The sequence below is a fragment of the Pyricularia grisea genome (genome assembly GCF_004355905.1).
Source record: "Pyricularia grisea strain NI907 chromosome V map unlocalized Pyricularia_grisea_NI907_Scaffold_10, whole genome shotgun sequence".
NCBI classification, from domain to species: domain Eukaryota; kingdom Fungi; phylum Ascomycota; class Sordariomycetes; order Magnaporthales; family Pyriculariaceae; genus Pyricularia; species Pyricularia grisea.
The window spans coordinates 720699-785487 of NW_022156722.1; the positions used below are offsets into that span (position 1 = coordinate 720699).

Sequence of the window (64789 nt, forward strand, 5' to 3'; positions counted from 1 at the left end):
GCGTGAGCAGGGTTCCTCGGGAGTTGATACGGTAGTCCTTAGAGATGGGCTTTTTGCTACCAGGCTCGTCGCCACCGGGCCTTATACTGCTGGGTTTAATGCTACCTGACCTTTTCCTAGCTGGCGTTTTGGTACCTGCTTTTTTGCTGTCACGATCGTTGCTGTCAAGCTTTTTCCGGCTGGACTTTTTGCTCTCGGGCTCCTTGCTGTCGGGCTCCTTGCTGCCGGGCTTTTTGCTACCAGGCTTTGGGCCAATGGGCTTATTGTTGTCACGGTCGCTGCTTTCAGGGTTGCTGCTGCTCTCGCTTGCCCCTGGCTCGGAAGGAGCAGAGGAGCCGACGAATGCAAATCTAGCTGGCTGTCGTGACCTGGTCGCCACATCCAACAACCGCCGGTGACCGTGGCAGATTAACACTGGCCGCAACCGGGGCAGCATCCGAAATGCATTCATTGTACTGAAATTAACATGGCATCTCCCTTGTAGTTTTGTTTTTGGCGTTTTAAAATAATAATAACAATAAAAAAACAAAGAAAACGTTTAGATGTAGGTTGGTAATTGGTTTTGAGTTATGTAAGCTTGCTCCAAAAGCTTGAGAGCGACGTGGGAAAAAAAATCGACTGAGCTCATTTCCTATGATGGCAATTCAAGCCCGCACGGGACACCTCCAACCTATCGAATCACACGCAATTCAGGAGAGCACCTACCGAGCAATTCATAGCAATGGGCTTAAATGCTTCCACATGACCGGGCATTTCGCAAACGGTAATATAACAATAGAAACACATGAAAAATCTTTCACATGGGCGTGCAGATAAATTCTTAATTCGATAGATCGAAATAAAGCTCACATTCACCTGTTATTTACACAGCAGAGTCCACCAACCAACCCCCCTAATAAACAATGGACGCAACCTGAGAACTGTCAGTATGTTGGGTCCAAGACGACAAACCCACCCAGAAACGCCCGAAAATAAACATAAAAATAATAAAACAAATGGCAAAGGCACCACAAGGATGACGAGACGTGAATAGAGCAAATTACTGATACATCACTTTTTGCACCGAAAAAGAAGACTAACACGCCCCAACACGTCACCTCGTTTAAGAAAAGTCGCCCAGCCCGGCGAAACTCCAACTCCTTAATCTCGTAAGAAGAGGAGATCAACATCCGGTCCCGGATCATCCTAGATACTGGAGCCGACGTCTCCGCTACCTTCCCGCGACTCGCTGACGCCGTGGAACGCGTCGCCAAATGCCGAGTCCTCCATCTCCATATTGAGATCGAACTCTGATGTGCCAGGCAGGTCGCCAAGATTGCTGAAGTCGCCGGGGGTCAGAGGTTTGTTCGGTGTCGCCGCTGCCGGGACGGGCGCCGCGGCTGCTGCCGTGGTCGCAGGAGGCTGTTGAGCTCCAGCAGCAGGGTTGCCCGTGGTTGAGGTACCGCCGGGGGCTCCTCCTGACGCCGGTACTGGAGTGCCAGCGCCTCCATTGGGCGAAGGGCCCATTGCTCCTGAACTGCCGGCGGCATCTGACGTGTTCTTGGGTACCACAACCCAGTCCCCGCTTCCTGTCCCCTGGTCGGGAGCTGTCGGAGGAGTCGGCTCCTTGCTTGCTGGAGTTTCCGTGTTGCCCATGTCGACATCCTGCGACGTGCTGGGGGCTGCTTGAGGCTGCGGTGGGGGTGGATGCGGCGAGGGAACTCCGGCGTTCGCAGGTGTTCCCGCATTGGATTGAGCGGCAGATAGCTGAGGCTGTGGCGTTGGGAAGTTGTTAACCGGAGTCGACGTGGTTGAAAATCCCGATGGGTTCATCTGGTCTAGTAGCCCTGCGGCCGTGTTACCCATGTCGACGTCAGAGTCGCCGACCATGACGCCACTGTGCTGAGATCCAGGATGCGATGGATTCCGCGACATCGATGACGATGCAGGAGGTCCAACCGAGGCAGCGGGGTGGTTCAGCATAGGGTCTAGTAGTGGTTGCTGCTGCTGCTGCGCCTCAATCAAAACAGGATCAGGCTCGATTCTGGGAGGAGGCGCGACAGGCTCCTGGTAACCACCATCTTGAACCCTGCGGACTTCCTGCAAAGCTACAGCCTTGCGTCCAATACGAGCCTCGACCTCGGCCACGACCTGGTCAAGGTCTTTGCTGTCGACTCCGCGGCCCAGCGATATGGTCCCGTCTTCCGCAATCCCGTCGGCTCTGCCTTCGAGTCGCCAAAAGTCACCGCTTGAACCAGAGTCTGAGTTCTTGGAAACGCCACGCAGATCGCGCTCGGCACGCATGAGGAGTTTTCCCGACTCGAATTCAGCCATCATTTTGGCGTGTTGTGCCTCGAGTGCCTTGATCTCGGTCTGCGTAGCCTCAATCTGCTCCGCCACCCTCTTTCGGAACTGGTCGGCGAGTTCACCATCCAGCTTTCCGACGTAGGGCTTCTTGGGCGCCATCTTGTGGGCGCCCTCGCCTTGAGACTCAAAGATCCCGTCTGTGAGGCCCGCCAGCTCGCCCTTGAGACCCAGTCCCAGGTCCGGCATCACAATCTGTCCCATCCGGTACGGCGAGCAGAGGATCTCCTCCATCAACTCATAGTTCTGCCTGTACCTCGCCATGCTCACATCGCGTGGAGTTAGGCTGTCGAAGATGTCGCCACGCGAGGTATCCTCCTCATCTTCGTACTCGATTGCCGAGTGTGCCCCCGCCGCTGGATGATGCGGCTGCTGCGGGTGGTGTTGAGCATGATGTTGCTGTTGCTGTTGCGCTTGCTGCTGGGCCCTGGCGCCTCGCTTAGTTGGTGGGTGAGCGGGCGGGTATGCCATCGTCTGGGGCATCGGCTGCCTCGGACCTGGGGCCTGCGGGAAGCCACGGAACGGTATCTGCGGGTAGTTACCACGGTCCCTCAACATAAAGTCCTTGCGAGCAATCGGGCCCGCGCGTTGCATCTGGGCGCGGAAGTTCATGATGTAGCTGGTCCGGTTGTCTACAGGGACGGAGCTGGCGGGCATGCGGTCATGAGGTTCGCTGGGTCCCCAGGCGACGACGAAGAGGCTCGGGTCGACAGGTGGGTGGTTCGCGTGGGGCACCTTGGACGACGGCACAAGACGGTAACGGCGCCTCGAGTGCAATGTGTAAGGCTCCATGGGCTTGAAGCCAGCCTTGTAGTGGTAGTGCTCGAGAGTCTGGAGACATGCGCGCATGTCATATTAGCTCATGTGGCTTAGGAAGGACATATGGAAAGAGGGGGGGATGTTAAGCTCATCAGCAAGCATACCAGACCGTTGCCCAGATCGTGCTGATACATTATCTCGGGGCCGTTCCAGATATATCCATCACTGGCCATGTCCGTCCCGAGGCGCGCAAGAGGCTGCCACATCAAGTGAATGGTACCATCCTGTGGTGTATCGAGGTATTGCCAGCAAAAGGGAGCATCGTCGCGCGCAATCTTGGGCGCTTGCATAAGCAAGTCAATCGCCCTTTGCGGTTCGAGCTTGTGCAGCACAGGATACCGTGTCACACTGATGAGGTGCAGGTGGGGAAGCTATCGGGTTCACACAATTGTCAATACAAGATGCCATCCATGACTTTGAAAGGTGGACGATTGTTGCGCTTCGTACCAACTGGTCGGCTACGCCCTGGCTAGGGCCTTGCTCATTCATCTTGACAGACTTTTAAAAACGCAGCCGCCGAATGCGATTCCAGCTCAATCGAGGGGTCGCCTCGACTTCGAAGCTATTTAGGGGCTAAAATGCAGACACTGATCGGTAGAATAGAGCTGACTGAGTAGCTGTCGCGATGGGTTCGCTGAAGCGGCTTTGCGATGGATGGTTTGAATTGACTGAGGTTTCGCGGGCCTCGAATTTCGTGTACGCGCCTGAGAAAAGTGGGTACAGAGCAATTGAAAGTGGGTCCATTGAGTCTCTATCGTATTCCTCGTCCTCGTCACCGGCATCATCTCTCAAAATGTCTTGTCTATTTACTCCCTTGAATCCGTCAACAATTCTTTTTGTTTTCAAAACTCTGGTTTGCCCATCGTAGCCTTAATTTGATGCTTTTCCGACTCTTGCTTACAGCACTAATATAACACATAAAGGTGAACCTTAAATGTTTTAGCGTTGAACTTTCATCATACATCTCATACATTTCATTCAAAATATCACCCACCCACTCTACCTATTCAAGCATCGCCAAAGCTCCAAAATCGGTAACTGCGAAAAAGGACATTCATCATTGAACTGGGTGCCGTGCCTCTAAGAGTATTTTGTGGCGTCTACCTATATCCCATCCCAGAATATTTTCCTACATTTTTTTTTTCTGGTTTGTTTGTTTTCTCTTGTTCGTCCTCCGTTCCTCCCAATCCTCAATTTATGCCTGGTACGTGCTGGCCGACACGTTGCCACCACGGCCGGTCCAGTTGACGTGGATGTCCTGGCCCTCGGGGTACTTGGCGTTGGCAAACTCGGGCTTGATGCGGAAGGTGTGGGCACCAAAGTAGTCACGCTGGGCCTGCAGAAGGTTGGCGGGCAGGTCCTTGGTGCGGTAACCGTCGAACCATGACAGAGCAGTCGAGAAGGCGGGGGTCGGGATACCGAGGAAGGCGGCACGGCCAACAACCTCACGCCACCCAGGCTGGGCGTTGTTGATGGCCTTGTTGAAGAAGTCGTCGAAGAGGAGGTTCTCCAAGTCGGGGTTCTTGCGGTAAGCAGAGGTAATATCCTTCAGGAATACGGAACGGATAATGCAGCCACCACGCCACATGAGGGCGATCGAAGGCTTGTTCAGCTTCCAGCCGTACTCCTTGGCGGCCTATAACGATTCAAACAACCCGTGTCAGTAACAACAACAGAAAACCTGGGCGGAATCTGGAATATTCAGTAAAAAAATCCTGGGTTAAAAACGTACTTCCTGCATCAGCATGAAACCCTGAGCATAGGAGATGATCTTGGAGGCGTAAAGAGCCTGCTCAAGATCCTTGATGAACTGCTCCTTGTTGCCCTCGAAAGAGCTGGTGCGGCCAATGTACTCAAGCTTCTGGGAAGCACGGACACGCTGCTCCTTGATGCCCGACAGGCAGCGACCGAAGACGGCCTCACCGATAAGGGTGACGGGCATGCCCAGGTCCAGAGCGTTGATGGTGGTCCACTTGCCGGTACCCTTCTGGCCGGCCTTGTCGAGGATCTTCTCAACAAGGGGAAGTCCGTCCTCGTCGTTGAAGTACATGATGTCCCTGGTGATCTCGATCAGGAAAGAGTCAAGGACACCCTTGTTCCACTGGGTGAAAACATCACCAATCTCCTTGTTGGACATGCCGAGACCACGCTTCATGATGTCGTACGCCTAAATACAATCAAGCATTGTCAGTAATTTGGGTTTTGCAGGACCAGTATATACTGCCAACCGCCCATTTGCAGGCAGATGGCAACCGTTACAACGGCAACAGTGATGAACTAACCTCGCAGATGAGCTGCATGTCACCATACTCGATACCGTTGTGAACCATCTTGACGTAGTGGCCAGCACCCTCGTCACCAACCCACTCACAGCATGCCTCGCCGTCGCTCTTGGCGGATATGCTCTGGAAGATGTCCTTAATGTGGGGCCAGGCAGCCTCGGAGCCACCGGGCATGATGGAGGGACCGTACCGGGCACCCTCCTCACCACCGGAAACACCGGAGCCGACGAAGTAGAGACCCTTGGTCTCAAGGTACTTCATCCTCCTGTTGGAGTCGGGGAAGAAGGAGTTACCACCATCGATGATGATGTCACCCTTGCTCAGCAGGGGCAGGAGGGTCTCAATCCAGTCGTCGACGGCCTTGCCGGCCTGGACCAGGAGCATGATCCGGCGCGGCGACTTGAGCTTGGAGACGAACTCCTCTGTAGAGTGGGCACCGACGATCGACTTGCCCTTGGCCTCGTTGGCCAGGAAGTTGTCGACCTTGGAGACGGTACGGTTGAAGGCGCAGATGGTGAAGCCATGGTCGGCCATGTTCAGAATAAGGTTCTGGCCCCTGTTGCACAAACAACAATCGTTAGTCGGTCTGTATGAGCGGGGTCCAGCCTACTTTGCTAAGCAATGCAGGTAGGTAACCGAGCTAGATCCGGTCCGTGACATCCGGGAGGAGTACCGCAGTCGGATCTTGAGCGATTTGAGGGGGTAGGTAATAGGTTTAGGGAAGACAACTTACATGACGGCCAGGCCGATGAGGCCGAGATCAGCGCTTCCGGACTTGTCAGCATTGTTTGACGTTGAAGATGATGAAGAAGACCCTGCATTCATGGATGGAAAAGCCCTGCCGAGGCCGGCGAGGCGAGCGCTGCGGGCACTCAGTCAGGGTGCGGGAAACAAAAGGGAACAGTCGTCACGAAAAGAGGTCGCCAGCAACGTTGAGTGCTGCCGAAGTTTGAGATCACATCCTCATACAGGGAGGCAACGGCAGCAGTGACAGTTGTTGCATCGCCGCGGGCATTGACGGCTTCGTCGGCTTCGCGGCGTCGGCATCGTGACAGAGTCGTCGAGTTGCATGGGCAAGCACCTCATCGGCTGAGGGGCGATGATGGATGGTGGGGTAAGAGGTAGCGGACTTACACTGCGCCAGACATGTTGATTACTTTGGGTAGCTATGTCTCGAGGTTGATCTTGAAATGTTGAGGATCTTTGGTCGAGGAGGAATGTCTAGCACTCCAAAAAAGATTAAGAGAAGGATATCTACTAAGGGTGGATGGAGGGGTGACGCGGGATTAAGTAGGAAGGTTAGGTAAGGTAGGTAGGTAGGTTACAAGATTAAAAAAGTCGGGCAGAGTGTTGGGATGGAAACCCAAGGCGGATGAGGATTAGGAGTGTTTGACAATGCACCTCCCGCGTCTGGGTGTCGTAGCTCACCTACTCCTCCCACCTCGAATTGGATGCTCCATGGCGGGGCAGCCGTTCCGTCTGTCCCTCTGCCCTGTATGCCTGCTTACTCAAGACTCTTCCACATGGCTGCCAATGAAAGCATAGCACAACACAACGTCAAGCTGCAAATGGTCCACGCTAACTTGCTTTGCGCTACCGCTAGGCTGCCGAAACTATTCTTGCCATTCTTTTTTGTTCTTTCTTGTCCTCGAAAAATGAGGGCCCCCAGCAAAGTGGGTAAGAGAAGGTTGGATAATGGATTTACGATGGATTTTTTGGGGAAAGGAAAACAGTCATGTAAGGTACACGGTGACGTCAAAGGAGGAGCAAACGTAAATGAAACGAATGAATGATCAAGCAATGCTATTAAAATCGATGCACTGCTCTACTGTGCTCAATCTGGGCTCATGAACTGAACAGAGCCTAATTGTAGGTAAGATAGATAGGTACATACATTGCTTTGCCTTTCCACTACTGTAGATAGCTACCTACCTACCTACCTACCTACTTGTAAACCCTGTCCGGATCTCTGGCAAAGGCCGGGGTCAAGCTCCGACTGGAACTCCGGCGATGTCGGCCGTGTTGCAGGATAAACCTTTAAAACATGCAACGATATCTTTGCATAGCTCAGCCTTTCTTGACCTGCATGTTTGGAATGTTTCTCACAAAACAAAACGAGACGAACACCTTTCAGTCTGGATCTTCACTAAGCTACGTGCATTTTGTTTGTTATCAGACGTGGGACGATTATCCAAAGCCTACCTTCTGTCCAATCCTCAGGTCATGCTCTCAAAAAAAAAGATTAAAAAATTACGAAGCTCTACGTGGCGTGAATGCTTCAGTTTCGGACTGGATTTGGAGTGAGATCGCCACCCATGGGCCACACACCATTACTGTACTTCCCTGTCTACTGGATCCCGTCTTTGCCTCTTGAGTGACGAAAAAAAAAAAAAAGACGCTCGCTCCCCACGACCCAACCCGCGTAATGGAAAACGTGCAGCGTGGTTTGGCCCACAAATCTTGTTGGCTCCATTGCCGGCTTGAGGACCGACTAATGCAGTGAGCAAGTGAGCAAAAGCAGAAAAGCCAAGATTGAGCAAAAACGTAGAGAGAGACAGAAAGCAAGCAGAATCTCGGTCAAAGCGGGGTTATGATTCTGTAGCGGGACAAAGTGACAAAAAAAAAAAAACAATTTCCCGCCACTTGTCGTTGACCCTTTTTTTTTTTCTTCAACGAATTATGACGGATATTTCCGCATTAGTGAATAATTTTTTATTTTTATTTTTGTACAGGACAACTCACTCACATTATTTTTCAACAACCTCCAGTCGCAACCGAACCATTGGACACGTTTCGGCCAAACTTCCGGCTCCTTTACCGGGAAGAAAGCCTCGAGAGACCAGAGAGAAAATAACTGCCCCTCCTTGAAACCACCCCTACCTCTCAGCTCCTCCCAACCAACGAAGTACGAAGGCTTGAGAGAGTACTGAATTGTACTACGTATAGCTTGGTAACACCGCCCGGTCCTTCCGAAAGTGGAGAGGAGGAGCAGGAGGGGGAGGGGGTAAAGCTGTACTCCGTAGGGTAATTAATGCAAGTGCTTGCTAAGCTCAGGCTGCGCGCCGCTGTTTGCGCAGTTTAAACCGTAGCAATCTACTATGGTATCATAGTAGTCCACTGCGGACAGAAACATGCACGGCTTTGAGAGTGGGTGCCACCCCCACCGACCCTTGCTGGCGAAATCACGAGTGACGTTTGTTTTTCCTTCGTTTCGTTCCCCCGACATCACAACCTCTACCACCAAAAAGTTAGCAGGGTGTCATTCGCGGGGGGCCGGACTTTTTTGGGAAGTGGCTCGCCAAGTAATAATACGTAGTCAATAGTGAAAGGCCTTCGGTTGAGTCAGTGGGTTATTTTGACGAAAAGATAAGCGGGGGAGACCCGTATTCCCTCTCCAAAGAAAAGCCTTCTTGTCACCTCTTTCAGTCCGATGACGGGATAAAGTGCTTCTTCGCCCTGCCTGGTCGTATCATGGGAAAAGAAAAAGAAAGTCCCGCATAGTCAGTCAGCTCAAGGCGGTTGAATAGATTATCAAGTCGGACTTCCATCTCTTTTTATCCCGCGTATTCATTGCCCTCCGGTTAGGAAGGTCAAAGTTGCTGCCCAATGTCATCCAGCTCATAGCCTACCTAACTTGTCTACCTTGCTTACCGGTAGATTAAATCCGCCGGGGCCCATTGCAAGTTGATGGGGTTCTGTTCTCATCGTTGACGTCGCCATGACAGCAAGCTTGGACAGCTATGGACTATCGCGGCGTCTCCAGGGAAACCTGACCCGGAAGGTCCGGAAGAGCCGGGGCCGGGATGCTAACTATTAATTGTGACGACAACAAGCTCGAACTCTGAATAAAGTACCAAAGGTGCACAATACCTAGAGAGGTATTAATTTGCAATGCACGGGTAAAGATTCAACAACATGAACGCGCAGGTTCTGCCTCTTTGCATTAATTCATAGCTTAGTTAAATTCGGGGTTGTACAAGTCGATCGATGTTGGTCTCCCCAAGGAAGAAGGTATTCATCTCGAGGTTATCAAGTCTGAAATTTGTCAAAATGGCTACATAGCCATAGTAACCTTTTTCGACAAGATGCACCGAAATTATAACTGAATAGAGCCATTTCCCTGCAAGACTCGCAAAAGAGCTACCATTTCGTGTCAGAGACAACAACTTCAGTTGTTTTAAGGCACGATAGGGCTTGTTGTGGTCGTTGGGCAGGCTGGACGGGTAAAAGTAGGCCAAGGACGGCAGTCAGGAAAACAACTACCGCGTGTACGTCAGTTTGGTTACATTCTTATTACTCCTTTCTTTTTTTGGTGATCGCATCTCTCAAGAGATATATACATATACTTACCCGCCATAGGGGATACCGCAGTTGTTGACTGCCTCCCAGCATACTGTCCGATTGAAGCAATTCGTTCCAGTGACACCGGTGACTAAACCCGTGCCGCTGATGACAGGAGGCGAGGTAATTGTAGAAAAGGTTGTAGGTTTAACCTCAATCGAAGGACAGGGTGGCTTAGAGAATGTTGGCCAAGGTGTGCAGTCAGGAAAGCATCTGGTGTTTACAAGTACATCAGTCAAAAGCCTCGAGAGTCGAAAAGGGCCTTCTGGGACTTGTTCAGCCATGGAAACCACGGCATTTTGACTTACCCTCCATACATCTCACCGCACTCGTTGGTTCCATCCCAACATACAGTTCGCGAGCTGCAGTTTTCAACAATAGGGTCTAGCAGAGTCGCGTTTGCAAGCGCAGTGGTAAAGGAAGGCGGCTGAGTGACTATTGTCATCTGGGCCAGGCTGTTGAGGGAACACGAGGGCGTGGTGATTGCCCAAGGTTTGCAGTCGAGAACGCAACTACCGGGTGTAATATGTTAGTTGGGGGAATGGCTGCACAGGGATCCGAGCTCCTTTTCTCAACAAGGTGAAGAAACGAGCTTTCTTACCCTCCATATTTTTGTCCACATGCGTCGATTCCGTTGACACAGACTGTCCTGGTGCTGCAGATATCGACCGACGGGCTGACGATGACAACAGTTGGGGATGGAGTTGTGACAGGGGTCAAAACAGGAGTCAAGATGGGAGTTACAACAGGAGTGACAACGGGCGTGACAGCAGGTGTGACAAGAGAGCCAGCGTCAACCGAAGTGATTATAGGAACGGCTGGAGTCTCAACAACTGGGATGCAGGAGGGCGCTGTGGGCTCCAGCGAGGGAGTGCAAGTGTCGTAGCATCTTGGAAGAGGTCAGCTACGAACCTGACAAACACCCGGTTTGATAACAGGAGAGAAGAGCTTACCCAGAGTAGGTGACTCCACATTCGTTGACGCCAGCGACACACATGATGCCGGGCTCACATATGGCAGGCGTGGCAATAGGTTCGGCGGTGGGGTTCACAGCCGGAACCAATGTCGAAGAAGGCACACACACCGGCTCGGTCGGGCTCATCCAGGGCTTGCAGGTGTCCCAGCATCTTTGTCCATGTAGACAAGGTGTGTCAGCTTCAAGGCCCAGGAGGGGCGGCTTTTATCTAGCACATGGGAGATGAAAGTTGGAGGAAACCCACCCTTCCCATTTGCCACATTTGTTGACTCCCTCAACACAAAGAGTCCGTGGCTCACACTCGGGCGGCGGGAGCGGACCAAGGGAAGCCTGCGGCGGTAGGGGTGAGAATGCCAAAGAGGGTTGAATGGCCGAGGCAGAAGGCATATTAGAAGGGTTAGCAGTCTGCGGCTCAGGAGCCGGGAAAGCAGAAACGGCCATTGCCAGCGCGGTAAGGACACCGACACGGGCGAGGGTGAAGAGTGTTCGCATCTTCATGGCGTGTGATGATGTCTCAGGTATTCGAGGGAGGTTAGAAGTGGTTTTGAACGAGGGTCGGTCCGGTATGATTGCGGATATGTTCTTGAGTAGAAGAAACGAAGGACAACCAAGTTCAACTTGAGGATGTGGTGAGAATCAACAAAGAGAAGAGGGCAGACAAGGCCAAGTTGAGATAGAGTTGAGAATGGGACTGAACAAGAGCAATTGGAGAGGTGAAGACCTGGTTCACTGTCGAGACCAAAGGCAGAGCACAGTGCACGCTTATTTCTATCGTTCCTTCCCCTTCGGTCAAAGCCCTTTGTATTAACGCCTAGGTACATAGGTAGGTAAGGTAGGTAAGGTAGGTAGGTATTTTCTTGCTGCTACGGAGTCCAGATATTGCAAGGTTACCCGGACTTGCCATTAGAGCTACCTTAGGCACCTAGCTAGCACCAAGGTCTTGCCCGAGTCATCAAGAGCAACACAACTCTTGAGGCGAGGGACAATATCAACTACGACAACAAGAGTTTTGTGGTGCAAATATCAGGTTTGGAGCAGCACCGGATCGCGTTCGAGCCAGTGATGCTTTGAATCCAACCGGGTCCTGAGCTGTGTCCCAGTAGCACCAGATACAATACCTTTCAGTTCTCGTTTAAATATTGCCACTCACTCAGCAGTTTGACTGTGATAAATATCATTGCAAAAGTACATAAAGCAAGTAAGGTAGGTTAATAGGTACCTGGCTGTCACTTATATACCTACCTACCTACCTACCTAGATACATTAATGACCTTGCCTTGTCTGTCGTTTTGTATATCCCTCACTGTCAAGTTGCTTAACAACCACTTGATATATTTTCCAAATGTTGGTCAGGATCATTTCTCACAGTTTAATATTTTGCTATCCTTTGCTTAAAAACCAGCCTCGACTTCCATAGTATCTCCAAACACTTTTGTTAGTTTCCCAAAATGGCAAAGTCACACCCAAAATCCGGCCACACATCTAACGGGTAATACCAAGGGCCGGCCGAACATGAAAAAGATCGTCGGTGCCCATTTCCCGTAACACGGGGTTTTGCCAGATGGAGGAATGCCGGGTTCTGATGTAGGCAACGGTAGTTCAATATTTTGATCAAAAGTAAGGCCTGATGATCATTCGTCTGCATGCTTCACAAAATCGATGTCCAACTGCAGGCTGCGGTCAAATTTGCCGATTATATTTTGAGAAACACGCACTGGTGAAAAAAAATTGACAAGTTCGTGCCGCCGGCTGAACAAAATAAAAATCTTCTGATTTGGAGGATGAAATGAAGCACGGAATACTACCGCCGCTCTCCAAATGCCAAGTTTTTGATGCTGGAAGCTACACCGAGCAAAGGCAGCAGCACTGACTCGACTCACCAATAGCTAGCTGTCGACGACGCTTTTGAGGGTGCAAGATGCTGTCTTTTACATGCTGTGTAGCTTCTACAGCCGATGTGACGCATGTCATATCCACTGCGGTTACCTACCTCTTTTCTACTTGCTTGCCGATGGGATCCAAGAGGCAACAAAGATCAACATGGGGATCCTTGATTGTTCACTGCCGAACTTCCGTATTTGCCTACCTACCTTACCTGACTGTCTCAGTTCTCCAAATGCACCACCGCATCTTCATTTTACGGGTTGTAACGGCTTCAGCCGGACTCGTCAAAAGGACGAACCTGCACCAGTAATTTAATAAATTCATTCCGTATATCCCAGATAATAGCCCCTGAACTTATTATTAGTTTTCTTTTTTTGCACAAGAGCTTCGCCCAGAAATAACCTCGCCTGTTTCCGCACCCTCTCGGCCCCTGGCCGGAGCTCGAAGGACGAAAAAAAAGGCCAACTACCCACTATTCGATTCTGGGTAGCCAGGTCTTGGCTGCAGGTACTATAGCAAAAACAACCCTGAAAGAGTTGTACCAGAGTAACCTTTGGTAGCGAGGGAATGGCTGTGAACTTGCCACGGTCTTTTTCGATTTTTTTTTTTTTTTTTTTTTACGCCCAGAAATAGTGGCGGGAAGCTCGACCAAATTGCCTTCTAGAAGTTCCAACAATCATTTGATTATATTGAAATTTGCATCTCCGTGTGCATTCGTCATTATATGTTTTTCGTATTTGTGGTACCCTATTGATGCAGCCATCGGGACTAAGTAGTCGTCTTGCAGCGGCTTGCATCCACGAATGGAAAGACGGCACTTCAACATCAGTCGACATGTGCCCATATTGGCACATGTCTCGTAATGTATTGATTTTCTTTGGCCGTCTCTAGCCGTAGGGGAGAAAACAAAATAAAAACATGTGAGGTCGTTCGAGACTACCGAACCCGTCAACATGATGACATGGGAAACAAAAAAGAATTTGGTAAAAGAAACACAGAAAATCAGATCAAGCTATGTAACACCAGTGGCAACAGGAATTCAGTCACCGGTACTTACGATGCAGGAATATCCAAGGCATTCGATCAATGCGGGGTCTTACAACAACTTCAACTACTACTGGTGGCGGCTGAATTGAACGGTAAACCGATCAGCCATGTCTCTTTAATATCCCATATATTGGCCAAGAAAAGTTTTCTATACTGACAATAACAATACAAAAATCCTTTCTGGACTGGCATTGTTACTGGGTACTCTCGGAGATAGAGACCAGGAAAGGGAAAACATGAGATTGACATCACACCATACTCTCGTCCCCAGCCTTGGCCTTGGTCATTGACCATTGTAACCATGGAGAGAGAAAAAAAAATCATCACGACGTTCTCCTTGGTAGTGATGTGATGCAAGAAGGAGGCCACAATCGAACACGTTGTGCAGCATGTGTTAAAGTCTGTCTATGAGTAACTAGGTAAACTAACAAAAAAAAAAGTTATATATAGGGCTTAAACCTTGCCCCCTGATTTTGAGGCTTGAAGTATAAGTGACTGCAGCTTGCCCTATTTCATCGAGTATCATCATTCTACTCACATAAACTAGGATATTAAGCATTTTCTTTTCTTGAACCTAAAATCCAAAAGTCCATATTTTCAAGTATATAAATCACGTACGTACACATCACATTTGCCCATCTTTGTTACACCCTGCCTGCCCCTCATCCTCCTAATATCAGATCCCAATATCACGCCCTCCACCACCAACAAAAACACAAACTGCAAGTCACAATGAAGTGGATCACCCAGATCGCAACCGCGCTGCTAGCCACCACGGCACTCGCAGCACCCGCACCACCAAAGCAACCAGGCGAGACGACATTTTACAACCTGCGCATCTCCAGGTAACGTCCCCCCCCGCCAACCTCCCATTCCCTCCCCTATTCTTCCCCCCTCAAGCCACTAACACTCCTCCTCCTCCCCCATCTTACCCAGCCGAGTCAACAAGAACATCGACGGCAAGCTGCTGTCAGTCCACCAGAACCAAGTGGGCGTGCACCCGGGGTCGCCGGCGGTCCGCTTCTTCCCCGTCGACGTCTCGGACGGCACCGAGGCCAACGTCAAGTACCAGCTGCACACGCACCCGATCGGCATCGTCGAGAGCGTGCTGGGCCTGGTCGGGACCGACGGCCTGGGCACGCTGACGCAGATCAGCGACCCGTACTCGATCGACGTCCCCGACGGCACCAGGGTCGACTGGTCGTCGTGGGACATGGTCGAGGGCATCAGAGACGCTGGTGGTGAGCCGGCGGGCACCAGCTACCTCGAATACCTCGGCTCCCCCGGTGGGAGGTGGATCGCTTTCCCCTCGGGTGAGAAGGATAGTTGGGTCGTCACTTGGGATGACGGTAAGTCCTTTTTTTTCCTTTTTCTTTTTAGCTAACCCCCTTATTTCTCGTTTTCCTTTTGCTTCATGTACCTACCGTGATGCTTTTTCATCATTTTGTTTGTCTGCACAAGTCCCGCTTTTGTAAACCATCTTTACATTAGATACGTTCTTCACGCTGACACTAAGTACTTCTAGGTACTGGCGTCCTCCCTCAGCACTACATGCCGATCAACGTGACCTACGAGCAGGTCGAATGAGGATGATATTTGTTAAATGGACAGTACCAAGGTGGTACATTTACATATCGCGTTTAGCCAGCCTCACTGATTCTCTTGAGAAAAACTCTGTAAAGAGTCGTGCTCAACGAAAGGTTGTATTTACGACAAAAGTTCAGCCCAAAAATATATCTTGTAGTACTCATACCAAAAGTTTCAAGTCCAAATCCAGTAAATATTTCGCACGTCAAGTTACTTCACGACAATACCGCAAAAAGTTCTTTGCTGCCCAACTGAACCACTTTGCAAACTACTCATTGAAGCAGAATGACACTATTAGAATGATGCAAGTTATGGAACGCCACGCAGATATGTACCCTCTATACTGCACATTATACAGCGCCCACAAAACCATGTTGTGCTCCGGTGAAAGAACGATCCCCACTGCAAAGAGTTAAGTGTTCTCCGAAAAACCAAGACACCCATATCCTTGGTATTGTTCCAACCCCAACTATCAACATAAACCAAAAGAAAAAAGCCCCGAATAACCAATCTTGTCCAGGTTCGTTCCCATAATATCCCATTACTCAGCCAAAACCATCCGAAGCATCGAAAGGAAGTTTTCTCTCAGCTTGTGCACCTCTGAAATGGCCGGTTTCTCGGGCTCGCCTGCCCTCCTCCGCAGCCTATCACGCTGTTTGGCCCTGCGCCTGCGCTCGGCCTCAACAGGGTCCAGCTCGTCCTCGATCTCGGCATCCTCCTCGTCCGTGCCGCTGTCGTCGTCGTACGCCATGTCTTGCAGGTCCATCTGGTCAAGCCCAAAGTCGCTCGACCTGAATCCCACCGGCACACCGACGGTGCCGTCCACGCCACCCTCGGCCGCCATTTTCTGCCGCGTCTTGTCCTGGTGCCACTTTTTGCGCGCCTCCTGCCATGCGATCAGTTGGTTGATCTCCGCAATCGCCTTTTCTTTGTCCACAACCCCCGTGCTAATACCACCCTCGAACAGCGCGTTGATATCGAGAGTGCCATTCTTGGGTCCGTGCCTAAGGAACTCCAGAATGCCTTCGATCCAACCCATGAGCTGCGTGAAGAGCCCATTGTCATGTGTGTGCACTTCGTGAACAAACTTGTAAAAGTTGTGCTCGTGTCGTTGGCAAAGATCAATGAATGCCTGTACAGTCTGGTTGGGATCGGCTGAGGCATCTTGCTCGCGACATTGATCAACAACCTGAGTCAGAGTTCATATGTCAGTAGAGTTCAGCAAAAAGAAAACCACAGCATCCAAGGCCAAGACCTACCTGTATCGTGTCATCCACAAACATTGCAAAATCTGTAATACTATTGTACACGTTGGCTGATTTGTACACACGGACCAAAGGCTCGTAGAATATCGTAAACAGATCTCTGAACAGCTGAAGAGTTACTGGTTCCTCGATCAAATGCAACATCATTTCCTTGTCGCGTTGCCGTAATTGAAGTTTGAGCATTTGCTTCAAGTACGAGAAGAGTTGTGCGCCTTGCTTGAGCTCCTCGTCGACGTTCTCCACGGCGCTGTTGAAAGCTACGTATGCATTGTAGAGCCTCCCAATCTGCTCAGCCGTCAACGGAGGCTCAATCAGCTCAGATCGCAAGATTGCCACGACTATGTCGACGTCATCAGCCTCAGCCTCCTCGCGAATCGCCAACTTGATATGCTCCTCAGCCTCGGTAAACTTCTTCAGCTTGTCCACAAAAAGCTGGTCGTCGATCCTAGCCGCGAGCGCATCGATCGACTTTTGGAAATTTCGGATGCCGTCATTTAGCGTCATTGAAAAGATTCGCTGTAACAGCGATCGCGTGCCAAACGGTTGCGCTAGGAAAATGTCGAGGATGCCCGACATGACTGCCGCTGGGTTTGCGATCCGAATTGCATTCTTCATGAGTGTATATGGCATAAGGGAGTGTATCCTCTTGGCCTGCGCAAACAGCTCTGGGGAGTTATCCTCAGCTAGGAAAAGATGGTAAATGGTAGCCGCAACCTCGATCCGCAGCCATTCTGCAAACTTTTGGTATTGTATGCTTAGGTCCTGAATGGTCTCTTTCTCTTTGATCTCCTGGAAAAGCATAGTAAGGCCATTGCGCTCGACGATATCTTGGCGGAACCTGTGGAGGAATGTTAGTAACTGTCCGGAAGCAACATCACGGTAATCTCTTATTGTAGATAAAACATACTGTTCCATGTATGAATCCAACTCGGCTGCCCGTTTCCGTGCAATGTCGTAAAACTTCTTTTGTTCCTCCATGCGCTTCTCGTCAACTTCCTTTCTTCGTATAATGTCCCTAATATCATCGTCGGTTGGCGTTATCGAGTCACGAGTAAGAAATTCCTGCATAGCTTTAGTGTGGGCCAGTTGGGTGTTCTGCAACAACGATCGCAGAAACGCTCTCAACGAGATTCTTTGATTCTCGCGAAACAATACAGTCTGCTCATCCAGTTAGATTGTGACTTTCTCATTCACAGCACAACGCCAAGGGACCCGACGTACGTCTGATTTGTGGCCAGGGCTACGTTGACCATCCGTAGAAACACGAGGTGACCCCCGACCGGACAACGAGGCACTCCTCCTGTGACCTGCAGTACGAAGAAAAGGTCAGCTTTACGTCAACAAAAAATTCCTGCTTACTCTCATTAGTACTGACCTGCGAGGCTTCTGACAGACAAAGTTTTACCGCCATCGGAGCCATCTTTGCCTGTCATTTGTGTCGAGACGGACGACACCGAGGAGTTGTCGTCATCATCTTTGCGCGAGAAGTTACCAAGAATGCTCGCAGCCGACGTGTTGCTCTTGTTCTTCTTCGGCAATGGCGGGAGAATCTTTCCTGGAAGCTCGGTCCGCAGGGCATTACGCATTTTAGAAAAGTCACCATATCTGCGCGCGACGAAATGCTCCATCTCGCCTTTCCTCTTTACGCGCAGGATGAATTCCTAGAAGAGACCATTTCTGTCAGATAATGATCCAACGCACGACAACCCCGCCGCTTAATCTCAAGAACGACGTCATCGAGGTCTTCAGGGAACTTACTGCATGCTTGTGGTGCCTGATGTTCCTCTTGGTCGAGCTGATGCGGACAGCGCACACATTGACATCCCAGCCGTTGAGGTAGTTGCCTTCGGGCATGGTCGACAGAACACCTGTGTCAATGGCATCACGGTCCACAACCTCGAGCTCGGAAAATCTTATACGCTCCTCGTAGCCCGATGAGGTGGGTACGCCAGATACAATCATGAGCTCAACCAGCTTCTGCGCCTTGAGTGCAAGCTTGCGCCTCTTGGTCTCCTCCAGACGGTCCTCCGAGGACGAAATGTTCTTACTAGCAAAGGACTCGAGGAAGACCTGCAGCTTGTCCTGCCAAAACTCCTTTTCCCTCGCCTTGTCGAGGAACGGGAACTCGCGCACATGATGGACAAAGATGTATCGGAGGATTGGGAGGTCGGAGTCTAGTGGTGAGACTTCACCCAGGTCTGATTTGAAGGGGGCACCAAATCGGCGCAATGCCGTTGGCGAGTTGAGCTCTGAGATTTCTTTCTTGACTTGTTCGGCGACGAGTTCACGTTTGAGGTCTGCCAATGCGAGAATCTGGTCAACATGATATTGCCCTTGAACATTTTAAAATGCCCTAGCTTGCTCCGGGATTGCTCTTTGCATGAATATCCGTCACATGCTCCAGTGAAACTTACAATGCTCTTGCTTGCCAGTTAACGACTGGCCTGGTGGTGGTATAGATTTTGTGCTAATTGTGCGGACCGGAAGTTCTCTCGTTTCGCCGGTGGCCGCACCATTCTCATGAGCCGCACCGTTCTCCTTGACGGCTGTGCCGTTTTCAGGCGCTGCTAAGGATGCCATGATATCTGCCGAGTGTATGTGCGTGTTTGTTGTGTTGAGAAAGAAGGCTCGCGCCAGCAAATCTAGCAAATAATGGCGCCGAGGTTGCAGCAAAAAAAAAAAAAAAAGCCAAGTGCTGACGTCTCCAGGTTCCTTAGGGTCGAGTGGGTGAGAGCAATGACGATGGATGGGATTGAGTTCCCTTCTTAGTCGCGCCTACTGTGGCGGGGTACGTGGAAGCGCTTCGATCCGCCAAGGTAATGACGCGCAAGGGCCGGGAGTGTGTTCGGTTCGTCCAAAGTCTGAGGATGTGCGTATGTGCCCAAAAAGATCTGTGTCCTTCGCAGTTTGTAGGGCTGGGGAACAATTTCCTACTTAATCCAGCAGGGCAATATGTGATAAGTTAACTGCAAAGTCGAAATCAGGTTGAGGTCGAGACGCGAGTAAGCCCGGCAGTTTGCAATGTGCAAGGTTTGCCGCCCTACAAGCTCTAGCAAGGCAAGGATCTTGTCTGTCCCTTGCGTTTTGGTACAAACAAGTCATAAACCACTGATTTTATTGGAGCCGAACCGAATGCGATGGCCCGAAATAAACAGAAGACAAAGCTAACAGTGCTAATAAAATAGCACAGAACCAGGGCGAGTACGAGTATAAGAGTTGTTTTATTCTGGTCTGGTAGGTCAGATTGATCTCCTACCAGTAGATGACAATCCCCGTCACCTTGCAAATCTCTACTGCTTAAAAAGACCGAGAGAAATAGGTAATCAACTGGGGGCCCTTTTTTGCAATTTCTGTCAGCCGCTCACATGGTCCCTGCCTGTCGGGTTGCATGGGGCTTACGACGTCAGCTCTTTTTGAACGTGCTGCCTTTTTTGTTATCTGTCTCGGAGGGGGCGCAGCTATGTCCTCAACAACACACAACAAGGCGCAGTTGCGCTAGAGCTTCTCACTAACGCTCTACCCGCCGCCTAACGGTACGGTACAGCCAGTTGACCATCGACCAGAATTGAGGACGGATATGGGACGGATTGATGACTCTGGCGAATTTCAAAAGCCCAGACGGAATAGAAATGCAAGTGACGCGCTCAGTGGGGAAGCATGACGTCCCTGGCTTCCCCACCATGGCCAAAATGGAGATTTATGGAAAAAGTACCATAGTACGTAACTACCTACCTAGCCTGGCATGAAAAAAACAAAAATAACAACAGCGCAGAATAACGATGTTTGGTCACGGGTGTGGCTGTGGGATCTTGTCCAATTTGTCACACTGCGCCATTATGAAACAACTTTTTATTTTTATTTTTACAACTCTAATTGGCTTTTCAATGGTTAACGTGGAAAAAGTCAGCAAGCTTTTGTACTCGTCGAATCCATCATGGATGTTCCTTGTCGCTTGCTAAGCGCATCTCTGGGCTTTGTCCAATGTCCAAATGTCTCATCTCACCACGGCCCTTCCATTCCAAACCTATTAAATAATGCTTCAATTTTTAATGTCACGTTATTTTGAGCCTGCCGGGTACGGAAACAGTTTATTATTATCATAAAACCCAGAGACTTGCCTAATCCCACATAGTAGCGCAGGCCGGGCAGGCAAATTAGCGCAGCGACTCTGAATTTATAATAACCCCCACACCCATCTATCACACACGCAAGGTGCAGGTTCCAGCTTTCTGTACTGAATACGAACCAGAAGCATCACCAGTAACGCTGCAGCCACAGGATTGGTTGCAAACAACCGTAACAGAAACCCTATTGGCGCTATCGGTCATGACACACCCGTTGTTCGCTGTGCCGGAAGCTGAGCAGCATTTAGAGTCGATTTGTCCTCCTGACGGTTTAAGGAGATTAACTTGGCAACCAATTGTACCGGCAGCGCTGCCAGAGGCAAAGGCGAGAGCGAAGATGTAAATTGTAGCGAATATCATGTTGAGTGCCGATGTTTGACTTTGTGATTGTAGCCGTGAATTTAATTATTTTAAAGGATTGAAATTTGAAAGTTTATCTGGAATATAAAATTGTGGAATTGTGGAATGAAATGATGCGCTGGTTTGGTTATTTTGACTACAAGAAAGGAGGATAAACATGTACAATTTATACTTATCTTCAGCTGTCGAAAATTGGCCAACATTCACAAGTTTATAATATAATCCTTACCACTAAACATCAACTTTCCTTTAGTTTTTTTTAATTTAATCCAAATGCGGTTAATGAGCTATGTTAACTTGAAAGGTGCTAACTCTGCAGATGCGAAGTAATAATAAGAGAGAAGGAAAATTGTTAAGCGCAAAAGCATAATTGATACTCTACGGAATATTACGAGTAATTAAACAAAGGCAGTTGGTATAAATGTGTTAAATACCACTTGTTCGCGACTGAGTCGCTGCCTCGGAAAGCCTCAGCAGAGCGAGTAATGGTGTGGTGATGAGTATGCATGTTTTGATATACCACCACCACCTACGAAGCAAACCAACAGCAAGCTGAGAGACTTTCCCTGCGCGACGAGTAAGAGGACCCTCTAGACCAAGTCTAGATTTAACACTTGAGTTGTGATTAGATTTGAAAAGACTCGCTTCATGTGCGCTTAATAAATTCTTGACATGGTGGGCATAGAGATTAGAGGGTCCGCACCAGATCTTGAAAACGAAAGTCACATCGATGGATCTCGGTCGACGAAACTTCGGCACAGAGCTGCCGACTTGGACCTGGATGTGCTCCGCAAATATTTTGGGCTCGCTTGGCTGACTTGGGGGTGCTTTGAGGTGCGGATGTAACGCAGCTGGATGCAACACACGCCATACAAAACGGGACGCCCGGCAAGCCGGATTGACAGCAAGAATAGGTAGGCAAGGTAGGTTGTACGAGGCAGAGTTGGAATGGATGGCGCGGCGCTACCCGATCGCGGCTGGCCAATAAGGGCAAGTAAAAAGGCTCGCATTTCCACTTAGCCCGCCAGATCTTCTTCCTACTTTATCCTTCCAAGCCTCCCATGCAACCTGTGTGGTTGTATTGTGCCGCGTAAGCTCTCAAAAGGAGTGTGGGGTGTTTACATAGTAGGGATGATGCCTGGCAAGGTCGTTGCCGGCAATGCAGTTTATGTTTTTGAGTGTGTTTGTTGAAACAGTAAACTTGATCTGAGGTTCACCCGATGTGCCGGTAACATCATGGCCTGATTAAAATTAGAATAGCATGCAGTCACGTGTAGTTTAGCCTCTGGTCTTGCACAGGTCAATATCGAGGTGAGGTAAGCAGAGATACACTTTCACTTGAACGCATTGAATGCTGAATTTGAGTCGATATTATTATTTTTTCACCTTACCCAGCCAAGCCAGTGCATGTTTGACAAGTTACACGAATCAGTGCTAACTAACTCTAGGCTCACGACAGTTTCTTTGCCCTCTCAACCAACATTTCTGGTCTGACCAGCTCACAGCATCCTAGTGACTTTGATCGCTCGGACTCGTTCATAAACCCTTGACTGTGACTGAGCCTCATCTGTCCTTTGTAAATCCGGCGTGTCGCTTTTCTTTCCCAAGGTGTCTGTCCTGAACCAGATTACCGATTCAGAACGCCGTACTTGCTCCCCCACCTCCAGCTGGAAAAGGGTGTGAGCAAATATTTCAACTGCTATCTTGAGCAGAAATCATCCCATCCATGTTAAGGCAACATACCTGGTCCTGACATCCATCTATATCCATACTCCTCACCCTGCTTCAGCTTCCTTAACACTAGAATCACATGCCCGATGTCAGCTGTGTCGGTTTTATTAACCAATCGAAACTGTCCCAAAAACTAGGGTACCTACATCCAGCAGACCCCTCGTGGATTTTTTCCGCATTGGCAACGCTAAACTCCCAAACATGACAGCACCACAAGGCCACGAGTATCTCAAATTGCGCGCGGGTCAGTGATGCCGTCAGAACCAAGCTGTGAACCTTGTCTTCTTTGTCGCCGTAGTACATGACGGCAACGGATTTGCCTTGGTTGTCTACCCACTCAGGCCCTTTGAACGTGAAAATGGCTTCTGCCTTTTTGACAAACGTCGGGATCCCGAACTCGCTGGCTTTACCCGAGAGGTCGACGGGCACGGCCGTTACCTGCTCCGCCTTTCCACCCATCAACGACCGCTTCTTTTTGATCCCCACCGCCGCGGGCTCAGGGACCAGTCTGCTGGCGCGCTTGATATAATACCGCGGCGACTCTGCCGGCACATCTTTAAACCCACCGGGCGTCGACCGCATGTGCTTCAGGTCGTATATGTGGCGTTGGCGCTCGCTGCCTCCCTTGGTGGACTCAACCCGCGATAGTTGCACATCGGTGGTGATTTCTGAAAGTGTGGTTATCCCTAGGCTCAGCCGGTACAGCAACCGCGCCTCTGGCTCTGTTGCGTGGATCTCCTGGCCCTTGATTGTCAGCATCGTGGGTGGCAGGATTTCATACCCGGGTAGCACGACCTCCTTATACGAGGTCACAGGTATCCCGACTGACTGATTGGCGTCCGACATATTGTATATTGAATCACTTGGCTATTGATTGATGGAGAACCGTGACTCTTACTGATGGATATGAAATGATGACTAGAACAGAGCAATGGTTGTATTTATAAGGTGACTAGGTTGATATAAGAAACAGAGGTGGTCGTGTCATTGTGTACGGCCAAGACATGCAAGTCAGCCAGGCAACAACATTCTGGTGGTGCTGGCGGGGCTGTCCCGATTGAATGAAACGCATTTTATGATAGCGCCCTTGTTAGCATCGCTTATGTGTGATACGATATCATAAGATAACATAACATACCAGCAACCCATCTCAAAGGTGCAAGATAGATCAAGTGTGCAGACCTACCCAGTAATCCCTTTGCTCATATGAAGTGTTGAGCATTATATGTAACCCTTTTTGAATTGGGATAGTTACTTGCGTGACTTTACGACGTCTTGAACATGTAGATGATTGCAATGCTCAGTTTGGCGGCTTCAGCCTTGCCATGTCAATGGTCATTAGACGCAAAATGGGATTATATATCTTGGGGCAGGAACTCTTGACCAGCAGAAATAGCATTGAAATATTGAAGACATGATTGGATATCAAAGTGCCATCACTAACATAAACATAAATTTACCCCAGGTAGAATATTGGGTTGAAGTATTAAGTAACGAGAGTACCAGATATTGTTGTAGCCCTTGCTATAGAAACACTCTGTGTTACACCACTCATGGAGAATGTGCTGCAATGAACGGCATTGAACGCAGACACTCAATGTGTAGCTATGTATATTAAAAAAAAGCATGAGGGATCTTGGGGACAGCTGTGGATTGAACAGAATATATGTCAAAGCTGTTGGTCACTTATGAACCGTGCCTTTTGTGAATGAACATCGGCATTACAACCTCTGACAATTGACGAAAGTCTTGCCATATATTGCACTCTTCAGGAGCTTATATCTGGTCCACGGCCTTCAAGGATCGTTTTTGCATTGTATTGTTTGCATGTTACTATTATCAAATATTTTGCGTTGAAACATACAGACGGACGAGCATGACAAAGAGACCTAAAGGCCTTACCGAATGTAACAGGTCCTTTTCCTACTCCTCTGCGTTTATCTACAGACGTGCCAGATATGTCATAGGGGCAGGAGTCTTAAGACTGGAACGATCACACAACACTTGGTACCACAGACTGACACAGCCTGTCATTGAAATATAACGCGGATATCATAGAAATCAGACATATATGATTCTGCAGATTTGTGTGCAATTAAGATCCGCGCTAAGGCATATGTAGACCAGCAGGCAATTATGGAAGGGATACAATACAAAGAATACTACAGTAATTCACAATTCATCAAACACCCTCAGCCCCTCGTCAGATCCGTTTCGCGAATCTTCGAGAGCATGATCAAGCGCCCTGAGCAGTCGATCTCCCGCAGTGACACCATCTCCCGCCGCGGCCCCGATCTCATGCGGTTCCGGCACGGTCCCTTCTTCCAAAGCCTTCTGCACCCACGGTGGGGGTTCCGTGGTCGGGGTGGCCTCCACCGCATCGAGTACATCCTCCGGCACCACGGTTGCCACAAAGACCCACAGCAGGAGGAACGCCAGCGCCAGCACCGACATGACGATCCATCCCGTCCTGAGCCGACGGCGCGTCCTCTCCTGCCATTCCCTGTCCGCGCGCTCCCAGCCGTCGATCCGCTCCCTCACGGCCTCTACCCTGTGGCTGAGGCCCTGGATGCGCTCGCGGCCGTCGTGGATGCGTGACTGCAGGGTCTCTATGCGAGCCCGCTGTGGCTCGTACGTGCCGAGCCCTTCTATCTGGTTGTTTACATCATCGACCAGGTCCCTAGCCTCCTGGGCAAACGCCGTGCTGCCCTCTCGCCACATGCCGGTGAGCTCTTGGAGGTCCGCGACTGTGCGTTGCAGGGTGTCCAGCTTGTCGGAAATAGATGAGTAGGTGTCTTCGAGGCGACGGGACGCATCTGAAGACAAGGATTCAAGGTCTCCCGCGACTGTCTTGAGAGCTCTAAATCGTTGAGTACAGGTTGATTAGAATGATACCATGTTTGAAACCAGAAGGAGTAAAACCTATTCGACCTGGCGAGAAACCTCATACCTAGTTGTAGCCAGTGCTTTTGCCCGCTCTACGGCCGGATCCTCATGTCTCACCAGCTTCCGCTCCGGCGTGGCCGCGGATGAGATGGGCATACGAGAACCCGGCGCACCGTCATCTCCAACCCCGCCCATGATACTAGGCCTCCGGCTGGGGTTGGGACTGAGATTGTATGGGGTGACACCCTCCGACCGCGGGCCGTCAAACGACGGCCGGGCCTGGAGCATCCCCGGCTGCATCATGGGGGCGGCCGATTGAGGTATGGATGCCTTGTCATCGTTCCGCCGGCTGAGCGAGTGGCTGTGCCTGTGTTTCCGTATCGGTGCCGACAGTTCCGTGATCGATCGTTTAATCTGATGCCTGGGCCGGGTGTACAGCTGTTCCTTGTTCGGAGGGGACGTTGATGTCGTTGTCGTAGGAGGCGCGTGGTGCCTGAGGCTGAGCGCTTCGGCGAGAGCGCCATGGCCGGACATTGCCCTTCGGGCCGAAGACGCTTGCAGCTAGCTGGCTTTCAGACGGTGCGTGCAAAAAAAAAGAAAGAAAAAAAAAGAGTTCGTCTGTTGTTGAAGAGCGGTGTGTTTGTGGAGGCGCCTTGCCTCGGCGCCGGTTGGACAAAAGGTTTGGCAGAAGTAAAGTTGGTTCCAGCCTTCAAGGGAGGGGTTAGGTCAACGTTGGACTGACTCTATGCGAATGATTGGTCGATTGCCTCGGATTTTCAATGTCTCAGTTAGATGCACATGCCTAGCGCAGAAAAGCAACGGCCTTATACTTTCAGCTAACTCATTTTCTAATTGGAGATCACTTTAAATTCTTGTGATCATAATCATGTTTTATTGCGCTGGTTTCATTTTGCAATTCGCTATCAAGACTTGCGGTGTACCGTTCGCCTATGCACTTACTCCCGCCGTCTAGCTATTTGCAACAACCACAACCATTGACTCGCGGTCTGTTTTCGTACCGAGTGTATCTTCCCAGAAACCACTGTGACCCAGGATAGGCAATATAGTAAGCCCAACTTTATGGGCAGGCGTCGTGTCCTCCGTATCGGCCTGTTGGCGGACAAATGCAGCCTGAATCCGCCCTGTGATGTCTGATAGGCCTATGCCATTCTTGTCAAAGGCTAAGAAGCGGTAGTGCCGTTAACCTGAAATCCTTCTTCCTCTGCCACAATCGCAAACCTGTATTTCTCATCCAGATCGAGATTGCCCGGAAACCAGTGCCAAAGACTTTTTCTGTGCTGAGGCACGTAAACGGTGTCCGACCGAGCGTTCCGGGACTGCAGTCTGTTGCATAGGCCGGGTGTTCTGCCGAACAGAGCCCGCGCGGCGCCGGACAACTTGAAGAAAGACCCGTCGTTATTCACGAGTTGAGCACCTTGTTGCGCTTCTCTCTCCTCTTTAACCTCTCCACGCGCTTCTTGTGCATCTTTTCGGCCATCTTCTCGTATCGCTCCTTCTCTTCCTTCGCTGCTCGCCTATCTTTGATCGTCTTGATTCGTGCCTAGCGACCATGCAAGTCAGTACATCGTCCCGTGTCTACTTTGCTGCATAATCCAACACATGCTCACCTGTTTCTCGGCCTCCTTCTCGTCCTTCATCTCCTTCTCCTTGGCCTTGATGGCAGCCAGGGTAACGCGTTCCTTGGCCCGCTTCTCGTACGCAGTCAAACCAGACCCCGGCCTGAACGGCTTACGAGGCGCGTGCCAGTTCTTGCCTGTCAAGTAGGTGTCAGAAATACTGAGTTGTCAAGATGCGCTACTAGGTCATCCTTCCCCACAGATGGACTGACCATTTTTCCGCATTCCCAGGCTGGGGGCACTGGGGGCGGCGGTAGGGCCGGCTGGTTTAGCTTGGGCTATTGTGGACGCCTCGTCGGAAGACATTGTATCTCGTTTTCCCCCCCTCGTTAGTTAAAAAAAAGCCACGAGATCGCGGGCACTTTTTGTCGCGGCAATTAAACAGATACTTGGAAATTGCACGGTAAATGATGCGGTTCGTTGGCAAGGCTGGCAGGCGTAAATGAGGATCCGATCGGTCTCAGAGCTTCGCTTCCCAGTGGTGGGACTTTTTTTTTCTGCTGCTAGCGCCAATATCGATAGAATCTGCCGCCTCGTGTCCCACTATGTATGTTCACCGCCTTCCCATCCCGACAGTGCGATAAAAAAAAAAGAGACCACGAGTGTGGCTTGAACGCCGTGTACTTTTTGGCAGGGGAACTATGAATTCCTACTCGGTAACGTCCTAATTACCATCATTTATTTTAATGGGCGTGAAAACAGGGGAACCTCTCTGGATCTCCAATGGTTTCCCCGTACTGTGACGTGGTCATGGTTGTATCCGATCGCGTCAATTATTATCCAAGATTTTTATTCCTTTTTAATCTCCTTGTCTCCGCCGGCGTGTTCATTGGAGGCTGGGATTACTTTGCCTGAGCCTTGTAAGGTGCAGTGAATATTAAGAGGCAGGTAATTACGAGGATATGGAAGCATAGTAAGACTTTTATTTTGTTTTTCTTCCTTTGATTTCGTCTTCATGGGTCAACCCGAGAGGCACACGGCAAAAGGCGGTGCATTGCAGCTTGCCGATCAGGGTCCAACTGTACCAGAGATTTTGTTTTTCTTCAAAGCCAAGGTCAGGCAGGCGAAACGAAATATGCGCTGCAGCAAGCCTGCAAGGCGTTTATTAGATATCATGCCAGTTGCTATGGGACAAATATAGCAGCCCGCTGAGCGCACGAATTGATAACAATAGAATATCCGGACAAAATTGTACCGAGATAAGCATCTGCAGTTCATAACCAGGGTTGCAACGAAAATTCCATCCCTCTTGTTTGTCGCTGGGGCGGCTAAGATGGGTGGACGGGCCAAAGCGAACACCGTTTTAGACATTTTCGCGCAAGCCGCATGTCTCTTGTTGTCTTTTTGCCGCGTTGCCGCGGCACGCTCTACGCCCGAGTTGAACACCTGCCATATGCAGAGAGCTATTCGCAGCCACAATCCAGGTAGACAATTTCTCCGTAGGGGCTTGCCCGGGTTCTGCCGTGGCCATTGCCGCCTGGTTGGAATGTCACGGAATAGCCAACCGGACCAATATGGTATTCGCAAACTAATCTGCAAGCAGCCGAGCCTTTTTTTCCTGTGACAGAACATGGGCAGCTGGGCTAGTTGACACAAATCCAGGGGCTAAAGCACTCAACAGTAAACGGCTCGAATTCTGTGCCCTGGCTGGATTGCCGACAACCGAAAAATTCCGACCTGAGTAGTAAACATTATGATAGTAAACCGCTAACCCAGCAACTGGCAATAGGCAGCTGCGTGCACTTTAACTGAGGATGGTTTGATGGCGTTATCAAGCTTGTTCTGGACTCAGATGGCTTGCAGCGAGTAGCTTGATCTTAAAATCTCACAGCGTAGCCAGTCGGCGGTAGACATTGGCTGCGCGTGGCGTCCGTCATGCAGGGCCGGCCGTGCACCTGTTCAGGGGCTAAGGCAGCCGCCAGCACTCCGCAACTCTGATTTGCTCGTCTAGTGGGGAAACGAAGTTGGCCAAGGGCGCCATTCATCACAACTAAATGCCAAATGGCATGGGGGTGACTGCAGCTGCAGGCTTCAGGGTGACATGCAGTTATCATTTACCTACGGACAGTTGGGACGGGTTCTGCTTGGACGAAAGAGTCGAAAAAGAATAAGAAAATCTCAACAAACAAAATGACTTTCGCAGGTGGACACCTAGGGTTCCATGACTAATTATTCTTTTTTTTTTTTTTTTTTTTTTTTTTTTTTTTTTTTTTTGTACTTGTGACCGACAAATTTGGGCTCAATTTCGGCTTGCCAGTCTGACTCGAGACAAAAGTAAAAGAAAAAAAAAAGCGTGAAATACATCTACGTCAGGTAATCTACCAAATAGTAAGCTCACTCCGCTGTGGTGAACCGAAGTGTTAATTGGGGACCCACTCAATGTCCTGTGAAGCGAAAGTTCGTCGGATGCGGCGCGACCGACTACTGCGCTCGCGTTTTGTGGCTGGCTTACGGCCCCGCGAAATAAAAAACAGGACGGTGTGCCCGATTACAAGAAAATAAGTCTCCGTAGGCGACAACGATAGTGTGGCTCCGGGCTAGTAGACGCCATCTCTAAGACAAGGGAGGAGAGATAGATCGAACTGTGGGTTTTACTGCGTAGACTGCTTCCTCCATTGATGTACATACAGTAAGTACCTAAAGTAGAACATGCGGTAGGGTTAGCGTGAGGTTGCAGTGCTTATGTCGCATGCATGCAGCAAGATTTCCATCTTATGTGCAATTAATTATATTATCCGCCTGCGTCCATCTCCGAGGGGTTCAAATTGTTTATAGTAGCAATATTGTACGTGCATCCTCATTGCGCCGAAAGCGGCCAGGGGCATGCCTTGTTCCTGCACATCGTGGTGGATCTAATACTTGCTCTGCAGTTAAGTGCCGCGCAGTGCAAATGTGTGTGTATGTGTGTGTGTCTTGGTGTGTGCTGTGCAACAGCTCTGTGCCACAAGCGCTTTGCGATATTACTTTTATGCATGCATGTCTACGGATGCATGTTGATGTTAAGGTTTTTCTGTTATCATAAGATCTGCGAAGCCAGGTTTCTCTTCTTCATGATTAGTGGTCAATCAGGGAGGCAAGCTATGGAGTATTAAAAAAAAAAAAAAAAAAAAAAAAAAAAAAAAAAAAAAAAAAAAAAAAAAAAAAAAAAAAAAAAAAAAAGCACATTGAAACGAGAATCAAAGACGAGGGCGCCGACAGGGTTGTCCCGCCTTGCCCGGTCTTGCTCGCTAGGTCGAGTCCTTCCTTGATCGTGGGTGCCTCGCTCATTGGCATAGCGGGGTACCCATCGCGTCGCTGGATCCGTCACTTTATTGTTTGCTCGTGTGCCGAAATGGCCGTGTACCCCTGCATGATTGTCGTTGTCGAGATGAGAGTATGCTGCACATATTGAATGTGTATTTTGATATCATACCAAATTTGTGGTTAATTCGCCCGTGGTAAGAAATTAGAGTGGACATACCGAAGAAAAGAGAGGAAATAAAGCGACAACTCACAATAATGAGCAGACAAGGGAATTTCCAAGAAAAGATGCGAAATTCCGCATAGTATCTCAAGTACCTTTCCTACTTTGTTAATAAAAAAAATTAAAAAAAAGAGGCGAATGTTTATTTTGGCTTCGAAGATTTGTAACAGTCTAGATACGAACTATACCATCCACAAGTAAGGGAAACAAACTCAATCGTCGAGTCATCCTCGTGTTTGCATGCCACCTAAACGGAGCCTAAGGTAATTAAGGTATATCTAATGAATACAGAGCCCAAGTGAGAACCGTGCAACCGGTTCACCCAGTATTCGCAACTTCGCAATCCAAGGTATCAAACCTACATCCATGTTGTTACGTACTGAGGTGGTTTAGTTCGAGACATCCATCTCAATTGTTGTTTTCATGGCCCCTGCCCAATGGGTGTCATTGCCGCAAATGAAGGGGATCGGGTGGTCTTGGGGGTGAGGCGAACGGGCCTGCGTTGCCGCACTCACACAGGTGCACCTTGGGGTTTCACCTAAGGATCTGACATGTTGATTGCCCTGGAGATCTTTGGACGGATATGGCGAAATTTACCTTGACCGCCGCTTTGTCAGGTCTGGGTGAAATGGGGGTACATCGAATGCGCGAAAGCAACATCATCTGGCCTCAGAAGGGATTGGAGATCCAGTATTTTTGTTGTCCAGCTGACGGGGGCTTCCGCAAGAGGCATCCAGCAATTTCAGGAAGGAACAATGTTGCGCGTCGCATCGGGTCCCCAAATGTGGACGCAATTAGCAATTCGCGCAGGCAGGGATTTCCACTCCGTATTCCCACTCTATCGTACTGTCCTGTTTTTAGGGTCGCATTGCTGGGTAGACCCATGGTAGTCCCTTTGGGTTGGAGACACTTCAGTGGCTGAATCAGGGAGCTGGTCATCAAATTTGTACAGTGTGAGCTGCCGCTCCTTGGCGTTCTTTCCGACCAAGTAGGCAACCCCAGGCCGTCAAACCCCACCCGCGCGCAGCAAGCCACAGCGAACTGGCTTACAGTGTGTTGTTGGTCGCTCCAGGTGGCCGGGCCCCGGTTCCTCCTCTTCCTGGTAGGCCCACTACTCATCCACCTCTCAATCTCTCCGACCAAATCTCTCCCGTGTTTTCCCTCCCACCTTGAACAACCTCATCATCGCCCTCTACCATTCCTGGCCTCATTCTTTCCAATCCAACATTTCCGACCAAAGGTCAATTCCAGACGTGGATCTCGAGATTTGCGCTGGTCTTGACTGTCCGCTCCTTATCCAAACCTCCTAGTCAACGTTCGAGTTCGGTATTCTGAGCATTCGCTTAATTTTCTCCCGCAATTGCTCTCCGTGTTCCCCCTCGACGGCCTACATTGATACCCATTCGGTACGTATCCAGGAATTGTAAGGAACTGCTACAGTATTCTCAGCGATGCACCAATATGTCACGAGCCATTGTACTGACAGCAGAATAATAGTGTGTCTTTGCTGGCTACAATTCATCGATTTCGCTCGATTCCGATTTCTCAGGCATCCTCATCCCATCGAACGGTAACCGAAGTGGCACCAAATCACCCAAGGGGCGTCAAAACCACCGAAGACGATAACCACATGTTCTCGCTCTCTTTCTAGTTGGCCTTCGAATCTGGTGCCGCAGCGCGGCTGGGGGAGATCATGGTAACCATGCTTGGTCCAAATTTGCCCACGGAGCCATCTACGACCTCTCCATCTGTAATGCCCGTTCACGAAGTGATTGTTTCCGGAATCATGGACGAGATCGAATCACAAAACCCTCAACCATCGCCTCGGGCGAACCCTCCGCCAAACCCACCATTCGTATTTCCAGCCCGGGCGTCACCATCCTCAGCCCCTTCCTCATATTCAAGGGCTAGTGGACGGAGACCGAAGTCTTTTGCGGATTCGTTCCATCTTGGAGTCGCCGATACAACCAGGACCGATAGGCGGGCATCGCTGTCCCCTCAACTTCCAGAATTCTCATTCAACCCTGGTGCTCGGTCACCAAAGCCCGAACGACCTTCAACCGGCCTCTCACCTCAACTTCCCGACTTCAAGTTCAATCCTGGGGCTGGCATGGCACCTGCACCACTCGAGCATCCGTTTCTCAGCCCGCCAACATCACCACACACCCTGCAAACGCCTCCGTCACCCCGTACGATTCCCACACGGCCTGGTGGGCACAGACGTGGCGGCAGCGAATTTGTTGGAGGGCAGATTCGCAGTGGAGATGCAATAACTGTGTTCAGTACGAGCCCAACCAAGTCCGAAAGCGGGTTTGCCTCTCCTCAGCTCAAGCCCGCAAACCCCAATCCTCGCAGAGGACACGCACACAGGCGTTCGGCTGCAATTTCAAGTCATGATCTTTCCATGATTTTGAAACCCACAAACCCGCCGCCAAGGGGCAGCAGCGCCCCATCAAGCCCCATAGTGAACGAACCAGCACAGAAATTTTCCTTTCCTAACCTAGCCGAAAGCGCTCCAGAGCCAAAACCCTCAGACTTGACCAAGGATGAAGAGTTACCTGCAGATGCTCTCACTGAACCAGAGCCAGTTCAGGAAGAGGCTAAAGCTCCTGTAAGGCCTATGAATCGGGCCAGGGTTGGGTTCTCTGATACACTCGAGTTCATCCCCAGACCTTTGTCTTTGGTGTCGAGTGACACGTCCAGCACCATGACTGCCCGACCCGGACATTCCCTCTCTGGGAGCATTTCATCTCTTATCTCCCTTACCAGCACGACCAGCAATGAACGAATCGAGACGTATGCTCTCAGTCCTAGCCCGTCGCGTAACTCGACCGAACCGAGGCCTAGCACGGCAGGCGCGATTCTCGAACGGTCACTCAGTCCTCTCCCAGAAGGGCCGACGAAGTCCCCTCAACGGCGCAACTCGATACCGCTCTTAAACATTGCTGCTGCGAACGCACAGATTGATGCAGACACACCTAGCCCTGGCAAGGCACAGAAGCGTTGGTCTTTCTTTGGGCTCGAGCCTTTCACAGGGTCACTGTCTCCCACGCAGCCCAGACGGTCAAGTGCAAGCTCCTCTGATACGGCCACAAAGCAAAGCAACTCGTCAACTTCATCAGTAGGTCTCGAAAGCGAGCCTACTCCCGACTTGGTTACCGAGGATGAGACAGCTGGGCACAAGCCCGGCAGTCGTAAAAACGGCAAAGTGAAGAAGAAGAAGGTTAGATCTTGGGCTGGGTCTATACTGACCAAGAAAACGAAGCCACGCCATAGCAAGAAGCCTTCAAAGAGCCGATGCCTTCCTTCGCTGGAAAATGTGCAACCTGGCGAAGTCAGTGGGGAACTCGACAATGTAGACTGGGAGCAAATCAGTCAACAAGCTACATCGCCGGACGCGACCTCAGCAGAGGCCGATGCACACCAGCCAAGACCCGACACACCACCTGAAGAGGAGCCTTCCTTTCCCATGATAGATCTCGATGCCGCCCTTGGACCCTTCAACACACCGCTGCCAAGAAACCCAGAATGGGAGGCAGCTCAGCGTGCCAGTGGTTTGACAAAAAGGCCACTTCACAGTGCTGCTCGTCTCAGTGGTTTTAGCGGGCCTGGAATGAACTATCAGCATCGCCGCGCTGAAAGTGCACCAGAGATGCCCCCATTTAACAGAGCAGGGCTTCCTCGCTACAACAGCAACTCTACCATGGCCGACGTTTTCGAGGAGGAGGAGGAGGAGGAAGGCAGGTCTGACGAGAAGACTCACAGCGGTGATTCGCCGACAAAAGCTTCTGACGGATCCGCACAGGATGGACAAACCTCCAATATCAACATACATGTTACCCCTGACACGAGTTGCTCCCCCTCTATCAGGGCATCCGACTACGACGACGACGCCATTTCGTCACGAGCCCTGAGCCGCAGAGGCAGTAATTTGAGCGGTTTGAGTGACGAAGAGAGGACGCAGCCAAGCATGTGTGTGACTTCTGACTATTCGGCCAGCTCACTTCATGACGAGACAATCATGGAGGAGACGCCCGAGGTCAAATGGAACATCAAAGACAGCAATAGCGCGATGGGAAGTCAGACATCCGATTCGTCGACTCCTTCACCACGTCGGATATTCAAGGGGAAGGACTTGGCACCAGTGGACGTCAGCCCCTTACAACTGCCAACCCCCTCGCTAGCACCTGTTAGCCCGTACTCTATCGGCCATTCATCCTCGTTCCCGTCTCCTCGATCGCCGATGTCGTATGAGGACGGAAACCGGATCTCAACGGCACCATCCTCGGTCACAGAGGACAACTTTCAGTCTCTACTCATGGGAGAGCCTGGGCCTGAAGTGCGCATCTCGATGGAAATTCCCTCTCTTACCAGCAGCAACTCAACTATGACAAGGGAGAGTGCGTTTGTGCAACAACTCTCGCACCCGCCAGTTCGAGGAGAGCGCCCGGCTTCTTTCTCATCACCGTTTGGACGCAGGGGTAGTCTAGCTAGTATTGGTCGTCTGATCAGTACATCACACGGCGAGAGGAGCAAATTATCGACCGAGGTTTCTCTTGAAACCGAGGAGGCGGACAAGAAGCAGAAGAATGGCAAATCAAAACGATTTAGCCGCCTGATGCAGTTCTGGAAACCAAAGGAAAGCACGGCAGCCAAATGACAAAATTTGGCCAACAGACCGATTAGCACCAGCCACCAAGCCCATCGCCTTGCACAACTTGCCTGAAACCAAGGAACATCTATGGAACCACCAAAGGAGGGCAGGCCACGAAGCCCAGCCTGCAACAATTTCGAGAACAGCTCAAAGCTGCGCGAAACAAACTCACGACAATACGACATCGCCACAAAGCGGAAATTTACGCGCTCAGTGGCCAGAAGTTGAAGGCACTGGGGACGCGTAATGGGGGCACTACATATCTTTACTTCATGTATCTGATGGCAATACTGGAGGATTTTCATTTCTTATTTTGATGACTAGCATGAGGACGCAAGACAAGAGGCGAGAGCTCTTTTTGCACGAGATCCCAGAGACTTAATGTCTTCTCTATCTTTTAATCTAACTTACGGCATAACACAGCTAAAGTCAGCAAAGGGCGCCTGTTACAGGAGGGTGTGGGATCATTGAACATATGAGTTTCATTCTTTATCTTTATTTTTATGTCTTTCCTTTTGAACCCATTTGTGGTAAGGAGGAAAGGGGGACATGACTCCCCTCTCCTAATCCCATTTTATTTTTGTGCACATAGCAAAGCATCGCGACCTTAACTATCTTTGCACACCACACTACTGCATCGCATCCAAGCCCGTATTAGAAGGTTTCGATTTTTAGATGGTCCGATAGAAGGAGCTGAAGCTACAGAATGGGAATAATTGTAGTAGTCTTTGCCATGGGTTTGTGCGCACTGTGAAGAGAAACGTACTATAAGTATTTTACCTACCCATGCTTAGGTCCCTTAGTGTGACCATCTAGCTCCCGAAGCTGGCTTAGGTTCGAGGCTATGCGGGGAGTGTACGCTGAGAAATGTTCATGGAAACACATGGCATGGTGCTTGATTGCAGTCGGGCGTATACGAATGAGTGCATATAGTGAAAACCGTATACGGCAAGTACTGTCTGTCAAAACTAAAATGTGTGGACCATACAGGAAAAACCTCGGCTCGTGGTACGTGGGTACCTTGCCGGTAACTACCTTACCTACCTAGGTAGGTTCCTACCTAATCAACAGAATGAAAGCACATGCGTTTATTCCCATCTGCGCGGGCCGGGCAGGGTCAATCCCCATCTTTCTCCACACCAGCTCCGGAAACCGTCGATTGAGCGCGTTCGGTCAACGCTTGACCCCAACCCCGACGCGTCCAGTAGATTACAGAAGCAAAATCCCAGAGTTACGCGGTATTCAACACTTGACATACTAACTAACTACTGAGCCGATGAAACGTTCGGATTGCTTTCAATAAAAATATTTAAAAGAAAAGTCGAGCCTTGTCTGAAAGGTTGTGAGGTAATAGTCCACGCTAGGGAATTCGAAATCCCCAAGGGGACTCGGCAGGAGCCATTCTTGAAACGACGGACAAACCAACCCTGGGATTCCGCACGCGCGCGCCTGTTCACAGCGAAACAAAAGAGCAATCCTACAAGAAACAAATAAAACACTTACCTACGTTCTATTTTCTACTTCTTTCTCTCCGACAGCCAAAACGCACGCATGGCGCCCAAATCATCCGACCGGTCCGCAACCCGACGACTGATCAAGGAGCTCGAGACGTGGCACGCGGAAGCGAAATCCGAGACGGGGGTCGAGCGGCTCGGGCCCGTGAACGAAGGGGAGCTTCTGCAATGGGAGGCTGTGATCAACGGGAAGGGTATAGGGGGTGGTTATGATGGTTAGTGGCAGTTGAACAATCCCTCTCCGTCAGAAGGTGTGGAGTAGTCGCTTCCAGGCGCCCCCCACGAGGTTGCATACTGGCGCCGGTGGAGTCTCCGCGAAGGTATTATCGCCGTGTTCGTCTGACTGATTCGTCAAAATAACACAAAAATCAACAGCTGGCCGCTGGCTTCTCGAGATCAAAATACCACCCACATATCCGCTCCACCCGCCGACGGTACGCTTCGTGACTCCCGTGGTGCACGCAAACGTCAACCTCGCCGACGGGGAGGTGTGCCTGGACCTGCTCAAGGAGGCTTGGACGCCGGCTTACAGCGTGCTGGAGACGGTGCGGGCCGTGAGGCTGCTGCTCGCGACGCCCGAGCCGGATTCGCCGCTCAACGTGGACGTCGCGGCGCTGGTGAGGGCCGGGGATGCCCTGGGTGCCGCGAGGCTGGTCGAGTTTTGGATCACGGATGGTGGTGGGAGGTATGACGGGCCTTGATGTGCCAGAGGTGAGGTGGGCTTGGATACTTTGTTTCGGGTGAGGTTATTTGATTGGTTTCGGTTTTGTTGTAGGTTTGTGTACCTCGACATGTTGCCTTGAACTTCTTAAGGCTGTATCTTTGAAGCTAACCAAGTAGTCAAGGGACTGCAAAAAGCACACACAGACTATGGGCCAAGCTGATCCAAACACCTGCTTTCACGATAAAGCAAACTGATGTCTTTGGAGAAAGCTCACAAGATGCATTGTATCATCTACCAGGCATGTATGGATGGGCAAAAGAGACCTACGTATGCGATGGCATGGTCACTTGCACCTTCGTGATACTCCCGTCACTAATCAGGGGCACAAGGACCCAGACGGCAGTGCACCTCGACCACCAACCAATCCGCTGTCATTACTTGCACGATTTTTTGACTGGGAAAAAAGCCCCTGCACTGCGTCGATAGCTCGTAATCCTTACAAATGCCTGATTCTGGCTTGGACCGCCGTCACAAGACACTTCTTTTTACAGCTTGTTGAAACATGAGGGAGCTTATCTCTTGTCATCTCCAACAAAATGGGGGATGATGGTGGGCAGCCAGCATTCACTCAGGAAAGTCGAACCGGGACTACAAGATGATTCTTTTTTTTTTCCCTAGAGCGCAGGCACCGGCGGTGAAAGAAAATTTTCTTATGTCTTTGAAGACCTTCCCTTCTTGAAAGAGACGCTTCCTCCCCACCAGACGTTTCCTTGGAAGTGACTGCATCAAGATAGATGGAGAGAAGCCCTGTGGAGATTGCTTCGAGTGCAAGTCTAAGCCCCTGACGACACGGAGGCGGCCGATAAGGCTCTGCGAGCTTACTCCGAGTGTGCACCTATTACCAAGCATGCCGGTGGGCTAAATCCGAGGCTGAACTTGAAGATTTTTCTTCTTTCATTGTTGCGATTCCCTTGAGAGTGGACTTCTATGCGAAATCCCCTCCCCCGGTTCACATACCAATATATCGAAGGAAGCACAGGCCCCTCAACGAGCAGTAATGGAGTCGTATCCCATCATGGATAAAAGGTACATACAGCAAAACCCTGCTTGTTATGTAAGATTGCTGCCGGCCTACTGATCAAGTCCATATCTCACCTGCTTGGATGAGTAACATATCCGAAGCGACTACAGTGGTGATCCCAGTCGACAGGCCCACGGCTCGTCTTACTGGTTCCTGATAAACCAAGCTGTGAAATAAAGGCAATCTTATTCGTCCGGAAAATCCGAAGCGCCGTTGAAATTGGTGTCTTATTTCCTAATTTGTTTTTTTTTTCTTTTTTTTTTTTTCGAGAAGCGCGGCAAGCGGTCTAGAAATCAGGGGTCGTATTTTTGGATATAAGGGGAAACAAAATTATTAAGGTTGAAAATTAGAACTCTTGTTTGACCGTAGTGCGTTTCCGGGAGAGCACGTGGACCCCACCAATACGACAGAGTACTACGCGAAACAATATCCATATCTCATGCAGGTTGCTTATTGGAAGGCAGGCTTGGTTTCCGGGTCTAGACTTCTGATTGCTTTGAACAAGAAAAAGAAACAGACACCACCATAAGACAAATCCCTGCGGCTCCATTTTTTCAAGGCCAGAGATGCTGCCATTCTTGCTTTTGGTTCGCTGGGCAAATACGTCCTCGCGTCGGCCTTCAGCTTTTCTATCGGGCAACAACTGTGACAGTAAGGCTAACGCCTCCACATGGGGGATCACTAACGCTAGTTCGACGGGAGCAGGCTTGGTACGATGGAGCTCACTTACGGACCGAGCGGCCAGGAAGTCGTCCCAAAAAGTGATGTAGTTAAGGGAAAGTTCAGGTTGCATGCTTAGCCCAAAAACCGATTTCTCTGCAAATTCCCATATCATAATCGACAAGACGTCGAAACAAACATATAAACCCATGGCATTCCGCGTTGAAATCGTGCCACATTGACATCAGTATTCCCAGCGGCCTGGGAAAGCCAAGCATGTCAAGAATAAGCAAGCTTTACGTGACGGGGGGTGTTTCGATTTGATGGCCTCTGCCCCCTCTCCTATATGGGGGGCCTGCAGTCACAGCGCATCTTGGCATTTGGAATGCAACCAAGCACGAATAGCCGCCGCAGCACTTTTTTTTTGGCCCAAGGGATCATGGGTTGCACACCTGGTAAAACTTCACGTCTTTTTGCAACAAGAAAACGAATGGACCGAGGCAGGAAGGGGGAAGGAATAGACGATGGGCAATGTAAGATATTGGTAAGGATTTTTACCAATCTCGTTCTCAGGAGGCAGCCAAACAACACAAACATGTTCGAAGGCCGCTGTAGGCGCAGTCGTTGAACTCCCAGCTTCGGGTTTGGGGGCTGGGCGTGTAATATATAACGCCTACTTTCTCCCACTTTTGCTTGAAAAAAAAATTAGCTGGGAGACAGCAGCAACAAAAATCGAGACGTCAGCAACCCAATCAGACAACTTTTCAGTCTTTGTATCTCTCACCAACCGGCACGATGCTACGGACTGCTTCTCTCGCTGCTGCGGCTCTCGTTGGGTTATTGGCCGGCCCAGCACGCGTTTTTGGCGCCAGCAGCAAGTTCTGCGAAGGCGGAAGCTGGTCAACCCTGGGTAAAACCGGCGGTAATGACAGATTCCGAGGAGACGTCGATGCCCCTTCGGGCGACTTTAAAGTTCAGGGAAAGGTAAGAGTCGCTCCCCTAATCAAGAAAAAAAAAGAAGAAGAAGAAAAGACGAGAGATTGAGAAAGGGTTGGAAGCTGACCCGAAAACATGCAGTTCGTCGAGTTCATGATCGACCCCTCGAACTTCGCAGTCTACAACTATGCGTGGCTCGGCAAGGAGAACGTTGGGGACATGACTGATGGCCAGTACACGACCATCTTTGCCTCAAAGGTCCCTGACCACCGCGGAGCCAACTTGACGTCTAAGATCTCACTCGAGATCAAGGAAGAGGTTATCAAGATCTCCCGCACAGGAAACGGCGTCTCCGTAACGATCTCTGCCAAGGACTGCGCCCAAGGTGGCATCTTCCAGATGGAGCCCGAACGCGCCGATAACACCAGCACCCGCATTGTCCACACCCTGGCCGATGGTGCGTTCCAGTACGACAACCCCATCTTCCGCAGCAACCTGGGCAAGTTCCTGGGCTCCGAGTGCGTTTCGGAGGCGGGCCCCGCGGCCGAGGCCTGCATCCAGGTCAGGCCCCGGGTCAACATCGGCGCCACGGGCCGTCCCAAGATGGTGCTGCGCGACAGCGCCCAGGTCGCCTCCCGGCTGCCGCAGCCCGAGTGCGGGCCGGACTTCTCCAACAACCTGGGCATCGGTGGCGAGACCACGGATTACTGCGGCGGTATGAGCATCTGGGACGTCGCCAGCGGCGGCCGCATGGGTATGGTGACAGGCGAGGACTCGGTGGAGGTCGGCGCGCCGCCCGATGTCTGCGTTTCCGACTGCTTTCCCGGAGACCACCCTGCCACGGGCGAGTTGGCTGTCCTTGGCTTCCCTGACCCTGTCCCCGAGGAGGTCAAGCTCAAGCCGTTCATGAGCGAGCAGGGTTTTGACAGACCCTTGACGCAGTTTTGAACTAGGATTATGGCCAAAGATGATGGGTTAATCCTGGGAAGGCAAGGGGGGCGAACATTTTGGGGGTTGAAATGCCACGATGCACAATGGAATAGTCTAGATATTCCCAATCGGCCATTAGGGATATTCCGGAGTATTAGTGATCGACATCTGGGCAAGGAAGCTGGCGAAGGCTTGGCTTAGGGGTGGTGGTGGCTTGGGGGGCTTTAGCGGGCAGCCTTCAACTGTCGGAGGGCGGGGCTAGTACTATTTCTAGCCAAGACTTTTGGATTGATAAATTTTGACTGGCTTTCTTTTTTTTGTCTTTTTTTCTTTTTTTAGTCTGGTGGATAAGAGATAGGAGTCCCCGAGTGATTGGGTCTAAACAAAGAAATTCGATGCTAATCAGATAATCCAGATGTTAAGATCGTGATTATTTCTCCGTACTTTAGAGTGGATGTAATGGTTCTGTTGAGACAGAATGCAATGTTGAATCCAATCATTGAACGACCAGAAAGAGAGAGGGAAAAAAAAAAAAAAAAAAAAAAAAGTCCCGAAATTGTTTAGAAATTGCTCACCAGACCTCTTCCAGGTAGGCATGTAGGTACTTTGTAGGTGTATTTGTCTGCCGATGCGTGGATGCCTGTCAAGCCCGTGCGTTGTCGACTCGTGGCTGAGGATCGCGTTTGAGGACGGGATCGGAGGAATAGACAATTGAATTGCGGCTCCAACTTGGGATTTGGGCCGTTTTAACTGGCGCCCGGCAGAACTGGCCCGTGTCGCAGCGCCAGCGTCGTGCTCCACGCCAAGTGCCTAGTCCAACCTCCGCACACCTTCCTCCAATCTTTCAGCTGCATTGCACCACCTGGAGAACCCAACGAACGAACGCCCTTCAGTACCTAAACAGTAAGAGATATACGACGCAGCTCCAGCTGCTACCATTCGCTCGACGAATCCTCGTGAGCCAATCTCATACGCCACAATCCGAGATCTCGATTCAAACAAAACACAATTTTGCGCTGGAGCACCTTTTTGCGATTTTTTTTTTTTTTTGGATTGTTTCCTGTGAGATTTGCTCGGTCGCGTGTACTGTACTGTACAACAAACAACACATCTACAAACTGTCGCTGTGGCTTCAACCGACTGACTGATTGAATTCGGCATTTCGACAAATCATCCAAGTCGCACCATCCAACCTTGTTGCTAACCACCTCCATCAATATCGACTGCAAAAAAAAACAGCCCCCCGCAATCTCATCCACGACAAGCCGATACTGCCCTCAATGCTTTCCGAAAACATCTTGACATTCACCTGGTGAAGGTCCTAGGATCAAACCGACACCGCCACAACTCACTTTCGACCCGGTGGCTTTGCGCGCCCCTCGATGGCCGCAATCCACTCGGGGTCACAAGTTCCCCCCTTTCAGCCCGGTCGGATCCCGACAAAAGCCACCATGTCGACCGAAACCTCCCCCCGCGCCGTACGCTTTTCACAAGGCGAGGACGAAAGGCCAATGCGGCCGTTCGTCCTTGGCGCTGACTCCAACAACTCGCACTCGTCCGGTGAGCTGTCGAGCCCCGACATGCATCACATGGTCGAGACGCCAGACGAGATAGGTTCCCTTGCCAGATATGTAGACGTCTCCAGTCACACCGGCTCCCACGTATCGCTCGCCACCAACGGATCGGCCCGGAGTCACCGCAACTCGGGCGGAGAGACCACAGCAGCCGGTTACACAAACGGCGGAGCAACTCCGAGGCCCGCACAGAGGCCGATGGGCCCCGCAAGAACACCTTCCAACACATACCAACCCCTAAGGAAACCTACGGCGCAACAGACGCCCTCTTACCTTCACACCTCGACATCTGATCTTCGGAATGCAACCAGAATGCGAAACGGTTATGGCCAACAAGAAAAAGAATACGTTCGCAGTCTCCGTGCGCAACATTACGGCGGCGATTACTTTGTATCATACTCAAATGGAAGCCAGCTCGGTGCCAGCAGCGGGGATGGCTATCCTGACTCGGATTCCGAGGGAGAAACACCATCTTCTGAGGCTCCATATGACGACGCGTATGACCAAAACGTCATCATGATCGACGGCAACGAAGACACCGCCCCGAGCGAGGAGGAACTCAAAGACCCTGCAAGCCGGGAGAGGCTCGAGTGGCATGGCATGCTAGAGGCCGTGCTGACTGGCGACGTCGTCAGGCAAGAGAAAAAACGATTGATTGCTGGCACCGGGGAGGATCTCGGCAAGCTGCAACGTGGAGCAGAGCTATGGATGGGTATCCGCGCTCGTGTATGTGGCCGTCACCTCAGTGTGCAGCGACGTATGGTTGAGGAGACTAGGGCTACTCTGGCCAGAATGATCGACGAAGTCATCGACTTCAGCGTCAAGGGCGAGTCCACAGCCGGCAAGTCGGCGGCAGAACAAATTGCCGAAGTTCTCGAAAAAATCGACAAGATCGAGGGGCAGTATCCCACCCGAAACGCCCTCCTCGCCGTGCATACGTCTGCCAACACGGAGCGGTTTCAGGAGGCTTGCGACGCAGTGTACACATGGACCAACATCAACTACTTGATAAACACCGAGCTCACGATTCTGAGAAACTGGGTGGGCAACCATGAGCTTGATTTCACGCGCGCAAGGGAAAAATCCCCAAATGGCCACCACGGGCTCTCGGATGAGTCGTCATTCATGGATCGGCTCATGAAGGAAGAGGGTCTCAAATCACTACACGACCACGAAGAGGACGAGGGTGACAGGAAAAGCCGAAGGAACGGAATGCTGCACAGGGTTGGCAAAACCATCGAAAAGGCCAAAGAGGCTCTTGTCGAGCAACATCAAGTCTTCAAGAAGAGACAAATGTCACTCGACATGGACGAGCTGTTGATGTTGCTTGGTTTCCCGGCACGCCTCATCGAGGAGATTATCAAGGTACGACTGGCCTACACAAAGCGCATGAAGGAATCGGCCCAGCAAAACCCTATGATGCAGGACAACATGATTGCCCAATTTCAGACCTTGCTCAAGCTGGCCATCCGCATAAAGCAGGAGGCTGTCAAGCTCTCGGAGCCCCAACCTGGCTGGGAGCTCCCTCCGTGCATCGACGAGTCGTTCGACCAGGTCGTACTTGATGCACTTAAATACTACTTCAAAATGCTGAACTGGAAGCTGGGCGGCAACAAGAACACGTTCAAGGAGGCCGAGCTGCTGTTCCAGGAGTGGGGGTTCGCAAACGAGATTGCCAGCCATCTGTACCGTGGCGACATTGAGGTGGCGGAACAGTTCAGCTCCTTGACCTACAAGACACTGAACAGGTTGGCCATCACGTTTGAGAGGGAACTCCAGCGCAGGCCGAAGGAGACTCCGTCCGAGATGAGCAAGCGTTACAAGCAAGTTTTGGAATCAGTTCGTGTGCGCCAGAGAATGCTGCAGCGTTTCTCGCGAATGCTCAATGACAACTATGAGAATGCTGCCGACTTTAGCATCAACTTCAGGCCTGACAAGATGCAGGAATTCTTCCTGCGCCTGCAAGAGACAGGTCACTTTCAGGTATACACGGGAAGCCTTGAACACGAAGGGTTGCTCGTCATCGCGTCGCCATCGCTTGCCAACCGGGAATCCGAGATCCAGTCCCTGATTGGCACCACGGCATACGATGAGATAGTGCAGGATGCTACGAACCCCTACATCCTCATCATGCGACCCGAAGGACAGCTGGGATGGTGGGGGCCCAAGATTCAGCTTTCGGTGCGCGAGGAACCTGTCGAGCTCAAGATGGGCCATCTTCGGTTGATCGCAGGCGGCTCGCAGTCACGACTGTCCAATGCCAAGCAGCATTTCCTTGCCACCATTGAGATGCACCTCGACCTGCTCATAGAGCAACGATCTAACCTTCCAAAGGTGAATGCACGACTCATGGAGATCCGCAAGGTTCAGTATAAGTTGTCGAACACGTTCATGGACAGCGTCGAGATTATACGTAACAACACAAAAGGCCTTGGTTTACAGGATCTTATTCAGACCTGCTTCATCTTCGCCACCGAGTTTGGTCAGCGGTCGTTGCTCTATCTGGACAGTAATCGAAGACAGATGAACAACATCAAGTTGACCAAGCTTGCACTTGACTGGGTCGGCTTCGTCTGCGATGACTGCCAATCGTCGGACCGCAAGGCCTTCAAATGGGCAGTATTGGCTCTGGAATTTGCTATGGTCATGACACGCGGGCGGCACATCTTGGCGTTAGGCGAGGCCGAGTTTGTCAAGCTGAGGTTAAAGGTCGCCGGCTGCATGTCACTCCTGATTTCCCATTTCGACATCATGGGCGCTCGCTCTACGGTGGCTGCACAAGCCGAGAAGCTCAAGCTGGAGGCAATGGTAGGACAGATGAGGCGCATGGATCACAACATGATGGACGACCAAGAGGCCATCCGTTATGTGCGGAACCACAGGCTCTCGGAGCTCAACCTTATCGACGAGGCTCGTAAAGAGATAGCGCTTGAACGGTCGGCTCTCGGACGGGTTCTTGAGGTGTCCAACGAGGTGGATAGGTCACTGGCCTACCTTTCATCGACGGCAACCAACTTCACAATGCGCTGGCAACAGGGTCATTTTGTGGGAGGTGGTACATTTGGCAACGTCTATGCTGCCATGAACCTCGACACTGGTCATCTCATGGCAGTCAAGGAGATCAGGCTCCAAGATCCAAAGCTCATCCCGTCCATCACAGGTGCGATCAAGGACGAAATGCGGGTACTGGAGTCGGTCGACCACCCCAACGTCGTATCATACTACGGCATCGAGGTGCACCGCGACCGTGTCTACATTTTCATGGAGTTTTGCTCAGGCGGGTCGCTGGCTAGCTTGCTGGAGCACGGCCGCATCGAGGACGAGTCGGTCATTATGGTATACGCACTGCAGTTGCTAGAGGGTCTGGCGTACTTGCACGAGATCAAGATTGCGCACCGCGATATCAAGCCCGAGAACATTCTGCTAGACCACAACGGCATTATCAAGTACGTTGATTTTGGCGCTGCCAAGGTCATCGCCCGCCAAGGCCGGACGCTCGCCAACCAAGACCTCATGTCGGCGGCCACCAAGCCTAACAAGTCCATGACCGGAACCCCCATGTACATGTCACCCGAGGTGATCAAGGGAGAGAACCCTGGCCACTTCGGCGCCGTCGATGTCTGGTCTTTGGGTTGCGTGATCCTCGAGATGGCAACTGGACGCCGCCCTTGGGCCAACTTGGACAACGAGTGGGCCATCATGTACAACATCGCGCAGGGCAACCCGCCGCAGCTACCAACGCCCGATCAGCTCAGCCCCGAGGGTATCGATTTCCTCAAGTGCTGCTTTGCACGCGACAGTACCAAGCGAGCCACGGCACTGGAGCTGTTGCATCACAAATGGATCATGACCATTCGCGACCGCATCGTTCCACAGCAGCCTCCGACGCCAAGTGACACAAGCTCGTCGAGTGCCCAAAACACACCCAACCCTGCCTCATCCAGCAAAGGCGGCGGGGCGAGTAGTGATGGGTACTACTGATGACTCGTTGTCAGTTTGAATGCTATCATGGTTGTCCTCTCAACATTTGTACCTCTATCCTTTCTTCTAAGAGACCTATTATTTTTCATCTACGTATACGAATGTCACGAACAATAATTCTATCAGAGCTTGGAAGACCTTTTTTTTTTTTAACCTGGGGCATGCTTAAACCCACCCTCCACTACCTACATAACCTACATACCCCGTCTTCAACTCCTCAATGTGTCTATCTGCCTCACCTACCTTACCATTCCGCATTGCCTCGGAACGTCTGTTAGGTCCCTTTATATTTAATTTGATACCTTTTTCTGGGCTACATGTCAACATTACTTATATAGTTAATGATCCACTTTTTTGCGTTTCGGCAAGCGCAGTAGGGGTTTTTTTTTTGCGGTCTGAAATTCAGCTCTCACATGTCTAAATTGTTAATGACAAGACAGGGGTAGTAGTCGATGCGAGCATTGCTTGAATTCAGGGTTGAGTTTGCTAGTTCATATTCTATTAGCCTATTGCATCTTTTGTGGTCTTTTTCTATCTGAGCCATGTTTGATACCGGACAATGCATTTCAATATCAAGCTTGGAGCTCAGATTGGAGCGAATACCCAAATCTTGGCTTGCTGTCCCCAAGAAAGTGAAAACCCAACGTGGGGTTATAACATGTTTGAAAATACCAAAGCCGGCTCTCCCCGTTGGTAACTGGCTCAACGCATCGGAGTCCCAACGCTGACGTGGACAAGTAATCATGTGTCATAGGGTCAAGGAAGGATGAATAGACTGCATGTAGACTGAGAAGGTGAGTAATATGTCTGGGTGGTTCTTCAGCTGATTGCACCCCGTCCACATATCTCAGGAGTAAAAGCCTATCTGACCGGTTCTTATATGCTGCACTCATCTTGGCTTTGGGGTCCATGGTTCGAGAACTTGTTACACTGGGCTTTTTATCTTTTGTGACTTTCGACCAACGTGGACGAGGTTTTTGAAAGAAAAACCAACAATCACTTGTTTGTTTCTCCGCCTCTACCTGTGGCCTTGACTACAAATTGATAGCTTCTTTCCCTCTCTTCTCGCAGTTGTCAATACTTCTCATCTCTCAGTTGACCAGTACCAAAACAGCTGATGGACTTCTCCTAGAAAAGCGGATAAAGCGGCAAACCCAGAATTCTTTTTGGACGCCCTGGGCCTATTCACGGCTTTTCCCGGGATTCTTTTCGTTTTTAATGCCTGAGAGATGATATTTGGCCGTAAAGTCATGAAATGCAGGCTGAGAATGGGCTGGGAGTATTGCTTTTCTTTTTAATCAGCAGAGGCTGTGGATTCTTTTTGGGAGGCAGATACACGTGAGGGGCTTGTTCTGGAACAAGCAAAAGGTTATTTCCACCACCCAGCTTGGACTGTTTTTTGTTGCCTTTTTCTTTTTCATTCCCCGCCCCCTTTACTCTCTGTCCTACTATTTTCTTAACGACTGCGGGGTGGGTTGTCGAAAGAATGTCAAGCATAGGATTCCATCGCAGGGCGTCACCAAACCTAGATGCCTCACAATGAGACCAAGCTGAAAATCAGGTGGCATTATAAAGCTAGACAGACATGAATTCCGCTGGAGGAAAAAGAGAAAAAAAAAACAGTCAGGGGTTGCCAATGATTAAAGTAACAAGGTCGTGGGGGGTTCAACACATTTTTCGCCCCTCGATGACCTTGCAGCAAGGGAAAACTGCCGTGTGTGCTGCAATTTAGCCGGAAACGGGATATATATGAAATCCCCTACCTCATGTGGGAGAAAAAAAAGAGAAACAAGAATTATATAGCAGGCAGATAAAGAATGTCGGTAGTATTTACTCTTTCTTGTGGGCTCCGCTGGGTAAGGTGTGTTTTTGTTTCTTTCTTCTTCCCCCGGTAAATTCATTAGTTCTGTTTGAGATTGATGAATTAATACCCATGCATATACGTGTGACACGAGACGTCATTCATGGACATGTTTGGGCTCCAAAGCTTATCTGAACCTCCAGCGTATACATTGTCAGAATAACCGTCTCCACTGGGGCCATTCTATCATCCCGTCAGTCATCAATCTCTTGCATCTTGATTCTTGACAGTTGCACACAAAGACAATTCGCTAGGCTGTACAGGATATCGATACTCTACAATTCACTAAAAAAATGAGTGATTCCTTATTTTCTGTTTTTCGAATCTGTGAGCTTCATATTTTCGACCTAAAAACCAAATGCTCGCTCACTATCATTTCACTGATAATCGTCTTCGCTTTGAGAAAAAGACCTTGAACGCTCAATTGTGTACAACCCAAAAACTTCCAACCCAATTCTCCGCAATATACTGAACCCAAAAGTGTTCCTTTCACATGCCACAGTCGGCAGTGAATATATTCCCGCTGCCAGAAATATGAGTGACGACAATAACAAAAAGCCAAAAAGAAAACACGAAATGCCACCTCCAAATCCACCTCTCCTCCATGTCCTTTCCGCCGCTTTCTTTTGAGTCCCATTATATTACACATAAAAGAGATTAGGAAGGATGAAAAATAAGAGTGAAAAAAGGAGTGCGAGAAAGGGGTGTGGGGAACAAAAATTGCTGCGTATAAGAAAGTAGCCACCCCGACTCCAGTGTCATGCGTAGCATGTCATGTGGCGGGGAGGCTGAATGAGTAGAGCAAAACTCACAAGCGTCGTTTCTAGCGAGCGCTTGTCTTTCATCATGTATGAAAAGTAAAGTGAATAAACAAAACACAAAACGGGGTTGGCTTGCTCAATCATGATATGAGACAAATGCATGCATCGAGAGGGAAAACGAGGAAATTAGGAACATGGAAACTGTTGGTACAGATATAGACCACGTCAAAGAAAAAAACCAAAAAAAAACCGAAACGCAAATCGAAGAAAGCAGTTGCTGTGCAAATAAAAACTCCAAAGATCATTACATGTATGTGCTTGACTGTCAGGGCGCAAATGCGGGCATGAGGTCGTTGATTGTGCGATCGATCCCGTCCGGGGCTTCACTTTTCGACACCCGTATTGTAGTCCCTTGGTGTCACATTCTGTGTGAACTGGAACTGCTTGCTGGCCTTGGTAGACAGACTAGGAGATATGTCGGATGTGTCGGGTACGAAGGATTCGGGAAAGTTGTACTCGGTGTTGCCTCCGGGCATGCCGACCCTGGAACCATTGAAAATGGCTGCAGAACCCCATGGAAAGCTGCCTCCGTATGTGGGACCGATGCTATGCGGGTATGATGGCGTGGGAGGTTGGCTGCTACCACCGATGTAGCTGGGCGCCGGAGGTGCCATGGCGAATTCCTCAGATCCAAAGCTTCCCAGCCCTGGAGTCACCAGAGGCTCATCCTGTGGGTTGAAGTTCCAAGCGGCATCGAAAGTGTTGACTGGGTTCGTTGGGAGTTGCTGGTCTGAGACAAACCCACTGTTGAAACCCGGTGTGCCAGGTGGTGTCTTCAACGTCGAGAAGAGGGCAGAGGCGTTAGGCTGCACGCCATTGGCACCGATACCGAAGCTTTGCTCATCGTCCGATGCGCTTGACGAGACTGTGTTCTCCCTGGTTCCCTGTGTTGCTGCCGGCATTCCGTAGTACTCACCAGGTGTCATTGGCGAAAGGGAAGTGTTGATGGGCTGGAGAGGTACTGGCGAGCGAGTGTTGCTGAAAGAGCGGATCAAAGCGTCCTTGGTGCGCTCCAGGTACATGGGTGAGCGAGGAGCTGAAGATCCCGTGCCCAGGGTCAGAGACTTTTGGATCCTGCCTGGCATAGGGCCCGTGGCTGACGCGATACGACGAATGGGGCTCGGGCAGTCGGCACGCTTGGAAAGGTCGAGACCTGTCTTGGGACCATATGAATAGCTTCGGAGAGCGGTGGCGTTGAGCTGGGCCGGGACACCCTTGTTCCTTCGCGAAGCCAGGTTTGCGGGCGGAGGAGGAGACTTGAATCGAAGGTCTGAAGGAGTTGGTGGCGACGTGGGCATCGAGTTTGGTGACCCGTCATCTGGAATGGTCGTCATAGCAGTGGGCGACTCGACCTGCATGCCTTGCAAGTCAAAAGACGATGAGGCCGCCTGGTTGGGATCCATATCCTGATATTCCAGACGTCCAAGCAGCTGCGAGGGGAATGACGGCGTAGGAGCGATTATCGCATCGTTGTCAACGGTGCTGGTGTATTGCTGACCGACGAAGGAGAGTTGGTCCGAGACTGAGAATCCATCGTGGGTGAACTGGGCGGGCAGACCACTGAGAGGCAAGCCTGACTGCGAATAGTCGCTGCTGAAACCCTGGTCCTCCGACAAGGCGACAAAATTGTGTTGAAAGTTAAAGTCCGAAGTCTGGTCGGTGCTCTGGAATGGCAGTGACTGAGGTGATGGATACTCGTCGCCATCTCTGACCATGTCCTCTTTCGTCATAACAGTCACCTCTACAGGTGTATGGCTGTTGGTCGTGGACATTGTCGAATCATCCTCTTCCACTCCGCTGTTGATTGACACATTATCGGCTGGGAAAGGCGCGATTGATGGCTGAGCAAGATTGTGATCGTTATCGGTGCTCTCACCATCGCTACCTTCACCATCCTGGTCGTCCTTGTTGATTGATCCCGATTCAGACTGTTGCTCGGCCTGCTCTGCCGCTTGACGCGCCGCGAACTCTTGCGTCTTTTTGATTCCCTTTTCCTTTGCCCTCCGATTTTGGAACCAGTTCTAATAATGAATGATCAGCAGCTGTTCGCACCGTGACGCCCAGGGACTCAGTGACCTTAGGAGGGTCGGTGAGACACCTATATAATCACCATAATAAAGAAAGGAGAAAAAAAAAAAAGACAAAAAAAGTAAGACCACTTACATTGATTCTTGGCAGGTCAACTTTCAGTAGCTCTGCGATTTCCCGTTTCCTGGCACTGGTGGGCTTGTGGTTCTTTTGGAATTCCTTCTCCAAAAGATCAACCTCATCCTTTGACAACCTTGGCTTGGGCTGATCCTGCTTCGAAGTTGGTGAAAGGCTCGCATCGTGCACCTGGCCCATCATAGTCCTCTGGTGCTGCATCTGCGCAAGCACCATCAAGTGCTCGTTCGTGTACGGAAAGGACGGGTAGCCATGCTGCTGCCGTTGCTGAGCCTGGTGTCGTTCTTGGTGTTGATGAGGTGCCGCCTGGCCCATGGCGTTGTACTGAGGGACGAAGTAGCCGGCCTGATGGCCACCGCCCTGGAACATGTTCATATAGTCCATGTTATTCTTTGGTGTTTGTCCACTGCGCTGATCTCTGAATCCCAAGCAGTTTGATAGACCTTCTATCTCCCTTAGTCGTGAGGCAAACAAACCCCCGCGGCAGAAATCCCTGGTGTAAAGAGTGACTAGGGGTCAGATACCCAAAACAAGCTGATGAGCGGACTCGGTCCGGGAAATGAGTGTGGTGTTCGATAGCGAACGTGGTGTTTGCAGTGCCGGATCAAACAAGATTTGGTGTTCGATATTCGGGGGACCTCGTTTGTTTATGACGACGAGCAGTCGAAAGTGGCGCAGGCCGTCTGAGTGGAACGTGCGCGCAAGGTGAGGGTTGCAGAGGTCAGTGTCTTGGAAGAAGAAGTCAAGAAACAAAAGCCATAATCCTGCCCAAGAAGCCCTATCATCGGTTTGACTCCGGATTCAAAGTCCAACAAGCAGCAAAGGATGCAGAAGCAGAAGTAGGTAAACAGAGAGACAGGCGCTAGGCAAGCAGGGCGGTAGGGAAGGATGGGATGTGGTAGGTAAGGAGAGGAAGAGAGGGGGTGTGCGATGTACGAATAGAAGAAACGGGAAGCCGTCGCCCACTGTGATGTCGCCCTTGTCGCATGCTTCCCTCACAGCCTCTCTGGCTCGCTCACTCGGGGTGGGTTGGAGGGTGACTTGTGTCTGGGTCCGAAGAAGCCCTGGACCTGGACCTGAACCTGGACCTGGAAGCAAGGCACCCAAAGGGGGGGTGGAGATTTGGGGCGGCACCCATGTCTCTACTACTAGCACAGTAGGTAAGTCGCCCAGGTTGCCTATCCCGGCGGGCGGGGCCCCAGCAGTCAGCCAGCGCTTGCAAGCCCTTTGGCCAAAAGCTCCGGAGTTTTCGTTGCAATTGGGCAAGGGAGCCCAGCGCCTGTCCTGTTGTGCGGGGGGTCTTTCTGGCATGGTTGTGATTCGGCGCCAGCGGCGCTGATTTGACCATAACTGGGGACGGGCTACTACCCTTTTTTTTCTTTTTTCTTGTCTGTCTGGCAAGGCCCTGTCAGCATACCCACGCCCCTGACCTAGCCGGTGCAACCCTAGCTAGCACCTTGGCCTCTCATCCCGGTCCCTCCCATAGCGCCGCCCGCAGCCTACACACGTGTTGGACAGGAGTCGTTCACTCTTGGTATTCGAGGGGCGGGCGACAGGCAAGCAGACAGACGAAAAACATTTCAGCAGCACGAATCATTTTTTTGGTGCTTGACGGGATAGCAGACAAACACCGATAGAAAATAAAAGCAAATAGGAAAATCGATAGAGAATATGACGGAAAAGAAAACTTCCCAGAAAAAGGTAGTCGGAAGTAACGGGATACATTGATAGTTATGTTCAGTTGAAATGATATCGCCTGGCGAGTCAATGCAAGGAGGAGGATGCACGGATCGAAATCAAATGAGCGACAAGAAAAACCAAAATAAAAAATGGCCCTGGCTTGCACCACAAGCGTCGTAGCCGCACCCCCACTCGGCGTGGAACGGCAGGAAAATCGTGGCATCGAAAGGATCGAGATTGATCGCGAGCCACAAGAAGAGTTGATGCGAAGGATATGAAATGTATCAATGGTCGCTGTCAATCCTCATGCGAAGTGTTCAATGCATGGCAGTCAGAGTTATTACTCGAGATGCAATTGAAATGCCGACAACAATGCTGACATGTTTGATAAAGCGCATTTGGGTAAGGTGGGTAGGTAGGTAGGTACCTTAGGTACCTAAGGTAGATAGATACTGAAAGACGAAAAGTGACCAAAAAAAATAAAATAAAAAAAAGCCCCTCTCTCAGTCTGAGCGTATCTCCAGAGCTAAAATCAAAGTGTCTTTTTCTGGCCTCGAGGGTCCGTGGATAGGGATGATGCAAGTTCGTAGAGAAAGATGTCTTGGTTTGTCACAACAATGAAGCCAGCCGGGCAATTGGGTTGATCATCACAAAGGTACTGCAGACCGTCCCTGGCTAGCACTCAAGCGGCCACCCGTTGATGTGCGTCGAGGTCGACAATGAGTCTGGGGTGTGCCTGTAAGTATTAGCCCGTGACAAGTTCCAGGCACAAACACACCCGTTGGAGGTACTAAACTAAAGTCGGTACATGGAGAGAGACCTGCCTGCCAGAGGCTAGCCTCGAGAACTAAGGTGATCAGTCAGTGTTCAGCATAAGCTGCAAATGTCCGCAATCCAACTTCATTGTGTATCTGATCAGAGAAATGTCACGAGGACAGGCCGGAGAGCTTGATCATGCAAGTCAGTCAGCCAACTGTCATGTTTGCATGTTTGTGCCTTGTCGTTTTGCTTTTGCATCTCTTTGGCTGACTGCCCTAGATCCGCAGCGGGTAGAAGAGCAGCCACGCAAACTAAATAATCCCGACTCTCTAGAATATGTCGACAGACGGGTGGAATGGGCCGATTGTAGAGGTTCGGCTTGTGATGAGTATTGGTCCTGGGCCAAGTCTACAGTAGGCGGAGACGGCCTGCCTCTACTTTCGAAATGTTTTCCTTGCATCAATCTCTCCACACCCGACAAAGGGGAAAAGAAGCGACGGCTTGGAGAAGGCTTTTTTGTCAATTTGCGGTAACTGCTACGTAAGTAGGTACATAGGTAAGTAAGTACCTATACGGTAGGTGCCGTACCTAGTACAGTACGCAGATGCCTTCCAAATGGGTTGCACGCAAAGACGTATTCATGCCGCACACCTTCTGCCGCAGTAGGAACGGCAAGTTTGGGCGCGCAAAGCAAAAAGGCTAATACAGAATTGGAAGGAGCTCAGATACAGTGTTCGGTAGGTGTGTATGCTCGTTCGTACTGTGAGGACTCTCGCAGCCAGTTAACCTCCATACGTATACTACGTATCTAGGTACCTAGGTATCTACTTAAGTAGGTGGGTCCTGAATGGAGACAGGGAGGGATGCCGGATCACGACACTTTACTGGCTCCCCGTCCGTGCTTTGTCTGTTTTTTTACCTCGTAAATGTTATTGTTGCCTTTTGCACCGACAGCCCGCAACCCTTCCCATGGTAGTACTACAGTAACCCTTTGGTTGGTGGTACCTTGTCTTGCCATGGCTTGTTTCCTTCAGAGGCAAGATTACCTCCCCGTGCGGTGCAACAAACATAAGGTACCGTGACCTCATTATCCTTGCCCCTGCTTATCTCTGCTTGTCTCCCGTCTAGGCTTTGAGATTGATGGAAGTAAGTCAAATTTGGTCGGTCGAGAATTCAAGGGAGCAAAAAGTACAGGTCACTTCACTTGAGCTTTTCGTTACGGACTCTATGTTGATCATTCTAGCTTTTTTTTTTTTCTGGGGGCATAAAGTCAGCGGGGACCAAATGTGCATCAATCATTCGGCACGCCGCCGCAGCAATTACACGAGGGCCCAAGCCGGTAGGTAATATCGCAGTTCATCAATCGACCTCCGGGAAGATCTGCCGAGACCGCAGGAGTCGTCATACCGCACGTCCCTTTTTTTTCACGTCCTGCCGTGCGAGGCGCTGCTCTTCGCATTACCGTCGTGATTATTATCATGACCGCCCAAGAGGAAAATAACATAACCATAATGAGATAACAGCCACGGTATGGCAGGTAGCATCCCTTTTTCTTTAAGCACTGACCACAAGATGCGCATCGTCATTCATCATCATTATCATCACCACCACCACAATTTCAGACAAGCCAAGTCCAGTCTTCCCGTTCGCCTACCCGTCAGCCTCATTAGTCTTTTTTTTTTTTTTTTTTTTTTTTTTCTTCCCCTCCTCCTCCCCTTTGACGGCAGCGGCTGACCTTTCTCCTGCCCGCCCTGCCAGCCTTCCCTGGCTGTGGAACCTCTCATCCCTCCCGCTGGCTCAGACCACCCGCATATGCAACTTGAAGGGGGGCCCATCTCGCTTATCCGTACGTTTGATTCGCAATCACCAAGCTCGACCCCGAGATTATGGCGTCTCTTTGCAGGACAAGACGACCATGTAACTTGGCCACGAGACGCTAGAAGTAACTGCCGGCCCTGGGACCGGACCCAGCGCCGTGCTTTGTTGATGCCAGGCCTGCGTTGCCGCCTACCAAGTATCATGTCGCCCAGAGTTTACCTGTTGATCAGAGTCCGTACTTCATATTTACCACTCTCTCGGTCTGTCAAAGCAGCTAATATGTACAGAGGCCCATCCGGAGATGCTTTCAGTTTCAAGACTTCCCCGCCATGTGAGCAAGGGGACGCCGACTCGGAATTTTGCACCCTTTCCCCATAGCCACCGTTACTACGTTGTACTTTGCCAGCCTACTAAAACTATACAAGAATTTACTAACCAGGTACCTACCTTAGTCCAGGGCCCAAAACGCAGGACGTGCTCCTGATGGGGCCCCCATTTCATGCGCTGGCCGGCAGGCAGCTTTGTCATCCGTTATAAAGGCCTGTAAAAAGCACGGTCCAATCATTTTATAATGAAGATGCGTAGGTACTATGTAATTACCACACACAACAGGATGGTAATACAACGAATTGAATATTCGACAAATCGCATCCAAGTTGATTGGTCGCCGAGTATTTTACTGCACTCTGCCTGTTGCTTTCTTACTGCTGATAGAGTAGTACGCAGCAATTAGACCAATTCCAAGTAAGACAAACAAGCAGTGGGTCGATGCTAGAATTTTTGTGCTTATACTTTGTCATACATTCCAATCTCGTACAACATTCTCGTTGCTGTTACACGACATCTTGCATGGAGGAAAGATGCTATTTATGGGGGGCGTGCCTTTGTATACTGCAATACCTTTTTTTCTCTCCTCTTTTTTCTTTTCGTTTTCCCCCCTCCACCTCTATCATATTCGCACTAACTAGCCACAGGTGGACTGGCTGGCTTTGGGCTGCCTTGCGAGCCCCGCGCATTGGTGGGTTCCACCTGCAAAGGCAGGAGTCGTGAGTGTGGGCTGTGTAGCATTGGGTCCCGCTTCGCCTCAGGTCTGTCTCTCAGGCATTCCTTCCAACCACCTCCCGCAAGGGTTGGCCTCGAGGGTATTCATACCTACCGTACCTTGCGCAGTACTAAATACATGCTGACCTGTCACTTGTTTGCGTGCTCGCTCATGTGTGAGCGCATTTTTGAAATATGCTGCTTGTGTTTTGTGGGGCTGGGTTTCTTTTCTCCTTTTCTTTAAAAGTCAAACCATACCTGGACAATAGCGCTGACACGGACCTAATCACACCAAATTGTGTAACAAAGCCTTTAAATGTTCCAAGAGACTTGAATACCACGTAAATTCGGCATGTCGAAAATTGAAACAAACAAAACAAAACGAAAAAAGAGCCCCCAAAGAATTCAGTTATCGTCCATCTGCCGCTTGGCCCCATTCGGAGGTGTCCCGAGGCCGTTTAACGGTCGATATCCGCTTTAAGCGACGGGACGTGTCATCCCAGTCTATAATGACTGTGGTATACTCTGGACCCTTTTGACGCGAGTCGGGACGAGTGACACTCGGATGAACCACGGTACGGTCGTACGGCCGATGAACCATTTGGGGGGGTTGTGGGCAGCCCGTTCGGCTGCAGGCTTCCCCCTGGCTACCCACCGGGGATGACAGCATTCACGTTCCCAAAGCACTACAGATTAGTCAAGAAAAAAAAAGTCACTACTACTGCAAGTGATTTACGCGCGCTTTCGTTTGGTTGGTTAGTTGTGTACACCATCAATGAAGCAGCACAGTAGAATGAACAAATAAAAAAAATTTGCGCATGAGGTGTGCTGGTCAGCTCCATTGCATGCTGAGAGGGAAAAAAAAACAACCACACCAAAAAAAAGAACCCACTGAAAACAACCTTTAAAGGGTGTGGTTCAGCCCGGGGCGAAAGCCTGTTGTGGACTACGAAAATCTGCCGTGCGACCGCGCCTCGGCAACTTTGAAAGTTCGGACCTCCCGAAGGTTGGCCGACGAAATCGGCGGTTATTTCGTATTGTTTTGCTTTTTTCTTCTTATCGCGGCATTGTGGGGACTATGGGAGATGGCCAACGAAAAAGAAATAGGGGTCTTGCGGATAATCATTCATGACCAGACCAAAAAAAAAAAAAAAGACAAGGGCTTACGCGTGCTGACCGCCAGTACAACGAGCCATTTTTTCTTTTTTTCTTAATTTGCAAATTTATACATATACGTATGGTACCTAAGACGTACAAGGTACCTTGATGATAAAGGTGGCCTTGGTGGTGTACGTTGTTCGCATCAGGTGGTTAAAAGGAGAAGAGGGAGATGGGTGGATGGGTGGCAAGTGTGGATTGATGACGAACAAAACAGTACACCCTGGTCCGTTCCCGCTGCCACGCTACCTTGGTACCTGAGGTGGTACTCTTCGCACCTTGGGTTGTAACTAAAAAGCCCTACCCTGGTTTTTCCGCAACGGATGGACTTCAAATGTTCGACATCGAAAATCGCATCTTGGAAAATAAGGGGACCCTCTCCAAAACCTCCCTTGCGGGCGACGATCTTCGTGAACAATGTGGACCATCAACCAAAGAACACTGACTCTTGGAGGTGTCCCGAGCGGCCGGGGAAACGCCCTGGGTTGGGCAATTTGTACTGTTGATCTTGCCATTATTTACGATAAACAAGTAAAGTTCAAAAAGTCAAACCAAGGAAAAAAAGATCGTATCGATAAAATCGTACAACACTTGCAAGGACTCTATCGTCCGCAAACGGCAACCAGGGAGTGCCCGTCATTGCGATCGGCGTTGGTTTTCACCTCGCAGAGCCAAAGCAGCTTTCCCAACTCCGAGAGGGTCAGGAGGGTCTGAACTCCATTTTGGGGTGGGCGCAAGTTTAAAGAGATGGGAAGCCGATGCCGGGGCTTTCTCATGCGCAATTGCTGGCTAAATGTTGCCGAGATTTTTGTCTGCTCGGGGATTTAGCACCGCGACATCAGGAATGGGTTTCGGGATTATGGGGGATTTTTTGTGTCAATGTCAGTCAGGAAAAACCTCATCTCGGATGGCTATTTGGAGGCTGCGGGCACAGGGCTGTGTGATTGTTATGCCGCTTTATTGATGGTTTTCGCTAAAGAACCAAAACATCTATGCTCACTATGACAACGTGAGGGGTCCTGGGGGTTTGCATAAATGACATTGCGGATTCCCAATCTCCCATGATATTTGCACATTTAAAACAAAATAATAATAATCATAATAATAAAAAAAGACGATTATACCACCCATTCTTTTAAAGCTTTACTCTACCAAAAAAAAAAAAAAAAAAAAAAAAAAGGCCACCCTCCAATCCAATCAAATTGCTAGCGCATGATGGCAAGCTGCTGCAACGCCGCGCAGTACACGATGTACCCTCGACACATGGTGAGTGCGGGATCGACGACCTCTTTCCAAGGTGATGGGATGGGATGGGCAAAGCCTTTTGAGATTTGGGCTGCCTTGGCGTAGATGCTCATGGTGATTGGACAAACCAAGACAAAGTGAACGCAGCCCAGAACCCGACCTGCATTTCTTGATGATTTTGGCGCCCGTGTGTCGCGGCAAGCAGAAAAAAGAAGTAGAGAGGGACTTTCTGCTTGACCTCCAACGACCGTCATGAGAAAGTCACCACGGATGTACCGGAACACCCATGCCGTAGGCCATTTTTGCGCATCGTTCAAAATGCACGCCGCCACACAACTATACTTATGGCTGCTAAACAAAATTTCCCCCCTCTTCTTCCCTACACTACCGTTCGCATACGTTCAGTCTAGACCAGCAGCTAAACATATGGCGCAGCGTATTACGGCGCAGGCGTGTTTTTTTGCACTTTGTAATTGATGAGTAAATGCATTGCGTACCTGCACGTACGTGTAGATACCTTACCTACCTACCTACCTACCTAGGTACCTAGGTACCTAGGTTGACGACACAGGCACCGCGATTCCCGACCCCCCACCGGTTCCCTTTTGCCCCTGGACGGGCAGTGCAGTGAGTGGGTGAAATTTGAAGTGCGATAAGTCCCGTCCACTGTATAGCTTTTTTCCCAACCGGCACTTTTTTTCTGCTGTGTTTTTTCTGTTTTTGTTGCTCTCGTGCTCGTGCTTGCTTAAAGCCAGGTCCACCCGCGGTTTTGCCGCCCACGCACGAGCCCCTCCCCCCTCCCCTACCTACCTGTGCCGCTCGACTTTGCCGCTCAATCACTTGTCACGCGGCATGCAAGGGTTTTGGCTCACCGGCTTGACCTTGTCCGGCGGCTGTCAAAGCCATTAGCTGAGAACTTTCAAGATGTGATCAAATTCGAAGCTGGACAAAAGAAGAGCCGACGTTTGGTCGATTTGGTTTGAATTCTTTTTTTTTTCTACTATTCTTTGCCCTTTTCTAGAACTTCGTCTCGCTTATCGAACCTCAGTAGAACGTCAATGAGGCAAGCGAGTCCCGAGGACAAGGTAGCGAATTTGACCTGATCAAAAGATCCCAAAAATTTGATTGTACCGAAGGTAATACGGCACGCTCGGGTCGACGCGAGCCACGAGGTTAGCGACCCTCGTGTTTTCTGCTGGGTTTGTTTGGATGGGATGGAGGTCACACACAACACAACACAACACACCCACAACTGCCTTACCTAGGTACGTTACCAATTGGTAACCTTCCTTCCCTTACTCCCCTCCTCCCACATTCCGGGTCCCCCGCGGGGTTTAGCCCAGTTGCATAAAGAAAACTTGGTGTGGGCTGGGCTCTGACCCGACGGCGGAAACTGCACCTGTTTTCAGATGAACCGCCCGATTGCTACAACTGAACTGAACTTACCCCTAGCTCCTGAGCTGGTTGTTCAGGGTAACGTGGGCGGCTTGGTCTTTTTTTGTTCTGGCTGACTATTCCGGTAGGAAGCGCAAGTTACACAAGTATCCAAACCGGAGCCGTCGGCCCCATTGATCTAGACCTGAAAAAAAGTAGCTCTACTACCTTACCTAACTTAATTGTTCTTGACTCTTTTTTACTCCTCTTGTTTCTTAGTTCTGAATAAGGTACCGTACCAACCCTTGAGCATACAATGATTACCCGCAAAGGGCCCCACCACTTCTAGAAGTAATCAAAAACTCAGAGGGGGGTATCCCCTTCTTTTAAGATAAGCAGAAACCGCCTCGCCCGCATATGGGAGACTTCCAGAAGAGATTACCTTGATAGAATCGACATTATAGAGATAGATACCGACAAGTGGGAACAAACACATGTCTTTGCTGTTCGTCTAGCCCACGTGTGTTGTGTGGATAAGCAAACATCCACAATTGTTACGAGGCTAAGAAAGCGCTGGACTCCGTAGTAATAAGCTCGCAAACCCACAACTCAACCTAACTTGCGTTATACTATAGAGTATACCTACTTAGGCAGGTACAGTACAGTAGTTTACGACGAATTCCCCAAGTACAGTGCCCCCTCTCCCACTCATTCATTCCCCTTACCCTCTCTTTTGTCTTAGCGGGCAACCAGGGGACTCGTAGTAGAAGCAGGAGCTTCGAGCCAGGATGTCAGCGTCTCCATTCCCATCTTCCTTTTCGATGCAAACTTTTGCTTCTTCATCTCTCTTATTTCCTCTTTATTTTCCACTCTTTTACTGGGGCTTTTTTTTTCCTTAGGGCGAAAGCCAGGGGGTTTGAGAAGGGGGTGTGTACATGCTGTGTACAGTGTTGTTTTTTTTAGTCGCGCCGCCATGGAGAAAAAAAAAAAAAAAAAGGTATGGGCGGTAGGTCTCCACTTATTTTTACGGCGAGTTAAAGGTCAGCAAGGGCAATGGGCCGCTGGCTTTGGGATGACGTTCCTGGCGGCATGATGACAGGGTGTTGGGGAGGACGGGAGCACTGTGCGACGTTGCGTTTTCCTTTTCTTTTTTTTTTTTTTTTTTCTGCTGCAGTTTTGCTATGTGTGCAGACAATTCCAATGTTAGGTAGGCGGGGGGTTTTTTCCTTTTTGTCCTTTGTTTGTTTGTTTTTTTTCCTTCTTGTGCCTTGTCCTGAAAGAAAAAGGAGTGGCTGTTCGTTAGTGCGTGATCCCGTTTTGAAAAAGCAAAGACAGATGTCCTTAAACCCAGTCTTGCCAGCCAGGCGAGACAAGGTAACCCTGTTTTGGTTCGATCGACTATCATTGTAGAAGAAATCGCAAACTCGGAGAGATTATCAACTGGGCATAAACTTGACGTTGAAAATAATCCCCGGCCAGCCCTGTAGAGGCGCACATCGTAGGGCAAAGATCGATAGTGTCAAGTATCAGGCCGAGCAAACTACAGGAAAAAAATAGCCTCGTGAACCACGAACAAGCCAGAGGTGGATGACTTCAACCTGCAACAACGACATTGATGGAGGTTCGTGCTGTGCAGAGTCGGTTTCTGTAGGGGTTTTTTTTTTTTTTCCTTTTCTTTAGCTGGTCTCTTGGCAATAGTTCGTCTCATGTGCCGCACAAAAGTAGAGATGAACCCTTTTTATAGCTCAACGTGTTTTTAATGCTGTAGTGGTGTTGGGTGTAGTTATGGGTCTGTGTTAACGTTGAGACTATCTCGCTGATCTGGTTTGAGCCAAATAAAATAGTTTGAACAAACACGTGGAGGACAGTTTCAACACGCGCCGTTATGCTATCTCGTCCATAGGATCCAGACTAGGCTCGCCAGTGCTGACAGCTTTTTAGTATCGCTCTTATAGAAGCATGTCTTATAACATCTGATATTAACAATGACAAGCCATCCAGCGGGGAAATACAAAACAATATCCCGTAAGAGTTACTCACCAGTAAAAGACAGTTTATACAGATAGATAGGCTGCCGCTCTCAAATTCCCCATCATATCTCTCGTTAATGCCCGTGATATCCCCTTGAAGAAGTTTTACCTTTGCCAGTTCGCAGTCTACATGCGTCACAGCCATACAGATTGTGATGACCGGCTAGATCCCCCAGCAGACTACGAGATGCTTTTTCGGGGGGAGAGTGAGGGGATGATGATCAGGGTGCTGGGAGATGCTTGCCCGAGCCTCACAGCGCACTTCCACCCGGCGTCCGGGCCATAGGATCATCCAAGTTTGCGGTTGAGAACACCCGGCTCCTCCCCCCGCGCTCTCTCGAACGCAAAGCATGTCCTCCCGGCAACACTTAGAAGCCGCTATTGGTGTTTCTACGCCGCCACTTGCTCCTTTCGACAGAGACGGCATGCTTTGTTGACATGCGGTAGACATAGGGTAGCAACGGGGCATCTCGGCGGTGGCTGAAAGGGGGAAATAAGCATGGTGAAGTCTTCTCGAAACTATTGAATCCTTCATGTGAACCCTGGGCTCGGTGTTTGTTTATACGTAAACGCATGAAGGGTCCACGCTCAATCAGAACGTCGTTTGCCGTGGACGACGTGTAGATCCTCTTCCGGCCGGCATCTGGAGGGTAAGGGGAGGATTGCACGGTTCCGGCGGGATAGGTATGCTGCTTCAAGAACCACGATACCCTGCAGTGTCGATGGAGTGCTTTTTCCCATAGAGGAAAAGAATATCCCTGACATTTACATAAACCTTTATTTGTTTACTTAGCTACAATGCCTTCTTACATCATGACGTCAAATCGCCCTAAGCCGCCTTATGCTCCAACATGCAGTGCCTGAGCCCACATGTGTTTTTTTCCGGGACCATGGGGGGCGTACATACAAGGCAGCTCTACGGGCTATTATGCCGTGCCACCGGGGGTCTAGCAGCAAAACTTTATGTACGGTAGTAAATTTCCGACGTGGTTCTCTCTCTCTCTTCCAAAACTTGCTTCTTACCTTGCGCCTGATCATAGTATCCCACATCTTTTCCAAGGCGGAGGCCCAAACGTAGAAGTCCATAAAAGGTTCCATGCATACGTTCCATGCATACGTTCCGTGCTACCGCCTTTCTTCTCCAAGCCACCCAGAAAGCTAATTAGTCTGCCCTAGAATAAAAGCTTAGTTGCGGAGGTATTAGGATGCTTGAAAAATCATATACGGAATATGCACACACCCCCGACAAGGCATTTTACTTTGATCTTCCCTGCAAGTGAAAAAAAAGGGTGGCGTTTACTAGAGCTTGACCACGATCAGGGGACATAAAGCTTCCCGGGGTGAATCCGATCTCCTTCTTGAAAGCAGATCTACTGCCCCATGCCCTGAAAGAGCTGCCTTGTTTTTGCTTTTCTGATGGTGAGGTGGAGGTTGGCAGGAATCAATGGTTCCTCTTCGAAGGCCAGGTTCAGTCATTCTCAGTGTTTACTGTTTGGGAGATGAAAGTTCGCGCAATGATATTATTGTCAAGCCCACAAGGAAAGCCGCTGTTGATTTTCTTGTTTTTTTTTTTTTTTTGTTTTGTTTTTTTCCTGGCGGTGAACAAACCAAGTTGTGATCTGAGAGCTCGCGGTGACACTTGATCCAAGCTTCGGCAATTTGACCCGATGGCAATGCTTTGAGAAAGCAAATATCAAAATAAGAAATTGCTGCACACTGTTCTGCTGCAGTCAATCGCCGATTTGGGTCTTCGTATCTCGATCAACAGCAGCATGGTCACTTGGCAAAGCTTGTATGCATTACATGACTGAGCCCCCCCTTTTTTGTGAGACTGCAAACCGGCTGAAGAAACAGGGTTGACAGTTGCACAAAATGGGGGAGAGTACCGGCGATACCGAGAGCCTGGCAACAACGTGCGGATGAGTGGTCGTTGCCCTTGGGCTAATTTGAGTTGATATACTGTGAAATGGCCACCTAATCTCCAGTCCGTGAGAGAAGAGGATTCGTACAACAACAAGGAGACCGTAATGGCATGATGCACGGCGCTACTAATTACACATTGACCTTACTTGCAATGCTCTCGGCTTCCTGACAGCGATA

General features: G+C 50.2%; 17 protein-coding genes across 17 annotated transcripts in view; 7 read left to right on the forward strand and 10 right to left on the reverse strand.

Annotated features, from left to right (window-relative positions):
- PgNI_11738 (uncharacterized protein) overlaps positions 1–451 on the reverse strand; it is a gene marked incomplete at both ends in the record, with an annotated part of 2025 nt that extends 1574 nt beyond the window's left edge. The window contains one exon of the mRNA XM_031131702.1: positions 1–451. This exon is cut by the window's left edge and continues 1574 nt beyond it. Within this exon, the coding sequence (XP_030976448.1) occupies positions 1–451 (451 nt within the window).
- Positions 452–1185: 734 nt separating this feature from the next.
- On the reverse strand, positions 1186–3776 carry PgNI_11739 (uncharacterized protein; the record flags this gene model as incomplete). Its single annotated transcript, XM_031131703.1, has 3 exons — positions 3610–3776; positions 3267–3533; positions 1186–3174 (listed from the first exon to the last, which is right to left on the reverse strand). The coding sequence occupies exons 1-3, from the start codon at positions 3649–3651 to the stop codon at positions 1186–1188; spliced, it is 2298 nt and encodes a 765-aa protein (XP_030976447.1). The 5' UTR covers positions 3652–3776.
- A 65-nt stretch (positions 3777–3841) lies between these two features.
- On the reverse strand, positions 3842–6808 carry PgNI_11740 (uncharacterized protein). Its single transcript, XM_031131704.1, has 5 exons — positions 6579–6808; positions 6178–6306; positions 5445–6000; positions 4895–5329; positions 3842–4798 (listed from the first exon to the last, which is right to left on the reverse strand). Exons 1-5 carry the CDS (start codon positions 6590–6592, stop codon positions 4358–4360), a joined length of 1575 nt encoding a protein of 524 aa, XP_030976339.1. The 5' UTR covers positions 6593–6808; the 3' UTR covers positions 3842–4357.
- Positions 6809–9790: 2982 nt separating this feature from the next.
- Positions 9791–11259, reverse strand: PgNI_11741 (uncharacterized protein; the record flags this gene model as incomplete). The annotated part of the gene is made up of 5 exons (XM_031131705.1): positions 9791–9998; positions 10094–10297; positions 10387–10674; positions 10739–10912; positions 11006–11259. The coding sequence occupies 5 exons, from the start codon at positions 11257–11259 to the stop codon at positions 9791–9793; spliced, it is 1128 nt and encodes a 375-aa protein (XP_030976565.1).
- A 2937-nt stretch (positions 11260–14196) lies between these two features.
- On the forward strand, positions 14197–15483 carry PgNI_11742 (uncharacterized protein). Its single transcript, XM_031131706.1, has 3 exons — positions 14197–14537; positions 14629–15041; positions 15218–15483. Exons 1-3 carry the CDS (start codon positions 14425–14427, stop codon positions 15277–15279), a joined length of 588 nt encoding a protein of 195 aa, XP_030976335.1. The 5' UTR covers positions 14197–14424; the 3' UTR covers positions 15280–15483.
- A 22-nt stretch (positions 15484–15505) lies between these two features.
- On the reverse strand, positions 15506–19774 carry PgNI_11743 (uncharacterized protein). Its single transcript, XM_031131707.1, has 7 exons — positions 18959–19774; positions 18303–18841; positions 17920–18205; positions 17766–17851; positions 17452–17702; positions 16539–17382; positions 15506–16468 (listed from the first exon to the last, which is right to left on the reverse strand). The coding sequence occupies exons 1-7, from the start codon at positions 19122–19124 to the stop codon at positions 15821–15823; spliced, it is 2820 nt and encodes a 939-aa protein (XP_030976336.1). The 5' UTR covers positions 19125–19774; the 3' UTR covers positions 15506–15820.
- A 1926-nt stretch (positions 19775–21700) lies between these two features.
- PgNI_11744 (uncharacterized protein) lies at positions 21701–21930 on the forward strand (the record flags this gene model as incomplete). Its single annotated transcript, XM_031131708.1, is given in 2 exon segments — positions 21701–21862; positions 21880–21930. The coding sequence occupies 2 exon segments, from the start codon at positions 21701–21703 to the stop codon at positions 21928–21930; spliced, it is 213 nt and encodes a 70-aa protein (XP_030976642.1).
- A 488-nt stretch (positions 21931–22418) lies between these two features.
- PgNI_11745 (uncharacterized protein) lies at positions 22419–23770 on the reverse strand. Its single transcript, XM_031131709.1, has 3 exons — positions 22906–23770; positions 22772–22828; positions 22419–22695 (listed from the first exon to the last, which is right to left on the reverse strand). Exons 1-3 carry the CDS (start codon positions 23603–23605, stop codon positions 22664–22666), a joined length of 789 nt encoding a protein of 262 aa, XP_030976334.1. The 5' UTR covers positions 23606–23770; the 3' UTR covers positions 22419–22663.
- Positions 23771–24848: 1078 nt separating this feature from the next.
- Positions 24849–26307, reverse strand: PgNI_11746 (uncharacterized protein). Its single transcript, XM_031131710.1, has 2 exons — positions 25710–26307; positions 24849–25619 (listed from the first exon to the last, which is right to left on the reverse strand). The coding sequence occupies exons 1-2, from the start codon at positions 26177–26179 to the stop codon at positions 24932–24934; spliced, it is 1158 nt and encodes a 385-aa protein (XP_030976332.1). The 5' UTR covers positions 26180–26307; the 3' UTR covers positions 24849–24931.
- A 178-nt stretch (positions 26308–26485) lies between these two features.
- PgNI_11747 (uncharacterized protein) lies at positions 26486–27811 on the reverse strand. The gene is made up of 3 exons (XM_031131711.1): positions 27495–27811; positions 27274–27419; positions 26486–27206 (listed from the first exon to the last, which is right to left on the reverse strand). The coding sequence occupies exons 1-3, from the start codon at positions 27586–27588 to the stop codon at positions 27066–27068; spliced, it is 381 nt and encodes a 126-aa protein (XP_030976333.1). The 5' UTR covers positions 27589–27811; the 3' UTR covers positions 26486–27065.
- A 4627-nt stretch (positions 27812–32438) lies between these two features.
- PgNI_11748 (uncharacterized protein) lies at positions 32439–35405 on the forward strand (the record flags this gene model as incomplete). Its single annotated transcript, XM_031131712.1, has 1 exon — positions 32439–35405. The coding sequence occupies one exon, from the start codon at positions 32439–32441 to the stop codon at positions 35403–35405; it is 2967 nt and encodes a 988-aa protein (XP_030976608.1).
- Positions 35406–36559: 1154 nt separating this feature from the next.
- On the forward strand, positions 36560–38225 carry PgNI_11749 (uncharacterized protein). The gene is made up of 3 exons (XM_031131713.1): positions 36560–37128; positions 37289–37684; positions 37759–38225. The coding sequence occupies exons 1-2, from the start codon at positions 36951–36953 to the stop codon at positions 37612–37614; spliced, it is 504 nt and encodes a 167-aa protein (XP_030976609.1). The 5' UTR covers positions 36560–36950; the 3' UTR covers positions 37615–37684; positions 37759–38225.
- A 1888-nt stretch (positions 38226–40113) lies between these two features.
- Positions 40114–41202, forward strand: PgNI_11750 (uncharacterized protein; the record flags this gene model as incomplete). The annotated part of the gene is made up of 2 exons (XM_031131714.1): positions 40114–40302; positions 40396–41202. The coding sequence occupies 2 exons, from the start codon at positions 40114–40116 to the stop codon at positions 41200–41202; spliced, it is 996 nt and encodes a 331-aa protein (XP_030976403.1).
- Positions 41203–42566: 1364 nt separating this feature from the next.
- Positions 42567–46739, forward strand: PgNI_11751 (uncharacterized protein; the record flags this gene model as incomplete). The annotated part of the gene is made up of 2 exons (XM_031131715.1): positions 42567–43484; positions 43512–46739. The coding sequence occupies 2 exons, from the start codon at positions 42567–42569 to the stop codon at positions 46737–46739; spliced, it is 4146 nt and encodes a 1381-aa protein (XP_030976402.1).
- A 2163-nt stretch (positions 46740–48902) lies between these two features.
- On the reverse strand, positions 48903–53815 carry PgNI_11752 (uncharacterized protein). Its single transcript, XM_031131716.1, has 2 exons — positions 51585–53815; positions 48903–51442 (listed from the first exon to the last, which is right to left on the reverse strand). The coding sequence occupies exons 1-2, from the start codon at positions 51966–51968 to the stop codon at positions 49745–49747; spliced, it is 2082 nt and encodes a 693-aa protein (XP_030976405.1). The 5' UTR covers positions 51969–53815; the 3' UTR covers positions 48903–49744.
- Positions 53816–54187: 372 nt separating this feature from the next.
- Positions 54188–55366, forward strand: PgNI_11753 (uncharacterized protein; the record flags this gene model as incomplete). The annotated part of the gene is made up of 3 exons (XM_031131717.1): positions 54188–54252; positions 54628–54760; positions 55298–55366. 3 exons carry the CDS (start codon positions 54188–54190, stop codon positions 55364–55366), a joined length of 267 nt encoding a protein of 88 aa, XP_030976404.1.
- Positions 55367–56056: 690 nt separating this feature from the next.
- On the reverse strand, positions 56057–56369 carry PgNI_11754 (uncharacterized protein; the record flags this gene model as incomplete). Its single annotated transcript, XM_031131718.1, has 2 exons — positions 56057–56207; positions 56278–56369. The coding sequence occupies 2 exons, from the start codon at positions 56367–56369 to the stop codon at positions 56057–56059; spliced, it is 243 nt and encodes an 80-aa protein (XP_030976606.1).
- Between the last annotated feature and the right edge of the window lie 8420 nt (positions 56370–64789).

Bases quoted from the DNA above. Each gene is read 5' to 3' on its own strand.
- PgNI_11752 (XM_031131716.1), bottom strand. From the start codon at position 51,968: ATGGACTATATGAACATGTTCCAGGGCGGTGGCCATCAGGCCGGCTAC. The intron at 51,443-51,584 runs GTAAGTGGTCTT...ATTCATTATTAG, and splicing joins TTGACCTGCCAAGAATCAAT to AACTGGTTCCAAAATCGGAG.
- PgNI_11746 (XM_031131710.1), bottom strand. From the start codon at position 26,179: ATGTCCGGCCATGGCGCTCTCGCCGAAGCGCTCAGCCTCAGGCACCAC. The intron at 25,620-25,709 runs GTATGAGGTTTC...TCAACGATTTAG, and splicing joins AAAGCACTGGCTACAACTAG to AGCTCTCAAGACAGTCGCGG.
- PgNI_11742 (XM_031131706.1), top strand. From the start codon at position 14,425: ATGAAGTGGATCACCCAGATCGCAACCGCGCTGCTAGCCACCACGGCA. The intron at 14,538-14,628 runs GTAACGTCCCCC...CATCTTACCCAG, and splicing joins TACAACCTGCGCATCTCCAG to CCGAGTCAACAAGAACATCG. The intron at 15,042-15,217 runs GTAAGTCCTTTT...AAGTACTTCTAG, and splicing joins GGTCGTCACTTGGGATGACG to GTACTGGCGTCCTCCCTCAG.
- PgNI_11740 (XM_031131704.1), bottom strand. The intron at 6,001-6,177 runs GTAAGTTGTCTT...TTTGTGCAACAG, and splicing joins CTCATCGGCCTGGCCGTCAT to GGGCCAGAACCTTATTCTGA. The intron at 4,799-4,894 runs GTACGTTTTTAA...GAATCGTTATAG, and splicing joins GTTTCATGCTGATGCAGGAA to GCCGCCAAGGAGTACGGCTG.
- PgNI_11749 (XM_031131713.1), top strand. From the start codon at position 36,951: ATGGCGCCCAAATCATCCGACCGGTCCGCAACCCGACGACTGATCAAG. The intron at 37,129-37,288 runs GTTAGTGGCAGT...AAAAATCAACAG, and splicing joins TATAGGGGGTGGTTATGATG to CTGGCCGCTGGCTTCTCGAG.
- PgNI_11745 (XM_031131709.1), bottom strand. From the start codon at position 23,605: ATGTCGGACGCCAATCAGTCAGTCGGGATACCTGTGACCTCGTATAAG. The intron at 22,829-22,905 runs GTAGGTACCCTA...ATGTGATTCTAG, and splicing joins CCACGAGGGGTCTGCTGGAT to TGTTAAGGAAGCTGAAGCAG. The intron at 22,696-22,771 runs GTATGTTGCCTT...ACCCTTTTCCAG, and splicing joins TAGATGGATGTCAGGACCAG to CTGGAGGTGGGGGAGCAAGT.
- PgNI_11743 (XM_031131707.1), bottom strand. From the start codon at position 19,124: ATGGCATCCTTAGCAGCGCCTGAAAACGGCACAGCCGTCAAGGAGAAC. The intron at 18,206-18,302 runs GTAAGTTCCCTG...GGTCTCTTCTAG, and splicing joins TCAGGCACCACAAGCATGCA to GAATTCATCCTGCGCGTAAA. The intron at 16,469-16,538 runs GTAGGTCTTGGC...ACTCTGACTCAG, and splicing joins TTGTGGATGACACGATACAG to GTTGTTGATCAATGTCGCGA.
- PgNI_11747 (XM_031131711.1), bottom strand. From the start codon at position 27,588: ATGTCTTCCGACGAGGCGTCCACAATAGCCCAAGCTAAACCAGCCGGC. The intron at 27,420-27,494 runs GTCAGTCCATCT...CCTACTTGACAG, and splicing joins CCTGGGAATGCGGAAAAATG to GCAAGAACTGGCACGCGCCT. The intron at 27,207-27,273 runs GTGAGCATGTGT...CATGGTCGCTAG, and splicing joins AGAAGGAGGCCGAGAAACAG to GCACGAATCAAGACGATCAA.